Genomic DNA, 72,089 nt, shown 5'->3' with positions numbered 1-72,089 from the left:
GTAACCTTACAGCCTCCTTTTTGGAGTTAATCTGTCTCTGAGTTGGTCTTCCCCTTCTTCTGCCTACAGCTTCCCCTAGTATGATTGTCTTTTCCAGCGAGACTTATCTTCTCATGATGTGCCTGCAGTATGACAGCTTCATTTTGTCATTTTTCCTTCCAGAACAAGTTTTAGATTGATTTGATTTCAGACCCACTTGTTCCCCTTTGTGTTGGTCCAGGACATTTGCAAAGCTCTTCTCCAGAACCATGTTTCAAATGCATTAATTTTCTTCCTGTCAGCTTTTCTCACTGTCCAGCTTTCATACCCATGAACATCTGATATACCTAGAACTTTAGTTTTCTTGTATGTTTTGCCTGTACCTTGTGTCTTTCATTTTAATCATGTTGTATTTATTAAGACCAAAAAGCTTTGCCATAATATGACTGCTAAAAGCTTGACACTGTAAGAACAACTTTTGACTTAATGTGGGATTTCTGATCTGATCCAGAATCCATGTTGCAAGTCTTGCTTCTCAGATATGCCTTTGGAGGTTCACACTTAGATATGTACTCTTCCCTGTGCTGAAGGTTATTCTCTTTGTATTTTCTTAATCCCTTTTGTTGTAGTCTTATGTCCCTCTGGTGCATGTGATCCTCTACTTAATTGCTTCTGCATAGCCTGAGGTGCTTGATTCTGCCTAATCTTGGAAGTTAAGAAGGGTCAGACCTGGTTGAAATCTGGATGGGAGACTTGAGTCCTGCATTGAACAGGGGGTTGGACCTGATGGCATTCTAGACCTCTTCCAACTGTATGATTCTGTGATTCATCTGATCCTGCATCCCTTCTCCATATGGTATACGTAACTGATACATTATAAGAGCATCTTGTACAGGCTCCATCTTTTGTAGTTCCTTTGGGGATACCTACATGCTGCATGTATTTCCTGTATGTCTGAAACTATAAATGTTGTTTTGCTTGTATATCTCCAGCAGACTCCCAAAGGGTATTTTTTTCACTCTTCTTATATACATAGCCAGGCAGAGTTTAATGTCTCATTTATTTGTTTGCTACATTTATATCCCACTTTTCAGAGATATACCCTCTCCTGCAAGGTTGGAATTGCATGACACTTTTTGCTAAGCTAGAATTACAGCAGCTTTTCTCATATGTTCAATAGAGCTTTTAAAAAATTAAATATGTTTTGTTTTGATTTGGTTTACTAGATGTGTGTCAAGCTTTTGGACAGTAAAACATAGTTGTTGAAGGCCATATCTCATTGGGCAGATGGAAAAGTAATGAATGATATCCCATCACTCTAAGGTGAAGCATTGGAATGATATAAAGAATTATTTATATATGTAATTAAAACCCAAGGCACTACTTAGAGGTAGATGAATGTGGATATAATCATGACAAGATTTAAAGGGAAGCATGCCCAATTTTTGTATTGTTAGGATAATGATAAGCCCACTATAATTAATGCTGGCTAACTCAGATGTTGCTAAACTGTGTATCCTTATTTCACTGCTTGAGAAGTCCCAGAAATAAACCTGAGGAAAATAATGACTGACTTAGCACATATATGGATAGAGACATGGAGTAAAAAACATGTATTTCATACTTTCAATACATATCAATATATTTCACAAAATATAGATATCATTAGGATCTGAAGGCCAAAAGAGAAATGATGCAAGAGATCTTCTGGCATTCTCCACTCCTTTAAATTGGGTGTGTTGGGACTCCACTTATGATTGAAGTGGTGTCAGTTGAAGAGATGGTGTTTTGCTGTTCACATGTTGCCATTTTTCCAGTTTAAAAGCCACCACTCCCAGGCTGCTTAATTCCACTGACAAAGAAAGCAAGACATTACAGGTACTTTTTTTCCTCTAGCAAACTTAATAGAAGCTGGTGGCAGGGAGGAGATTTTTTGAAAAGAACACTAGCATGGGGAGAAGGTTAAATCTTCTTCAGTGGTAGTGCTTCTGCTTCTACAAAACGAGGTTCTTCTTGAATGAATCAACTGCAACTTGCTAGCAATTAGGGGAGGTAAATAAATGTAGCATCTCAACTGTTTTGTGCTAATTTTGGCTAATTGGAAGCAGCATACTAAAATGGAATTTCTGTGCCTACTGCTTTGAAAATAGTCTAATCTGTGTTGAAAATTTATTACAAGAAGTCAAGGAGAGTGTTGTTATTATTACATGCCATCAGATCATCTCTGATGTTTATGGCCCTATGAATAAATGCCTTCCAAAATGTCTTATCCTGCTTTGTTCTTTTAAATTAAAAGCTGTAGCTTCCTTTGTGGAATCAATCCATTACCTATTTAATTTTCCTCTTCTGCCTTTAACTTTTAGTGATGATATGTGCTAAGTACGACAAAGCATGAGTGCAAAACTTCAGTTTTGCCATTTCTTCCAGGGCAAGTTTTGGCCAAATTTGATCTAGGGTTGATCTTTCTGTCTTGCCAAGGTATCCACAAAACTCTCCTCCAGCACCATGTTTCAAATGCAATAGTTTCCTTCCTGTCAGCTACCTTTACTGTCCAGCTTTCACACCTGTATATACTCATCAGGAATACAGTAGTGTGGATGATCTTGGCTTTGGTCTTCAGTAAAATGTCCTTAAACCTGATGATCTTTTCTATTTCCGTCCTTGCTGCCTTTCCAAATCTCAGTCTTTTTCTAATTTCTCGGCTGTTTACGGCTTAGCTAAATTATGCCAAATCTTTCATAATTTAAGGTTTGGCAATCTTAAACACCCCTTCATGGATCACTGCCTTGCTGTGGCAAGGCTCCTGTAGCGCAGTGATGCTATGAGCTATGCCGTGCAGGGCCACCCAAGATGGACAGGTCATAGCAGAGGGCTCTGGCAAAACGTGATCTCCTGGAGAAGGACATGGCAAATCACTCCAGTACCCTTGCCATGAAAACCCCATGGACAGTGCCAAAAGGCAAAGAGATATGACTCCAGAAGATGAGCCCCTCAGGTCAGAAGGTGCCCAATGGGGAAGAGCAGAAGGCTAGTACTACGTAGTAGCACCAGAAAGGATGAAGCGACTGGGTCAAAGCCGAAAGGACACTCAGTTGTGGATGTATCTGGTAGTGAAAGGAGAGTCTGATGCTGTAAAGATCTATACTCCATCAGAACCTGGAATGTAAGATCTATAAATCAAGGCAGGCTGGATGTGGTCAAACAAGAGATGACAAGACTGAACATCGACATCTTAGGGATCAGTGAGCTAAAATGGACAGGAATGAGTGAATTTAATTCAGATGACCATCAGGTAAACTAATGCAGGCAAGAATCCCTCAGAAGAAATGGAGTAGCCTTCATAGTCAATAAAAGAGTAGGAAAAGCAGTACTGGGATACAACCTCTAAAATGACTGAATGATCTCAGTTCGAATCCAAGGCAAACCATTCAACATCACAATAGTCCAAGTCTATGCCCCAACCACTGGTGCTGAAGAGGCTGAAGTTGACTGGTTCTATGAAGGCCTACAACATCTTCTGGAAATAACACCAAAGAATGATGTCCTTATCATCATGGGGGATTGGAATGCTAAAGTAGGAAGCCAAAAGATAACCGGAATAACAGGCAAGTTTGACCATGGAGTGTAAAATGAAGCAGGGCACAGGCTGGCAGAATTTTTTCAAGAGAACACACTGGTCATAGCAAACACTCTTTTCCAACAACCCAAGAGATGACTCTACGCATGGACATCACCTGATGATCAACTCAAAAGATGGGGAAGCTCTATACAGTAGGTAAACGCAAGACCAGGAGCTGACTGTGGCTCAGCTCATGAGCTTCTTGTCACAAAAGTTAGGCTTAAATTGAAGAAAGTAGGGAAAAGCACTAGCCCACTCAGGTATGACCCAAATCATATTCCTGATGTATATACAGTAGAGGTGACAAATAGATTTAAGGAATTAGATCTGATAGACAGAATGCCTGAAGAACTATGGATGGAAGTTTGCAACATTATGGAAGAAGTAGTAATTCAAACCATCCCAAAGAAAAAGAAATGCAAGAAAGCAAAATGGCTGTCTGAAGAAGTTTTGCAAATAGCTGAGGAAAGAAGGGAAGTGAAAGGCAAGGAGAAAGGGAAAGATATACCCAGTTGAACACAGAATTCCAGAGAATGGCTAGAAGAGATAAGAATGCCTTCTTAAATGAACAGTGCAAAGAAATAGAAGAAAACAATAGAACAGGGCGGACCAGAGATCTCTTCAAGAAAATTGAAGATATGAAGGGAACGTTTCATGCAAAGATGGGCATGATAAAGGACCAAAATGGCAGGGACCTAACAGAGGCAGAAGAGATTAAGAAGAGATGGCAAGATTACACAGAACTATCCAAGAAAGATCTTAATGTCCCTGATAACCATGATGGGACTGGTTATCCCATCACAGGGATGGTCACTGACCTCGAGCCAGACATCCTGGAATGTAAAGTCAAATGGACCTTAGGAAGTCTGAGCCAACAACAAAGCTAGCGGAGGCGGCAGTATTCCAGCTGAGCTATTCAAAATCCTAAATGACGCTGCAGTTAAAGTGCTCTACTCAATATGCCAGCATATTTGGAAAACTCAACAGTTACTACAGGATTGGAAAAGGTTCGTTTACATTCCAGTTCCAAAGAAGGGCAATGCCAAAGAATGCTTGAACTACTGCACCATTGCAGTCATTTCACATGGTAGCAAAGTTATGCTCAAAATGCTACAAGCTAGGTTCCAGCAGCATGTGGACCAAGAACTACCAGAAGTACAGGCAGGGTTTTGAAGAGGGAGAGGAACTAGAGATCACATTGCCAACATATGCTGGAGCATGGGGAAAGCTAGGGAGTTCCTGAAAAACATCTACTTCTGCTTCATTGACTATGCTAAAGCCTTTGATTGTGTGGATCACAACAAATTGTGGCACGTTCTTAAAGAGATGGGAGTACCCGACCATCTCATTTGTCTCTTGAGAAATCTGTGTGCGGGTCAAGAAGCAACAGAGAGAACTGGACTTGGAACTACTGATTGGTTCAAAATTGGGAAAGGAGTGCGGCAAGGCTATATGAGGTGTGACACAAAAATAACCGGATTAGTAATTAAAGAATTTATTGATGAATTACAGCATTCTGAACATTGTCACTTTCTATATACTCCCCCTCCTGATCTATACACCGCTCAATACGTATTTCCCATTGATTGAAATAGTGCTGGAAGTCTTGTGTGAGGCTCTTCAACAGGCTTGCTGAGAAAATTGAGAAAGGCATTCAGCAAGGCTGTATACTGTCACCCTGCCTATTTAACTTATATGCAGAGCACATCATGTGAAAGGCGGGGCTAGATGAATCACAAGTTGGAATTAAGATTGCGGGGAGAAATAACAACCTCAGATATGCAGATAATACCAATCTAATGGCAGAAAGTGAAGAGGAACTAAAGAGCCTCTTGATGCAGGTGGAAGAGGAGAGCGCAAAAGAAAACTAAGATCATGGCCACCGGTCCTATCACTTTCTGGCAAATAGATGGGGAAGAAATGGAGGTAGTGACAGATTTTATTTTCCTGGGCTCCAAGATCACTGTAGACGGGGACTGCAGCCAAGAAATTAAAAGACGCTTGCTCCTGGGGAGGAAAGCTATGGCAAATCTAGATAGCATACTGAAAAGCAGAGACATCACCCTGCCAACAAACATGCGTTTAGTCAAGGCTTTGGTTTTCCCAGTTGCAATGCATGGCTGTGAAAGCTGGACCATAAGGAAGGCTAAACGCCAAAGAATTGAGGCCTTTGAATTGTGGTGCTGGTGAAGACTCCTGCGAGTCCCTTAGACTGCAATGTGATCAAACCAGTCAATCCTAGAGGAGATCAACCCTGACTGCTCTTTAGAAGGCCAGATACTGAAGATGAAACTCAAATACTTTGGCCACATAATGAGAAGGAAGGACTCCCTGGAGAAGAGCTTAATGCTGGGAACAATAGATGGCAAAAGAAGGGGACAGCAGGGAATGAGGTGGCTGGATGGAGTCACTGAAGCAGTCGGTGTGAGCTTAGGTGGACTCCGGGGATGGTGGAGGACAGGAAGTCCTGGAGGAATGTTGTCCATGGGGGTTGCGATGGGTTGGATTCAATTTCATGACTAGCAACTACAATTTCAGATGGAGAAATGATGCTGAATTAGCAGTGCATATTCATGCACAGAAAAAAAAGGCTTGATCCCCTCCAAAGTGACCAGCAGGCTTCAAATATTACCCAATTCTATAGATAATAAAGAGATAGTTCTGAAAGTTAGCTTTGGTTTTATTTGGATCTGTGGCATTTTATTATTCTTATGGTTTATTGTAAATTAGTAGAGCAACTTGAATATATTCAGAAAATGTACAAACAAAAAGAACAAACAACATAAAGTACTTTAAAGTGCTCAGAATGCTTCATATTCCTCATCTGTGCGGGAATTATAGTGAGCTAGTTTAAGCCACTGATTTGAAAGAATGTTCTAAACAGCTTTAAGAAATGTTTGCTTTGTGTTTCCAATGCAATACACATACATTCTCCCGCTCCCCTGCCAGTACTTGCAGTTACTTTATATTACTGTATTATTATCTTTGTTACAATGATATATTGTGTTTAAGATGTTTTAGTGAATATGGAAGTGTTTCTTAAGTGTTTTATATGAATAGAAAGGTAAAATATACGCACAGACTTAGACAAATATCTGACTTATGTGATGCAACTTACATACCAGTTCAACTTGAGGACATTCTCAGGAGCAGAACTTGTATGTAACCCGGGGACTTACCTGTACAGGGGAAAGGCCTCTTTTTGGCACACTGCTCTCCTCTTGGCACACTGTTCTTGCACATTTCCAGGGTGAATAACAGTGTCAGGTTGGGGGCCAATTATATCAAGAAAATCATTTTTCTAAATTGCATTTTTAATACATTTGAATAACATCACAGCTTTGTTTAACTAAATCATGGCTGAAGTAAAGGACTTCAATCACTGAGAGAAGTTCATCAGGGACTGTTTACAATTCTCCCCCCCTCCACCACCTATTGGTTATCTGGTAAGTCTGCATATAGGAATATTGTGCAAAAGCATATTAACAATATATGTTAACACTCTTTAATATCTAAAATATTTCTAGTACTTGATAAGACTTAAAAGATCTCCCTGTTGGTGGTAGTTGGAGCATTTGTAAAAGTCTTACTGTTACAGAATGAGGTGAAGAGGGAGACAGCTAAGGAGGGAGGGGCAGGAGGGGGAGAGAGGTTTGTTTGTGGATGTGTGTAAGAAAACAAGTGAATGGGTGGGTTCACCCATTATCCTAAACTCCTTTGGAGTTGTAGGCATGCACTGTTGCTAAAATTTCCAAGGAATTTCCCTATGCCAAGCAGATAATTGCACATAGAAACATAGAGTGTCGGAACGGGTCTCCTGGGCCATCTAGTCAGACCCCCAGCTCCAGCTGGCTCTGCTTGTGTAATACCCAACTTGTGGTTGCCCAATCTTTCCTTGAACACCTTCACTGATGCACCCCTCCCCCGCATTCTGTGGAAGCCCATTCCATATCCTAGGGGTCCTAACCATCAGGAACTGCTTCCTGACATACAACCTGAAACCTGGTTCTTAGAACTTTGTCCCATTGGACTATGTCCTTTCCTCCACTGCAAGGGAGAACAGGTCATGACCCTCAACCATGTGAGACCCCTTCACTTACCTGTATGTCGCTATAAAATGTCCTCATCTCCAGGCTGAAAAGACCCTGCTCCCTCAATCTCATATCTTATGACATCTCCCTCAATCTGACTGTCATCCTTGTGACCCTGCGCTGAACTGATTCTCACTTAGCTATGAGTCTCTTATAGTGTGGAGCCTAGGTGTGGGCACACCAGAGTTGCATAAAGCAGTACTAATACCTCTCCCATTCTGGAAGCCATGCTTCTGGCTATACATCCAAGGATGACATTTGCCTTCTTAACCACCGCATCACACTGCTACTGTTGACAAGTACCCTGAGATACCTTTCACAAGTGCTGCTCTCCAGCCACTTGTCCTCCATTCTTTACGTGTGACACCTATTCCTGTGTCCCAAGTGCAAAACCTTGTACTTATCTGCATTGAACTCCATCCTGTTGTCCCCTGCTCACTTCCACTGTCTGTACAGATGCTTTGGGATCTGGAGTACCTGCTCACCAGTTGTAGCCACTGCCTCCACTTTAGTATTATCTGTGAATTTGGTCAGCAGACAGGTTACTCCCTCTTTCAGGTCATTGATAAAGAAGTTGAACAGAATCTGTTTCAGAACTGGGACACTCCGTTTGTTACCAGATTCTGTCCTGATGATTCCCTGCTGCTAGTCACCCTGTGCTTGCAGTCCATCAACCATGCCCAGCCCCAAAACTCATCCATTTCTCAATCAGGATATCATGCTGCGCTTTGTCAAAGGTCCTGCTGAAATTCAGATAAACCACATCCACTGCATTCCCTCCATCTAGCCAGAATTCCACAAGGTTTGTCTGTCAGGACCTATTTTTGTGGAAGCCATGCTGTGTGGCTACCCGATCCCTTTCCCCATCTCACATTTTTATTTTGTTTATTGAAAGCTTTTATAGACTGTCCATCTACTGGTGTCTCAGGATGGTTTGCAACAAGCAACAAATAAAATGTCAAATACAGAGCTTTCCTTATTAATGAGCTTTTCCATTGACTTTCCCAGAATGGACATAAGGCCTGTAACTCCCCTTGTCTCCTCTGGTACCCTTTTTGAAGATTGGGACCACTGCCACTACCCTCCAATCCTCTGGTATTTCTCCTGATTTCTACAAGTCCTCAAGAACAAAGGCTAATGGATATGAGAGTACTCCTGCCAATTCCCAAAGCACCCTCAGGTGTAACCCGTCAGGATCAGGCACTTTTGTAATGTCCCGGGTAGGGTGTTTCCCCCACTCTTGGTCCCCCTAATCATATTCCAGGATATACTGTGGGAGCAGCAAGAGGAGTGGAGTGAGGATGGTAATTCCTGAAAAGTGACAAGTGGCACTTCTTGGCGTTCTTCAGAGGCTCCCTGTTTGTTCCTTCCCTTCTCTGGTGGAGGTACTATTTGGCTTTGTTGGACGAAGGGGCAGGCGAATGACCCGCTTCCTTCAAGGAACCTAAGGCAAGCTGAGTGGGTCCTCTTAAATTACTGGCACAGTAAAAGAGCTGCTACTGTGTTGGAGATGTAATTGACCCACTCTTTTAGCCAAGGAGTAAGGCATTGCAGACGGGACTGGAACTGAAGCCAGAAGGCATTTTTTCTTTTATCTACCACTTGCAACCCTCTTAGTTACTGTGCTGTTGCAGTGGAGGACTGATTCTGATCATTGCCTCCCCCCTGTGTGTTGTTGGTGCAATTGCATTGCTGGGAAGGAGAAAAGGTAGTGAAGGGAGGGGGACAAAATTGGGCCGGTGGGAGGGATCCACTTGACTTTGCTGCCTTCAGCATAAGTAAACCTGGCAGTTTCTTCCACCTGTCATGTTTCATTTCCTCAGGCCACAGATGGGTTGAGTGGGCAGCATGTAGCAGAGTGTTTCCCCCCTATGCTCCTGCGGATACCTGGCATCAGCAGGGGTGGCAGTAGAAGTCAGTGGCAACTGCTCGAAGTGCTGCAACTCTTTGTATGCTGCTCTTGCTGCGTGGCTGTTACAATTTTCTGGCTTGATTATGGCTTATTGTGTTACCATGCTCCAGTGATCTTGTATGTTTTGCAGCCCCAGTTGGTTTGTGGTGGCTCTGCACTTTTGGTTCAGGTCCTGCCTGCTTCATGTCTGAGGTCCTCAATAAATATTGGTCATTTATTTATTTAAAACATTTCTGTGCCATCCTTTGCATAGCCTCAGGACAGCTCACAACAAAATAAGTACCCATATAAAATACAATTAAACTTCAATAACAAACATTAAAACATTCAATCTAACCAATATATTCACATTTAAAAGAAGAAGAGGAAAAGAAAAAGAGAAAGATGTGACTGATTGAATTTCTTATTAAAATTATTAATTTAATTATTAAAATATTGTTCTAGTTAATGTGATTTTTTAGGGGAGAAGTTATACATCAGTTCATTTGTTATTACAATGTACATTTTCTGTGTGTGGCATTGGATCTTGATTTATGTTCAAAAATGGTATTTTAAAATTAATATTCAGAGCACCCCCTCAGCCTAATGATTTCAGGACACAGAAGAGTCCTAAGTGGGAGGAAGCATTTTATGAGAAGCACTGAACTAAACAGTTAGGGCTTTCAGGTGGAATCTCACACATACTTTCTTCAGGGTATCCCTAACTGAACACAATTAGATTTGTTTCCAAATAAAAATGCATACATTTGCATCAAAACCAACACTTGAAATTGTTCTTGTACACTGATTTTTATCTTTCAGCACAAGTGTGACATGCTCTCCATAGCTTAGTTTCATAGATACTGCCACATTTTGAACCAACTATAGATTACAAACAGTCTTTCAAGGCAGTCATGTATAAATTACATTACAATTGATACGCCTGGCAATTATCAAGTCATGTGTAATAATTTACCAAGCTGTTCTTCTCTAAAATAGGCTTGCTTTCTGGGACCAACTAGATGTGCTTGTGGCCTTGATGATATAGCTTGAAACCTTTCAGACACTCTGTAGATCTCAGTTTTATCTTCCTTTTCCAGAAAAGGCTGCTTGCCCTTGTCTTACTATGGTATGATATGATCTGGTCAAGTACTTGTTGAAATAAGCAAAACATAATTTTTTAGAGGGAGCAAATCCTGGGAAGGAAAACTTGCACAGTGGCGTTAGATTTCATACTTATTCAAAAATAGAGATGGGTGAATTAATCTATTTTTCATCTGTGTCATTTTCACATGTGTATCCCATAAGCCACTTCCATTCCATTTTTACATTAATTTTCAATCTGTAAATTAAATCAATATAAAAATTAGCTTTTAAATATTTTCTCTCAAACATTTTCAATGAATTTGCTACTCCTTTGACTTGACATCTGCATTGGGATATCTGAAAATTGTGAGGGCTTGTAGAAAGCTAAGTTCAAGGGCATACTTTAGTCAGAGAGATACAAATCAGGATTGTTTCCAGATGAGGCTTTGTTTGTGCCTTATGTGATTTATGGAGTTGTATTAGAAGACCAGATATAGGGACTTTCTACATATATCCCACTTGTGTTTTCTCCCAGCTTTTTCTGTCTTTTTTTTACTGTGGAAAATTCATTATGGAGAAGAAATATATAATCGCTACAAAATGTATCCTAAGAACCCTCCATCTGGAACTTCCCAGATCAGCTTGCATTGGAATGTGCAAAGAACAATTTCCTGAAGTATGTCTATTTTAGAACTGTTCTATCTTCCTTGCGCTTGCCTCCCTTGTCCTTCTGTGTTCTGTTGTGCTTACAGTCAAGTATATGTCCTAGCTTGACCTATATTGGATCATGGCAAGGAGTACTATATGCCACTAGTTGAAATGATTTGTGATTATTTTAATACCTGAGTGGTTTGTACCAGTGCTGGAATTATATACACTTTTAGTTAGTCATTTAGAAAAATCTCTGTTTTCATATGTCTATCACAGTCCTGCAGAATATATTACAACTTCCCACCTGTAAGCAGCAATAGAACTGCATAGGAAAGAGCAGTCAAAAAGCAAATCTTTCTTTCTGACGGATATGTACACTCTCTTATTTGATAGTGTTGATTATTGAGAGCAGATTTATATTGTTGTTTTTTCCTTTCTCTAGGGCCCCCTCCAACTCATCTTGTGAGTATGTGTTATGCTAACACTTCCTTTCTTCGCGTTGCTTAGTAGCCAACATTTCCTTCTGCATCAGGTAATCTTTACAGCCCTTCTAAGGTGTCTGTGATTCCTGAAAATGCTGCCTGAATCTAGAAGAGCTTCATTATAGGGTTTGGTACTTAGTACAGAAAAAAGTGTGTGTGTTGCCATTTTCTTAGGGTCTTTTCCTGCTACCCATGTAACTGCTTGGTGCACACTTTCATTTGGTTTTCCCTGACCTCATTTGGAATATTGCATTGCTTTGGATAGCAATCCCGTGCCTAATAAGAAACGAGGGATAGGGAGGGTGGGACAGAGCATGAGACTGAATGTGCATGTGAGAAGACTGAGAACGTGAGCGAATGCTGTTTTGATCCCCCTCTCCGCAATTGAATTGATTAAAAAAGAAAGAAAATAAATTAATGCACCGTCAAGACAGAGGTGGAGTTGTTTGGATTTGGGGAGGGGATGGATGGCAGACTGTCCAGACGTGATTCAGAGAGGTGAGTGGGGTCTCAAGACTGCACTCTCTTCTCATAAAATATTAATGGGAACAAGAAGGTGTTGTGAGAGGTTTCCTACCTGCTGCCAAGCAGCTGAAGGGGAAAGAGAGAAAGAGATTCATTCAAAGACTGCAGGGAGCTGCCGCCGCCACCGCCACAACAGAACCTCTTAAAGCCGTTCAGCTGAAACAAGCCAGCAGGTGCCTTATGCACATAAATCGGTCTAATTTTGGTTTGTTTTTCTTGTCCTCTTGTCAGCCTTCTTGCTCCTCACAGCCCTTGTTGTCTTGCCCTCCTTGCCCGTCCTGTGTTTTTATGTTCTGCTATAGTTATGTTGAGGCATCTGCACTGGTTTAGCCTACGTTGGAACATGAAAGAGGAAAATATGTGATAGTGCAGATTTGACTGGTATGAATGCAAATTTTGAAATGTGGCATCTTGGAAGAGTCCTGTTTATAGAAATGAGGGTGCAAGAACAAAAACAGCAGTAGTTACCTCTAAATTTTTCTGAAATACTGTCATGAGCACAGCATAGCACTGAGATTCTCAGGCAATCTTTCCTTTTTTTTCTTTTTCTTCTTTAGAAGCAAATTTTTATGCAGTCAATGTTGGATATTGTGTTTCAGACATGGGAAACCAACTAATGAGATTAATGAATGGGAGAAAAAATAGCTAGAGAAAATGTATTTGTTTGCAGATAAATTATGTGACAGGCTTGTAGTAAAGACTGTTCCTTTAGTATGGGAGGTTGCTTTAGGCAGAAAAGTAGCAGTTAACATTTCATTTTTAATATAGCATCTACAACAGAAGGTTGGAAAAGATGCCAGAGCAGTTGGCTAATTTGCTATATCAATGTGTTTGTCTAAAAACACTTTAAATGTGACACAGCCTTGTGTTTTCTTGCTGTTTGTGTTCAAATGTACTGAATTGAATTTGAACCTACATGCTCCTTAGGGTTCAAATGATTCTATGTAGACCCATTTATCTCACATTAATGCTTTTTCTGACATCCACTGTATGGTAGCAGAGAATCAGGGAGATGATGTGTGTGACTGACTGAGGATTCTGAGAGAAAGAACTGCATTACACTATGCAGAATTCCACTTTGGTGGATGTTACTGTATTTGGAGATGAAGGCTGGAGTGCAGATTATTGGAAGTGTTTTCTAAATTAATTGAAACCTAATTAATGCTAAAGATTAGTCACATTAGGAGATTGGCACTTCTTGTTAGAATTGAATTGGGGGATGGGCAGGCTTAAACATTGAATGTGTCAGAAATCAATTATTGTTATGTGTTTGTGGAGTACATAGGTCACTAGGATCAGATGCATTTGACTACACACTGTTCAATTCTTTATGTGCATTCTAATTTTATAAACCTTCTTTCCACTTTGAAACTTTGGCTATCTCCCGCTTAAGTGAACGCATCTTTGAAGACCAGATTCTTTCAATTTCTCATATAGAGGAATGCATTTGTGAAAATACCTCATTTACAGCAGGAACTGTGGAGTTCATGTTATCAGTACCAAAATTTTTTTCCCCTAGATGGGATTATTGTTCCTTTTAATTCTGTGGAAACTAGAAGTAAAAAGTCAGAAACACTCCAACAGTGCATTCTTAATGTTTAATTTCTATATGCTATGTGTTGTTGACAGGTTAAGAACATCAGAGATCATGGTTCTTTCTAAACCCTTTGCTTTCTCTTTCTCCAACTCTCTTAGCATTCCTGCCCAGCCCAGCAAGCATTGGTGGCAAATCCTGAATAATACAAATATACTGGCTCTAGCATGTGAAAGTGTGTGTTGAATTTTGCACACACATGTTCACACAGAGAAGGTCGGATTGTGCTAGTGCCATGTCGTCTTTTGGAAAGCTTACAGAGTACTTCAGCCTAAGGAAGTCAAGGAATGAATTCCGATCAGATCGTCGGAGTAACAGGAGGAGTGGCAGCTACTGCTGTAGTATCACTGAATGCAGGTAGTGGGAACAATTCTTCCTTTATGTATGTTAGCATGTGCATATGCCTGTTGATTGAAAGGGGGGATGTGTGTTTCTTTTCACTGTTTTCAATAAGGCTTTGTAAACAGTGGGATTGTGATACAGGAATTTTTGGTCTGTTTTACTGCATGGTACATCTAAGCAGTGAGTTCATCCTTATCTGAAAGGGGTTTCTTGTTAAACCTGGGTAGATGCTTCTCCTTTTTGGTTTATTTGATGTCTTCTTCTCATTTTGTAGAAAATATTAATACCTATTTTGCCATAGCATACTTTAACTTCAGTCAAATTTTGGAGATGGAGAGGAGCAAAGGAAGATCTATGTCAAGCTTGGCAGAGCCTGTATTACTGTAACTTTCTGTTCATCTCCATGCTTTGTGTGTAAAACTCAGTGATGTGTTCATGTCCTTTACTCCAAGTCTCTTTACTTTCAAGTTGAAGTCATTACAAGAAATTTTCTAGTCAAGTCTCAAGAGCCAACTTTAACAAACAAAAAAAGGAGAAGGAGGTGGAGGTGGGGAGTGTGTAAGAGATTGGAAAAGTTGTAACCCGCCCCCCCCCCCCAGTGTTTCCATCTACACTTTTCTCAGTGATGCATTGAAGCCATGATTTAGTTAAAGCTGTGATGTTATTCAAATGTATTAAAATGTAATTTAGAAAAATGATTTTCTTGACATGATTGGCCCCCAGCTTGGCACTGTTATTTTCCCTGGAAATGTGCAGGAACAGAGCAGAGGCAGCAGGCAGGAGAAGTGCTGCTGTGCTTCCTGCTGAGGAGAGCAGAGTGCGCCAAAAAGAGCTGAAGCCTTCCCCCTGTACAGGTAGTCCCTGAGGTATGGACAAGATCCATTCCCAAGTACGTCCTTAAGTTGAACTGGTATGTAAGTCACATCACATGAGTAAGCCAAACAATTGTCTCAGTAAATGTATATATTTTCCCTTTCCATTCATATAAAACACTTAAACACTTCCATATTCACTAAAACATCTTAAATACAATATATCATTGTAACAACAGCAGCAACAACAGCAACACATAATTTATCATGCAATAATACAATAATAATAACATAACTACAGGTACTGGTGAGAGAGAGAGAGAGAGTCTGCATGTATGTGTGTAAGTATACAGTATTGTAAAAACAAAATAAATACTTTTTAAAACAGTTTAGAACATTCTTTCAAATCAGTGCCTTATAGAGTTAAGCTAGCTCACTATCATTCTTGCATAGATTAAAACAAGATCATTAATCTTGTTATGATCAAACAATCATAACAATTATAAACAAGATCAAAATGAAGCATTTTGAGTGCTTTAAAGTACTTGTTCTTTTTGCTTGTTCATTTTCTGAATGTTTCTCTAGCACCCGGTCCAACTCCATCATCATTAGTTAATGTTAGGCTTAATGTTACCTCATGGATTAGGAAGTTATGAATAAAAACAGGATTTCAAACTTTTGAACCACAGAGGTGTTGGGAGAAGTCACCTGGGCACCTCTTTTGCCACCTCTTCTGCTTCATCCTGGAGGCATTACTTGGGTTCTGAAATGCACTTGCTCGAATATGCTTGCCATGCCTACCTCTAGGGAATGTCTATCTCTACAAAAAGCTGTGAATATCTCTAGGGAACACTATGTGCCCACTGATGACGCATCACCAAACACTTCACATAGTTCCCTAGAAGTATCCACAGCATTTTGTTGAGGAAATTTGTGTAGGGTTTATGGCAGTCCACCCATTCATAAACATGTAACCCATGGACTTGTAATCCCTTCCACCTGGCACTGCCCCTTATCCCTCCTTTCCACCACCTCCCTCATGCCAAAAAGTGACTCAGTCATAAAAACAATAGAAATCTTGAGTTGAATTGAGTCACTCACTTGTTGCTCCCACATCAAGTCTAAGTTGAATCACTGAAGAAGCTTGTGTCAGACTTGGGAATGAGTCGCTTAACTCGAGTCCCCAACACTGGTAAAACTAGTATCAAGCAAAATGTTAGACTCCATTTATATGATTTTAAGCAATGTTATTAGTTATAGTTAGCTAGTTATTCAAATCATAAGTAGTTTTAGCAGTGTATTTTAATATCTTTATCATTCATGGCCATGTACACTTTTTCACAAGGAGGATAGGGGTGAATGAAGTCATAATGAGGGTGTCTTGGAGTTCATCTTGGTTGTAAGGCCTGTAGTACAAGCTAAGAACGTAAGAACCATGTCAGATCAGACAAATGGCCCATTTGGTCCAGCATTCTGTTCATACAGTGGCAAAACAACTGCCCACAGGATCTTACAAGCAGAATATGAGTGCAACAGCACTCTTTGCCCCAGTTCCCCAGCTACTGGTATACATAGACACACTGCCTCTGATTTTTTCTGGAGGTAGTCTATAGCCTTCAGGTCAAGTAGCCATTGATAGCTGCCTTCTCCACAAATTTGTCCATTCGCCATTCATTCATTCATTCATTCATTCATTCATTCATTTATAGTGTTTATATCCTGCCTTTCACTATGTCTCAGGGTAGTAATACAATAAAGTAAAGTAAGGTACAGCATCAAGATACTACAACAAATAAAGCCTAATCTTAAAACAATATCAGCAGTTAAAATAACAGGAAAATAAAAAGGGTTTGACCTGGTATCAAAATGAAAAAACCTTCAGCGCCAGGCACACCTCTCTGGGGAGCATGTTCCATAGCTGGGGCGCCACTGCAAAGGAGGACCTTCAATGGGCAGCCACTCTTCTGATCTCCTTCAAAGAGGGCTCTCAAGGAAGGATGTCCGATCCAGATTGTAGGGGGCAGGTGGGTATGTGTGGAAGGAGGCGCTACTTCAAATATCCAGGTCCTAAGCAGTTTAGGACTTGGTAAGTCATTACCAGCACCTTATATTGGGCCTGAACTTCAATTGGAAGCCAATGCAGATGGTACAGGACCAGCCTTATGTGTGTGTATCTGGCAGTCCCTGTTAGCAACCTGGCTGTTCTATTCTGAACCAGTTGAAGTATCTGGACTGTCTTCAAGGCAGCCCCAGGTAGAGTGCATTACAGTAGTCCAATTGGGAGGTTACCAGAGCATGGGTCACCATTGCTAGGCTCTGCTCATCCAAGTAAAGATGTAGTTGATGGATCAGCCAAAGCTGAAGGAAAGTGCTCCTTGCTACAGTACTCACCTGGAGCTCCAGGGATAATTCTGGGTTGGGGAGCACTCCCAAACTACACATCCTGTCCATTAGGGGGAATGCAGTCTTATCCAGAACAGGACATAGATCACTTACCCAGAGAGTTGAACAACCTACCAACAGGACCTCTGTCTTATATGGATTAAGTCTCAATTTATTGGCCCTCATCTGGCTTATCACTTCAGCCAGACACTGGTTAAGGACAGCCACTGCCTCACCTGGATTAGATGTGAAAGAGATGTTGAGCTGGGTGTCATCAGCATTCTGAAGACTCCTCAGGCCAAACCCCCGGATGACTTCTCACAGCGGTTTCATGTAGATGTTAAACTGCATGGTGGATAAAATAGAGCCCTGTGGAACTCCATGGCATAGCTGCCATGGCACAGAGACATAATCCCTCAGCACCACCTTCTGGAATCAGCCTGCCAAGTAGGAGTGGAGCCACTGCAAAGTGGTGCCTCCAATCTCCAACTCAGCCAGCCTATCCAGAAGGATACCATGACCAATGGTATTGAAAGCCACTGAAAGGTCCAGGAGAACCTACCGGGACGCATCCCCTTTGTCCCTCTCCCTACACAGGTCAGCATACGGGGCAACCAAGGCAGTTTCAGTCCCATTTTCAGTCTAAATCCAGATTGAAATGGGTCTAGATGGTCAGTTTCCTCCAAGAGAGCTTGGAGTTGTCTGGCTGCAACCCACTTGAGCACCTTGTCCAAGAACAGGATGTTAGCCACCAGTTGGCAGCAATCTCTGTGTCCAAGTTTGCCCTCTTCAGGGTGGGTCTGATCACCACCTCCTTCAGGGATGCATTGACTACTTCTTGGACCCTGGTAGACATCCTGTTCTTGTCTCTGATGAACAGCCATGAAGGGCAAGGGTCTAGTGGAACAAGGTCGGACTAGTCCAAGCACCTTGTCCACATCCTCAGGCTACAATAATTGAAACCTATTCAACAAGGAAAGGGTGGACCAGACGACACTCTGGATGCCTCCCATTTCAGGACCATATTAACTGTGAAGTCCAACTTGTGGCAAATCTGAGCAATTTATTTTATTTTATTTAGGAAACTTCTATGCCACCCCATTTGCCAAAGCCTCGGGGCAGCTCACAACAATAAATAAATAATCATAATATAAAAACAATATAATTTGAGATGATCTGGCCAGAGATAAAAATAAATAATATTAACAATTAAAACGACATTTAAATAAAAAGTTCTTCTCCTGGTGCTGAAAAACAAATAACGACATTAGATAGAATGCATCTATGCATTCCATAGATTGGGTGCCACCTCAGAGAAAGCCCTCCTCCGAGTACTTACCCTCCTAATATCCTTTACGGAGGGTTCCCGGAGAAGGGCCTCTCCCACTGATCTCAAGGGGCGGGCGGGCATATATGGACGTAAGCGCTCCTTCAGGTAACCAGGACCCAAGCCGTTAAGGCAGATCAACCAGGGTGTTGACATGAGCACCAGTCTTATCAACTAGAGACTCCCACAGAGCTTGCAGGAATCCATTGTGATCTATAAGACTTCAAGGATGGACCAATTTAATCAGGTCTGCACCCTTATGGAGGGAGAAACTGGCCCCAAGTTTAAAGCCCAGGAGGAAAATATCTGACCATGACAAAGGGGTTAGTGTCATATCCCTCATTTCCAGATTACCATCTTCCTGTCCAGTTGAAAAGACCAGGTCCAGAGTGTGCCCTCTTTCATATGTTGGGCCAGTGACATTTTGAGACAGCCACATGGTTGTCATGTTGGCCATGAAGTCCTGAACTCATCTGGACAGAATAGACTCAGTATAGAAATTGAAGTCCCCCAGAACAAACGTCCCTGGAGGTCTCCAACAACCGGTCCAAGATGATCTCCGTCAACTCAGACAGGGAGTCTGCTGGGCAGAAGGGTGCACAGTACACCAGCAGAATTCCTAATCTGTCTCGCTCACCCAACACCAGGTGTAAATACTCAAGACCTATCCTCTAGTGGACAGGAAACCCCAAGAGGGAGATTGTATCTCTGTAAACTGGGGCCAAACTCCTTCCCCTTCCCTTTGGGTGAGGTTGGTGCTGAGCCAGATACACAGGTGGGCAGAGCTGGGTAAGCCCTACACCTCCTGCTTCACCCAACCAGGTTGGCCCCTCATCCAGGATTAAATCCTGGTTGACAGATGTTTTAGTTTAGACCAACCTGGCATTCAGTAACAGCCCCACCAAGCCAGAGGGCCAACTGATACCACTACCTGGTATTGTCTGGGTGGAGGAAAAGCCAAAAGAGGGGACAGATACTAACCATCTGCCCCCCCCCCACTTCTGCAATGACTTGTTAAACCCTCACCACTGTATCTTCCCCTGCCCATAAACACCCCCATGGGGGTACCCCTCTGCTCCTCAGGATCTCCCATAACACCTAAAATCTAATATAAATATATAACATATAAATACAAAAGATGCTGTACAAAACAAAATAAAATAGAGCCTTAAAACAGCAGCTCTCAGCCCAACTAACAACAGAGACCACCTAAAAACAGTGCATTTCTGTATTACCCATCCTCTCTGTTGCCGAGAGGCAGAATCTCTGGCCTATCCCGAACCTGACTGGCCCTGAATGGCCCCAAAGCTTTCTAAATTTGTGGCCATCACTACATATCATTGAAGTGAATTTCACAGTTAATGTGCTTTATGAAGAAGAACTTCTTTTTATCTGTCCAGAATCTTCCACCAACCAACTTCCTGGGGTTTTGGTATTATGGGAGAGGGGGAAAAAGTCACTCCGTATCCACCTTCTCCACACCATGCACAATTCTGTAGAACTCTCATCATGCCTCCCTTTACTTACTTTTTCTAAGCTAAACAAGCTCAGCTGTTGTGATCTATCTTTCTTAGGGAACTCTTGATTATTTTATTTGTCCTTTCAGTACTTTCTGATGCTACAGTATCCTGTTTTAGGTGCAATGGTTAGAATTGTACACATTATTCTAAGTGTAGCTGCACTGTGGATTTATATAAGTGCAGTATGATCTTCCCCTTCATGGATCATTGCCTTGCTGTGGCGAGGGGGCTTCTGTAGCGCAATGAAGCTATGAGCTATGCCGTGCAGGGCCACCCAAGACAGTCAGGTCATAGCAGAGAGCTCTGACAAAACGTGATCCACTGGAGAAGTAAATTGCAACTCACTCCAGTATCCTTGCCATGAAAACCCCATGGAGAGTATCAACAGGCAGAGAGATATGATGCCGGAAGATGAGCCCTTCAGGTCGGAAGGTGCCCAGTGTGCTACTGGAGAAGAGCAGAAGGCTAGTACTAGTAGTGCCAGAAAGAATGAAGCAACTGGGCCAAAGCCAAAAGGACACTAAGTTGTGGATGTATCTAGTGGTGAAAAGTAAGTCTGATGCTGTAAAGAACAATACAACATAGGAACCTGGAATGTAAGATCTATGAATCGAGGTAAGCTGGATGTGGTCAAACATGAGATGACAAGACTGAACATCGACATCTTGGGAATCAGCGAACTAAAATGGACAGGAATGAATGAATATATTTCAGATGACCATCAGGTATACTAATACAGGCAAGAATCCCTCAGAAGAAATGGAGTAGCCTTCATAGTCAATAAAAGAGTAGGAAAAGAGAATACGATGGTCATAGCAAACACTCTTCTCCAGCAACCCAAGAGACGACTCTACACATGGACATCACCAGACAGTCAGCACAGAAATCAGATTGATTATGTGCTCTGCAGCCAAAGTTGGAGAAGCTGTATACAGTCAGTAAAAACTAGACCAGGAGCTGACTGTGGCTCAGATCATGAGCTTCTGGTTGCAAAATTTAGGCTTAAATTGAAGAAAGTAGGGAAAAGCACTAGGCCACTCAGGTATGACCAAAATCATATTCCTGATGAATATACAGTAGAGGTGACAAATAGATTTAAGGAATTAGATCTGATAGTCAGAGTGCCTGAAGAACTATGGGCGGAGGTTCGCGACATTGTGCAAGAGGTAGCAACTAAAACCATCCCAAAGAAAAAGAAATGCAAGAGAGCAAAATGGCTGTCTGAGGAAACTTTACAAATAGCTGAGGAAAGAAGGGAAGCGAAAGGCAATGGAGAAAGAGAAAGATACACACAATTGAATGCAGAATTCCAGAGAATAGCTAGAAGAGATAAGATGTCTTCTTAAATGAACAGTGCAAAGAAATAGAAGAAAACAATCGAATAGGGTGGACCAGAGATCTCTTCAAGAAAATTGAAGATATGAAGGGAACGTTTCATGCAAAGATGGGCATGATAAAGGACCAAAATGGGAGGGACCTAACAGAGGCAGAAGAGATTAAGAAGAGGTAGCAAGATTATACAGAAGAACTATACAGGAAATATCTTAATGTCCCTGATAACCATGATGGGGTGGTCGCTGACCTCGAGCCAGACATCCTGGAATGTGAAGTGAAATGGGCCTTAGGAAGTCTGAGCAACAACAAAGCTAGTGGAGGCAGCAGTATTCCAGATGAGCTATTCAAAACCCTAAAAGACGCTGCAGTAAAAGTGCTCTACTCAATATGTCAGCAAATTTGGAAAACTCAGCAGTGGCCACAGGATTGGGAAAGGTCAGTTTACATTCCAATTCCAAAGAAGGACAATGCCAAAGAATGTTCGAACTGCTGCACCATTGCACTCATTAGAAATGGTAGCAAAGTTATGCTCAAAATGCTACAAGTTAGATTCCAGCAGTATTTATTTATTTATTTAGAATTTTTGTATGCTGTCCCATCGTTTATAGCCTCGGGATGGCTCACATAAAATAAATAAACATAATACATAGTAAAATAATACAATTAAAAACCCAGAATCACCCTGGCTGCAAAATTAAAACCTATAGATATTATTTAAAAGTTGTTAAAATATTGTTTAAATAAAAAGGTCTTGGCTTGGCGCCGAAAAACAAATAACCACGGTGGCAGGCAGATCTCTCTGGGGAGCACATTCCATAGATGGGGTGCCATTGCAGAGAAAGCCCTCCTTCGGGTACTTTGCTTCCTGATGTCTCTCCCGGAGGAGGGCCTCTGCTGCCAATCTCAAGGGGCGGGAGGGCAAATATGGAAGCAGGCATTCCTTTAGGTATCCAGGTCCCAAGCCGTTAAGGGCTTTATTGGTGATTACCAGTACCTTGAATTGAGCCCGGACTTCGATGGGAAGCCAGTGAAGCTGGTAGAGGACTGGGGTTATGTGAGAATAATGCCCAGTTCCTGTCAGCAACCTGGCTTCTCTGTTTTGCACCATTTGAAGCATCTGGACTGTCTTCAAGGGCAACCCCACGAAGAGCATGTTACAGAAATCCAACCAGGAAGTAACCAATGCGTGTGACACTGTTGCTAGGCAATCGTCCTCCAGTATGTGGACCAAGAACTGCCAGAAGTACAGGCAGGGTTTCGAAGAGGCAGAGGAACTAGAGATCAAATTGCCAGCATATGCTGGAGCATGGGGAAAGCTAGGGAGTTCCTGAAAAACATCTACTTCTGCTTCATTGACTATGCTAAAGCCTTTGATTGTGTGGATCACAACAAATTGTGGCAAGTTCTTAAAGAGATGAGAGTACCCGACCATCTCATTTGTCTCTTGAGAAATCTGTGTGCAGGTCAAGAAGCAACAGAGAGAACTGGACTTGGAACTACTGATTGGTTCAAAATTGGGAAAGGAGTGCGGCAAGGCTATATGAGGTGTGACACAAAAATAACCGGATTAGTAATTAAAATTTATTGATGAATTACAGCATTCTGAACATTGTCACTTTCTATATACTCCCCCTCCTGATCTCTATACCGCTCCGTACGTATTTCCCATTGATTGAAACAGTGCTGGAAGTCTTCTTGTGTGAGGCTCTTCAACGGGCTTGCTGTTTTTGTCATCACTTCATTCATTGTGAATTCTCTTCAGGTCACTTTTGATTTTTGGGAACAAGTAAAAATCACAGGGAGCTAAATTGGGTGAATAAGGAGAATGATTGAGGACAGGAATATTTTTTGTACTCAAAAACTGCTTTACAGGAAAAGCATTGTGTGCAAGAGTACGATGTTGATTCATTGTTCGATTTCCCCCCTCTCCCCAAATTATTGTGGCAACAAGTGTAGCAAGTGTAGTTCGAATACTGACCGGGCTCTTCATAGGATATACCTAGTCCATCAGTGGTTTGAGAGGGCATGTAGAAGTTGATACAGTTCTATGATGTACATCTAGCAGACCTCCAGATGATTTTCTGGAAAAGCCCTAAGCGCAATCCGGCTATTTCTGTGTCTCACCTCGTATATTGTCACCCTGCCTATTTAACTTATATGCAGAGCACATCATGCGAAAGGCAGGGCTAGATAAATCACAGATCGGAACTCAGGTTGCTGGGAGAAATATCAACAACCTCAGATATGCAGATGATACCTCTCTAATGGCAGAAAGTGACAAGGAACTAAAGAGCCTCTTGATGTGTGTGATAGAGGAGAGTGCAAAAGTTGGCTTGAAACTCAACATTAAGAAAACTAAGATAATGGCATCTGGTCCTATCACTTTCTGGCAAATAGATGGGAAGAAATGGAGGTAGTAACAGATTTTATTTGCCTGGACTGCAAGATCACCACAGACAGTGACTGCAGCCAAGAAATTAAAAGATGCTTGGTCCTTGGGAGAAAAGCTATGGCAAATCTAGACAGCATACTAAAAAGCAGAGACATCACCCTTCTGACAGAAGTGCGTATAGTCAAGGCTTTGGTTTTCCCAGTTGCAATGTATGGCTATGAAAGTTGGCCCATAAGGAAGGCTAAACGCCAAAGAATTGAGTCCTTTGAATTGTGGTGCTGGAGAAGACTCCTGTGAGTCCCTTAGACTGCAAGGCTATCAAACCGGTCAGTCCTAGAGGAGATCAACCCTGACTGCTCTTTAGAAGGCCAGATCCTGAAGATGGAACTCAAATACTTTGGCCACCTAATGAGAAGGAAGGACTCCCTGGAGAAGAACCTAATGCTGGGAACAATACATGGCAAAAGAAGGAGGGGATGGCAGAGGATGAGGTGGCTGGATGGAGTCACTGAAGCAGTCGGCGTGAGCTTAAGTGGACTCCAGGGGATGGTGGACGACAGAAGATCCTGGAGGAATGTTGTCCATGGGGTCGTGATGGGTCAGGCACAACTTCACGACATACATACATATGTACATAGTATGATCTTGGCAAATTTATTTTCAGTTCCTTTCTAAGGTGATATTCTTAGCCAATACTAAATACAGCCCATACTCTGCCACGGAGTGTCAGAACCACTGCCAAGAAACCAGCAATGAGAAAGTCTTATGTAGCCAAGTGGCAGGCTTTCACCACTTTGTGTGACGTGTGGCCCTTGACTCATGGGACATCCTGAATGAACACATCCTCTGATTCCTACACACTGTGTTTCAAAAAGGGGCTAAACCATTCTTTTTCTACTCAGAGAGTAGCAGCCAGGGTCACAATACCACCTCTCCAGCCTACAAGCTCTACAACTCTTAGCACACTCCACACAAGCAGTGGAATGTCCACAGCCCTCCTTGTGGGAGTACACTTGCAGAACCTTCATAGAGCAGCTACATGTTTCACACCCTGAACATACATCAAGCACTACAGCAGCCTTCCCAGCCTGGTGGCCTTCACAGGCATTTCGACCACAACTCCAAGAACTCCCATCCAGCAGGACTGGGAATACTGGGTGTTGTAGTACAAATGTGTCTGGAAGGCACAAGGTTGGGGAAGGCTGCGCTACAGGCCTCCTCTCCGCAGTCCTCCAGTGGCAACATCATCGCTCTGTCCTCTTCAGGGTAAGCTTGCTAGTCATTCATATGTGTGATGCACAGAGACCACAAAGAAGAAAGTCAGATTGTTTATCTAACTGCGGTTCTTTGAGTGGCCATCTGTGTATTCACAGACCTTGCCTAGTAACACCATTTGGTGTCAAGGCAAACAGAACAGGGGCACAGGAATTGGACTGGGGTGGTACAAAGCTACTTCCTCAGTCCTGGGACCTGTAGATGGACTCGGTGGAACTAAGGGAATGGGCAGGAGTGCCTCTCACTAATACAGAGAACAGGAAGAGGAGGGTTCCTTGCCAAACACTTATCTGTAGAATCATCCTGACAACAGGCTCCACACAGGTGTAATGCTCATTTGTGTGAATGTACAGATAACCAATTGAGGAATGACAGTTAAAGACTTCACTAAAATAGAAGTAATTGGTGTTCTTCCTTTGAAATCATAGAAATGTTGATTTGAATCTGTCCCTAACATTAGTTGGAACTCAAAGTTCCCTCATACGTGAGAAAAAATGTAAAGAGAAATATGGTAGCCCTCTGTACAGGCAGAAACTGATATTTAATTTTAGATGATAGACTAGCTACAGAATCAGTAAAAACTAAATTGGTCAGAGACCACATTTTTCTTACTTAGATAAAGCATTACTTGTTAGAAGATCATCTTCTAGCAACCGAAAAATTCTCCTTTTGGATGACTACAGTTGGTGTTCTACAAAGTAGAAGGAAATTTTAGTAATTGCTGGCTTTTGTGTTTCTAGAGAGAAAGAGGTCATTGATTCTTCCATTTCAGGATGGAAGATGTGATCTTTTGCACTAGGCACAATTCAACCTAATCTGTAAAGAGTTTACTGACGAATAAGTATCTTAACACAGTAATGTTGTACAGTATAGACATCAGTATTCCTGCTGCCAGTAATGGTTCAATCTCTATCCTTGCTTTTCCTTTCGTTTCATTTTGTTATGTTTAACATTTCCATTGATTAATTAGAGTGCTAAGATATTCAAAACATACCTCCATTGTTGTGATTTTTCACAGGTCTTAAACAACATATGACGTTACTGTTACTGCCTGGGTTTAGTTTTTTTTTCAGCCTCTCTTGTCCACTAAATAGTTTCTCTTTTTTATAAATTAATCTTGGCATGAAATACCACAGTTGATTTAAAAGTCAAAGTAGCACTTCTCAGCAAGACAAATTGGTCATAAGCACTTTCCTTTCTGCCTGACTGTATTTCACTTCTGAGGTCAATGAAATTCAGAGCTAAAAGTGGGAATTATCTGGGAAAATAGAAGGACAAGGATTATTGGACAGTTTGTACATTGTGTTGTACATGGTGTATTTTTTCTTCTCATGGACATATTCATGATAGTTGTGATTCTCGCTTTTTGTATGTGTAGGAATACTGAGAATCTGCAATAGACTATAGAGAGCATGGCAACTATTGTTGTAGCTTACATCAAAAAATTGAAATTAGAATGCTACTCTTACAATTACAAATCTGATTGTAGACATTTTATCACAATATTTAACTATACTGTTGATTTTTGGATTTAATTGATAACCCAAGAGAGAGAAATGGAAGCCATGTATCGCTTACAGAGGATATTGTAGTACTAGAACACAGCATAGTTTGCAAACTGCTAGATTATGTTAATTTATTTGGGTTTACAGTATAAGGAAAGAGTTGCAGTAGTAAGTTTCTTTAATTTTTTTTCTTCCCTTTTCATCTTCAGAGAAGCCTTTTAATATGTGTTGTTAATTGTAGCAGGAAGTGAAGCTTTTTCACACTAGAAGATGGCTGCAGAAAGATTGTTGCCTTTTAACACAGTGCTTTAAAAAAACCTCAATTTACTTATTATGGGATACTAATCAAAACAGTGTGGTGCAGCCAGTTTTAAATCCAGAAAGCAGGTTGCCTTCCATATGCTTTCATAGGAATATACAAAGATACTTTATACTGAGTCACACCATTGCTCTATTTAGCCCAGTGTTGATTCCATTATGAAACCACAGCCTTGAGTTTACAAGAGCTAAGCAGGGCTGTCAAGGACCCAGCATTTTGGAGGGCATTCATTTATAGGGTTATTGCAAGTCAGTTAAGACTCGGTGGCAAGCAAAACAACAAATTGTTGACACCAACTGGCAGTGGCTATCCAGGGTTCCAGGTAGGAACTTTTCTCACTCTAACTAGAGAGGGGTTGAACCTGAGACACTTGGCCTGCACAGGTGGTGTTCTACCACTGAGCTGTGGTTCTTTCGCTAAGGATGCTCAGGGAAATGAAAGGGCATTTGTCTTTAATGGCCTTTTACAAGTTTCTCCTATTTTTTCCTATTGTAAGAATTTATTCCCACAGAAACAGTCAGTGACATTCTTCTGTCCAGGCAGTTTCTCTCTGCATTCTGAAATACCGGAGTATTGTTTATTGGCATGCTTTATTGTTCATTGTTCCAGAGCACTTTCTCTTCTTCTTTTGGTCTGTCACTAGTGTTGTTGTTGTTACAATTCCAGGCACACAATTACCAAGAGATACGAAGCTTTGTACTACTTAACATACTTTCCCAACCAATTATATAGGGTGTTAAATTATTATACCTGTGCTTATGCATTATTTTTTTGGGATTATGTGGTTCAAATGAGAATCAATTCATATATTTCTCAGGCATTCATGCACTGAATATTCTTCGTGGAACCTATAAAATATATATTGCCCTTTGACAGGCCACCAAAATAACACATTCTATTTTAGCGATAGAGTGATGGTGTCAAGGGAGGAGATGACATTTTGCTTTGGTTACTTGATTGAGCAGCTTAGGCTTTGCATATTAAGCCGCAAGAAGATTTAACTCTGCTCTTTGAGGCATTTCTTCTTGTGTAGTGGTTTCTTGTTTTATTCAGCACTGCATTTCAATTTTGAAGGAAGAAAGTGTAATATGGGATGAAGATTATATAATTGGTATGCATCTGCTATTTCAATTATACCTAAGCTGATACCTCAGCTGATACCTCTAGATAATCACAAGTTTCTGGGGTGTAGAAAGCACAAATAGGGCAAATGGGGAGTGTCATTATCAAAGTGATTCTGGAAGCATTAAGACCCAAGTTTGTTCCTGTTATTGCTTTTGCCACACTGCTGTAAGTATATTCCCCATCCTGATATAAGGAAAGAAGGACTCCTTTGGAGCATGCGTTTCCAGCAGTAATTATATCCAGGGTTGTAGGGATTTTCTTTAAGGGAAAGAAGTGTAATGAAGGGAAGGGGGCAGAGTTCTTTTCTTTCCCAAAACACAAGCTAATCTACTCATGAAATTCCATGGTCCTTTCACTATTATCCTTCCATTAATAGAACGTATGTGTAGGGATTCCCTGAGAGTATGGGTGCAATTACAGTCCACATAATATGCCTGTGCATGGCATTTTGTGATGGCTTGTATAGAACTAAGGTTGAAACACACACTATTCTGCTAATATGTACACATCCTACAAAGTTGTTTAATTCAACATTGAGGGCCAAAATAAATGTAATGTTAAGCATATTACTGACTCTTGAGTGTTTGATTTGTGCTTACTAAATGACAGCCATGAAACTGGATCCTAGATTGGGTCCCCTGGGATAGATATCCATGAGGGGATTGGTAGCTGTCCTGCAGATATGGGATTGCATAATCTCTTTCCCCACCTCATATATGGCTCCAGTACAAATCTGTCCTTTTTTCTCTGTCTTCCTTCTCCTGCTGCTCTTTAGTAACCAAGCCCAAGCACGTGCTTATTCATGTCTAGTTTGACCTTAAGAAAGAATATATCAATTATCTATCTTTCTGACAACAAATGGCAACTTCTGTGCTATGTTAATTGCATACACGTACTAGAGAACAATGTTAAACTTTATCTGCTTATAAAATATTGCTCATGTAAACCCTCTGGGTGAGATAGTTAATCCAAGTAATTTTAAAAATATTGATTTTATATATCAAATATATATTTAGTTTCGAAGAAAGGCCAACATAGTCAGATCTTGGTTGACATAAGATTTAAATGAATGACATGTATTGTAACTGGGAGGCATGAATGGCATGTATTGTAACTGTATTGCAGGCTGGGAGAGAGTGCTGAGTGGCCAGGGGACTGGTGAAGGCAAGCTAGGAGCTGGGCAGAGGAGCCAGAGGGCCAGGAGCAGCAGAGAGGAAGGGAGGTGGGACCAGAGAGGCCAGAGGGGCCAGGAGGAAGCAGACAGGTGGGGCCACCAGCCTGAGGGACTGATAAGGCTGCGCTCAGCCGTTGGGGGTGTCAACGGATGCGGTGCCAACAGTGCTGTGTTAAGGGCAACGTGACAAGGGGGTCATCCCTTGTCTGCGTCCCTTAGCTGCGGCCCAGGCTGCCTTCCTGGGAGGCTGAGGGTTTTTTTTGTTTTTTTGTTTTGTTTTACTGTTTTTTAATTGCTTTGTTTTTCTTTGTTTTTTGTTTTGCTTTGTGCTGTACTGTGCTTTGCTTTCTTTTGTTTTTCCTCCAATTTAAATTTTATTTTATCTTTGCGTGTGTGTGTGGGCTTTTGTCTGGAAGAACTGGGTGAGTGAGGGGTATTGCAGGACAGACAAGGTGGGGGACCAAGGTAGGGTGTCGGAAGGGATCCCAATGGCAGACCAGGAGATGGCCTTGACAGGAGTCACGGGTGTTGCTGTCTGCTGCGACAACTGCAACATGTTTGCCCTTCACCCCCAGGAGAGTCAGGGTTACACTTGTCCTCAGTGTAAGCTGGTGGTCCTGCTAGAGGAGGAGTTGAGGTGCCTGAGGGCTCAGACAGCTCTCCAGGCCCCCCGGGAGCAGCCCCTCTCTGGACAGAGGGTTGAGGGAGAGGCCACGGGAGGAGCAGCTGTGGAGACATGGAGGTATGTCACCCACAGGAGGAGGAGGCCAACACAGCCTCCTCCTTCACCTGGCATTAATCTGGAGCTGGGAAACAGGTTCTCTCCGCTTGGGGAGGCTGGGGCTGATGAGGCCTCGGGGGACCAGCAGGACCCCCAACCTGGGATGACAAGCGGCAAGGGGGCTGCTGCAGGAGAGGTGAGGGCCAGGGCATGGCCGCCCACTTCCACCAGGAAGACACGGTGGTGGGTGATTGTTGTTGGGGACTCCCTGCTGAGGGGCACTGAGGCGGCGGTGTGCCATCCCAACCTGAAGACAAGGGAGGTTTGCTGCCTGCCGGGCGCATGCATCCGGCATGTGAAGGACAGAGTGGAGCGTCTTGTTCTCTCTGGGGGTCACCAGCTGCTCCTGTTGATCCATGTGGGCACAAACGATGTGGCCAGGCAGGGTGTGGTTGGGATCACCAGGGACTTCTGAGGCCTTGGGGAAGAAACTCAGAGAGCTAAAGGCCCAAGTAGCCTTCTCGTCAATCTTACCAGTCTGGGGATTTGGGCCAGGAAGGGACCGGAGGACGCGGCTTAGGGTGTGGTGCCAGAAGGAACGCTTGGGGTTCCTCGACCACGGCACTCGGTTTCTTGCCAATGGACATCTGGTCTATCCCACAAGACTTTCCCCAGTCAGTCCTTCAGTTGGCCAAAGTTGGCCCTCTTGAAGTCCCAGCTTCTAGTGCCCGACCTGCTGCACGTCCCCAGTCCCCTGATATCAAAGCAAAGGATGGAGTGATCACTCACATCTAGAGCTCCCCTAATCTGTACTTCATTTATCAGCTCCTCCCTATTGGTTAAGACCAAGTCAAGGATGTTTACCCCCTCGTCACGTCTTGGACCCTCTGTGTGAAAAACCCTCCCTCTATAGATTCTAGGAAGCGACATGACCTGGCTGTCACCGCCGAGTGAGTCTCCCAAGTAATATCCGGGAGATTGAAATCTCCCATAATTACTGTGTCTCTCCCCTGAGATATCCTTGGAATCTGGCCTGTCAGGACATCATCCAGGGTCTCAAGTTGACCTGGAGGGCGATAACATACCCCCACTGTCAGGTCTCTTTCCCTGTCAAAACCCCTAAGTTTCACCCAGACTGCCTCTACCGAATCCCTATCTGTGCTGCATTCTATCTCACTGCATCCTATCCCTTCCCTGATGTATAAAGCCACGCCCCCACCCCTCTTTCCCTTCCTGTCCTTTCTAAAAAGGTGATACCCCTCTATGTTCACATTCCAGACTTTCCTTTCATCCCACCAAGTTTCTGTGATTCCCACCAGGTCATACCCTCCTATTCCCAGGAGAGCTTCAAGCTCTTCCTGCTTACTACCTATGCTCCTAGCATCGGTGTATGTGCACCTCAACTCCTTCCCACCGCTTCCTTTCCTTGGAGTCCCCAGCCTCCTCCTTCCTCCCATCCTCCCTGATACCTGGCCCCTCTCTGTAGGAGTCCTGTCAGTCCCTGCAGTACCTCTAAAACCCTGCTCCCAGATCTCTGATCCTCTCCCCACACTTGTCCAGTGCAGACACGTTTCTGGGGGGCCTGAACCCACCCACCCCCAGCTCAGTTTAAAGTCTTCTGGACAAAGCTTGCTAGAGCATCTCCAAAGGACCTTTTCCCCATCCTCGTGAGGTGTAACCCGTCCGTTGAAGTCCATTGGCAAGAAACCGAGTGCTGCGGTCGAGGAACCCGAAGCGTTTCTTCTGGCACCACACCCTAAGCCAGTCGTTCACCTCGGAGGCCCTCCTGTCCCTTCCTGGCCCAAATCCCTGGACCGGTAAGATTGACGAGAAGGCTACTTGGGCCTTTAGCTCCCTGAGTTTCTTCCCCAAGGCCTCGGAAGTCCCTGGTGATCCCGACCACACCGTGCCTGGCCACGTCGTTTGCGCCTACATGGATCAACAGGAGCGACTGGTGACCCCCGGAGAGAACAAGACGCTCCACTCTGTCCTTCACATGCCGGATGCATGAGCCCAGCAGGCAGCAAACATCTCTTGTCTCCAGGTTGGGATGGCACACCGCCGCCTCAGTGCCCCTCAGCAGGGAGTCCCCAACAACCATCGCCCACCGCCGTGTCTTCCTGGTGGTGGTGGGCGGCCGTGCCCTGGCCCTCGCCTCTCCTGCAGCAGCCCCCTTGCCGCTTGTTGTCCCAGGTTGGGGGTCCTGCTGGTCCCCCGAGGCCTCATCAGCCCCAGCCTCCCCAAGCGGAGAGAACCTGTTTCTCAGCTCCAGATTGGTGCCAGGAGAAGGAGGAGGCTTTGCTGGCCTCCTCCTCCTCCTCTGGGTGACATACCTCCATGTCTCCTCCCGTGGCCTCTCCCTCAACCCTCTGTCCAGAGGGAGGCTGTTCCCGGAGCAAAGTAACAACTTGGAGTATAGTGGTGTGAGGCAAAGGCTCAGAGTTCTTTCTCCTACTTCAGTAGCTCCAATTGCTATTACTCTTCCCTAATGCTTCTTGTAAAAGAAGCTATTGGGAATTTCCAATCATGAAATCAGATGTTACGCACTGTTTGACCGTACTGTTTATATTGTGAGAATTTGTCTCTGGGTAACAGTCTGACTTGCTGCAATAATAATTTATATTTACTAACAATTGAAACAATTAAATATAAACCATGATTCTTGGAATTGCACCACTCATGGAAGAAATGACTACATAAGGATGGTACAATTTGAAGCTAGTCCAAGTAATTTGAGGATCATGTGTGGTAATACACAGAAGAGCTGTACTTCAGATCTTACTTATAAAAGTCAACAATTGTATTCATCAAAATAAAAGACATTTTAGCATAACTTACTCAAAATAAATCTTTAAGATTGGGTAGGTTCATTTAAGAGAGAGCTAACTTTTGGATATCATTTACTGGTAAAACTACCTTTTTTTCCTGCTGTGTTGGATATGTAGGTGCAACCTGGCCTTGTCAATCTATATGTTTATACTCATATGCATCAAGTCATTTTCCAAAAGTTTCAGAGATTCCAAACAAATGATCCAGTGCCACAACCTTGTATTTCAACACCCACCTGGTAGCCATAGGTGACAGGCAACTGCATACAGATATGAATTGAGTAGAGGAGGGATGAATCAATTGGTTTCTCCTCTTTGCCCAGCATAGAAACCATGGAGCTTTCCAGCCTTAGCAAGCTAGTACAACATTGGAGACTGGTAATTTTCTAGTTTTACTGAAAAGCTGAAGTACCAGAAATAAGACAAATAAATTGCAGTGCAGATCATATTTTTAAAACAATACTGTTTTATATTTTGTAGAGTTTTCCACTTCTAACTTCTAGTGAAGGTTATTTTTTAGAGGACAATAGTAGTGTGCTATATGTAGTTCTTCTACCGCATGACCTAGTGACACTGCCTGTAACCCTCTTACTTTGGAGGATTACAGGCATCCTGTACAGGGCAGAGGGAACATCAAGGTGAAGTTTGCTTCCATGCTTCTATCGTGCAAAAATGATTAGGTGGCCAATTTCAATTTTAGCCATCTTAGGTAATTTGTAGCATGTTTCAGCCTCGGAGCTGCATCCAGTGTGATTCATTCTCTGTTGTCTGTGAGGGTGGAAGGGAGGGTACTCTGAATTCAGAGCCCCACCTCTAATGTTCAAATTGTCTAGCTGCCATAGGATTAATGTGGTAAAATTAGTTCATTAACCATTTTTGTTCTGTCATTTTTTCCTTAAGTTTTTAAAACAAATTAAGAGAATGCTGAAGGCTTTAAAGTTGGTATGTTTTGGCACATATTCCAGTTAAAATAATTTCCCAGTAAAGTTTTCAGTATAACATTTAAAGTTCATTTAGAGCACTTTTATTGATTTCTTTTAATACAATATTAAAGGTCAATTAATTTTGACTACTGAAAGAACAAGATATTTATACCACATGTAAAGTTAGCTTGGTGTACTTTTAAAATTTTAAAACTTTAACCCTAAATCTAATATGTGAAATCAAATCCTAGTTTAATTTGAGCTTGATTCCAGGCTTAAGAAACCAATATTTCTAGTTTGTATTTTAGGAGAATATAATTCCAAATCCTATATAATTGTGCCAATTTGTAGGTGGGATTGCTTGACTCCAGCTTCTACTTGCTTTGTAAATTGGTAAGAGTTGCAGACACAACTTATATAAAAGCTGTCCACTGAATTGGCAATGAAGGATGTCTGATAATAAATTATGCATTAGCTTTCATTGACAGATTTTGTGTTTAAGCACCAGGAAATCCCTAAATATAATAGACAGACCTCTGATTGCTTTTATATGCAAATAACCTGTCATGGGTTTCTCCTCTTGTGATCCTCACAACAACCCTATGAGGTTATGTCGAGAGAGATTGAAACTTATGGTCACTGAGTTTCATGGCTAAGTGAATTTGGTAGCTGTTAAGGTGTGTCAAGACTGCTTGATATGGTTCACTGCAACAGCCTCAAGAGAGTTAATAGTAATGTAAGTTGTTTTTACTATGCTGCTAGGCTGTTGGAACAGGAAACTACATTAGTATTAAGGGAAATTGAATTCATAAAAGGGACTAGAGGAAAAAAGTCTTGCTACAGAGGAGAGAGAATGAACAAGTTTTGTCTTGTGAATCCTACTTGCTCAAAATACTGTTTGAAGCTCAACCCACCCAATGCTTCACTGCTGAGTCACTGCTGGGTGAGTGGGAAATTGCCATCACTCTGGTTTCATATGTAGGTAGATGGAAGGAAGTAATTTTAGAGCTGGAATGTAAATATTAGGAGCTGTATTAGAGCTAGTAGCTGGAAGAGATTTTTCTTATGTCATACCTTTATGAAGAAAGGGAAAAGAATTATGAATGAAGCAGATGGGTGGAGGTTTCTTTCCATTAGAGAAGTCTCATCCTCAGCCCTGTTAAGTTTTTATGAGTGAAGAACAGCAAGTCAGTGGTAGAGTACAAGCTTTATATTCTGAAGGTCCTAGGTTCGCTTGTGGCATCTCCAGGTAGGACTGAAAAATACTTTGTTCGGATATCTTGGAGAACTGCTGAGCTTCTTGGACCAATAAATTGATTCACCATGAAGTGGGTTCCTATATCCTTGGTACAGCTCACTTTTCAGTTGACAGCAGAGCAGCAAAACACATTGTCTTTGCTATCCCAAAGACTTAACTCCCCTCCCATTAACCTGCAAACTGTAACAGTTATGCTGCTGAAGTCTACAGTTTTATATGAGATGATGAGACATAGAAACAGAACGAGTCAGAAGGGGTCTCCTGGGCCATCTATTCTGACCCCCGGCTACAGCCGGCTCCGCTCACGACATGCCCACCATGTGCATGCCCAGCCTATCTTTGAACACCCTCACCGATGGGGCCTCAACGACCTCTTGTGGAAGCCCATTCCACACCCCCGGGGTCCTAACTGTCAGGAAGTGCTTCCTGGCATCTAAATAGAACCTGGGTTCCCTGAGCTTTGCTCCGTTGGAGCGCGTCCTGCCTTCCTCTGCAGGGGAGAACTTGTATGACAGAGACTTTGTATGATTGAGTGCACTTATCCAATCATGCAAATTTCCGCAGTTCCTGTTTCTGTAACAGTTTAAGAAGTATTTCATATCCATGTTTGGATTTTGAATGTGAAAATTCATTTATTTCTTAGCGAACATTTGGGCACTGATTTTGATCATTCAATTCAAGAATGACATCTCCAGTTACTTTTTGAACCTGATAAGCAGTCATTTTATACTAGTTCCTTATAAGACAGCTTTCAGACATTGAAAATAATAAAGACTATTCAATCACAATGTGAACAAAAATATGAAATTTAAAAGGGATGAATTAGTATAGTATTTACCAAGAAATTGTGTGCACTTGGTCCAGATGAGTGAAATCATAAATTGTAGCTATTCTTTAGTGGTCTTTGAGATGGGGGGCAGTATACAGTAAAAGAAATATGGCAGTAGATTCACAGTTGATCCATGGCCTCTGGGTAAGTGTTGCACATTTGAATTCTGGATGGTTTTGATCCATAGTGCCAGTGTACACCCACATTCACTGTGTGATGATCTCTGTGACTGTTGCACTCAGCTCATTATGTACTCTCCAGAGAGATGGACACACACTTACTTCACTGCAGTTTGCCCGTCGTCCAAAAATTTATTTTAACACCTACATCCAGGTTTTGTTTAAATTAACCCCTAACTAATAAGCAAAATATTTGCTATGCACATAGCAAATTATTGTGGGGGGGGTCTTACTGGGGGGCATGCTACTTATTTGGGGAGTGTTGGCTTGTGCTAGGCAGATTTACAGAAGTAGGTCATTTTAAAATTTAGAATTACTTTTGATGGAGCAGTGACTACTATGGATATCCTTATTCTAGATAAAATATTGTTTGTACTATATAGACTGTGATGTTGAAATAAACGTCTCAAAATCGTTTCCACAGTGCTTTAGCAGAGTGTTTTAAAAATACAAAGAAGGCATTAACCTTGTTGTATAATCTTGCCATGTGGTGGAAGAAGGTATTCTTGTGACACACCCTATCACTCTTTGCACTGCTAGCCTAAAGTAATGTGCATTGGCCCAATTCATGCAGTTCTTTTTTTAAAGTACTGGGTGGAGAAAGAGCATGAATTGGTTTCTTGTGAGCAGGAGCCTCTGCATGGGGGGTCTACATTATATTAGTTTTAAGTGCATCATGAAAGGAAGAAGCGTGAATCTACTCTGCTTCTGTATGGAAGGATCCTTGCTCTGTGTGAGCACATGTAGTGCTGGTGTGGTCCCTGAAAAGTCTGAAATAGCTAACTTGCTGAGAAGGTGGTAGCACAGAGTAGGATTTTGTTTGGGTATTTCTGTCCTTTTCGCTCACTCTTCATTAGGATTATAGTGTCACCAAAGAAGGGAGATGGGTCAGTAGTGTATTGGGCCTGAACTGAAAAAATCCAGGCCGGGTCTCTAGTCTGAAAGTATTAAGCCTTGCTTGGCATAAGTAGAAATGCTGCCCTAAAATTACCTTATGCTTAGCTCACTGTTTTTCAGAGGCCCTGGGAGAGATGGCCAAAGGACTAAACATGCAGCAGTGTTTGGCCTGGGGTCTCACCATATCGGACCAGTTAAGGAGCTTCTGCTTGGTGTTATGATTATCTTAACAAGCTCATGCCTTGTTCTGTGCATAGATAATTGGCCTATGCTATGGTATGTTATGAGAATCCCGGCTGATATGGATGGAAAATCTTAGGTGTTAAGACTTGTGGCTGGCTAATGAGGATGGGAACTTCATGTCCAATAGAATGCAGTGATGGGAAGCTGCATGTGGTGTACATTTGGGACATGATAAACAGGTAGTTTCATATGGTTTAGTCCCTGCCTCTGTGGAACAGCCAATCCCTTCCCCATGAGTAGACTGTAAAGGCCAGCCATTTCCCTCTGGGGGTGTTTTCTGGCTCCAAACATTCCTGAGGAGCTTCTCTGACTGTCCATTCCAGCTGATTGGAGCCTCCTAGCTGGCAGGTTCATACTGAACATTGTAAGTGCCTTGCTTCCTAAATCCTTTGAGATGCTAGCTTTTGGAGTAATTTGTGCGTCTTTTCAATAAATTCTTCTTTTATGTAAATCTTTACTGAGTTCTTGGGGTCACTCAAATCTGCAGCCCAAACTCAGGTCAGAAGTAGATGGACAAAGGGTGGTGGGCCAACCTTTTTGGATGTAACTTTAAAATGGGCAGTTATGGTTTTAGCAGATAAATAGCATGGAAACTAGGGTTTCAACTGAGGTGTGCGTCCATATTTGCCCTCCCGCCCCTTGAGATTGGCAGCAGAGGCTCTCCTCCGGGAGCCCTCCGGGAGAGATATCAGGAAGCAGAGTACCCGGAGGAGGGCTTTCTCTGTGGTGGCGCCCTATCTGTGGAATGCACTCCCCAGAGAGATCTGCCTGGTGCCGTTGTTATTTGTTTTTCGGCGCCAGGCCAAGACCTTTTTATTCAAACAATATTTTAACAATGTCTAATATTTATAGGTTTTAATTGTGCAGCCAGGGTGTTTCTGGGTTTTAATTGTATTATATTTATTTATTTCTGTGAGCCGTCCCAAGGCTATATAGCAAGGGAACGGCACTCAAAAACCCTAATCAATCAATCAATCAATCAATCAATCAATCAATGTGTCTGTGGGGGCGGGGGCAGGGAGAGAAGCACTCTTGAAGGTGGACTAGAGGAACCTGAGGAAATGATCAATAAACCCAGTGTTTTAAGTGGAAGTGAAGACTACACAATTCTGAGAATGGTAAATGATGACAAACAGAACAAGTTAAGATTAAGAAATAGTAAACTGTTCGTAGCTTTGGTTTGGGTTTTCATTGTCCTTAATAATTTAATATTATCCAACAACTTGGCCATTTCACTGACCCTCTTCCACTGGTTCCTGATCATATGGGAATAAATCTGATAGCAAAAGTTCCAAATCAGATCTTTCGTGAAACCTAACACTTTCTTCTACTCTGAAAACTGCATGAAAATATTTATGCCTACTTTCTGTTTCCTGTTTAATCAGTTGATCTTTTTCCATGACTGCTAAGTTTATGCAGGAGGCTTTTGGTATGGGGCTTCTGCAAAATATTTTCAGAAATTCAAGCATGTAATATAGTCTTCATCTTTTCTAATCATGAAGTTGGTGAGGTAAGATCTTTCTTTTCAGCAGGCATGTTTCCCCTTCCTCAGGAAGATTTGTTCTTTTCTATAATAAGTAAACTGCCCCATAATTTCCTAGGTTCCTTCTCCTGCCCCACTCTGTTTTTTAAAAAAATGTTGTTATGCCGGTATCCCATCAAAGACTAGTAACTTGTTGATTTTTATTTATCAGTTAGTTCCCAGAACTTTATCCCATATGATCTACATCTTCTGCAGTGAAAACAGACACAAGTAGTTATAAGTTTCTCTGCTTGTCACTGGACTTCCATTATCTTGGACTTGCTTGTACCTTTCATAATCTAATACACATTCTAGCTGAAGTTTAATTGTTATGATTTGAAATAACTTCCAAATATCCCCAGCTTGTCTACTGTTCTACCTTGAGCCCCATCAGATAGACCTTCATGCCTGAGGCTTGCTCCTTTACCAAGATGGAAAGATGGTGCCATTTAGTTCCAGCAGGGACAAAGGCACCCCAACCACGATCATCAGCTACGCTGGCTAGCTCCCTGGGCTGGCTCCTGTTGCCCTTTTGCTTTTGAGGACCATTTGTCTCTCTTCTTTTCTGCCTGGGAGGCAGTGACATTGGATGTCTAAGTTCTGTCTATTGTTGAAAGAGTTCACAGGATTGGGTTCTTTGCTCTCTCATTTCCCGATACTGTAAGAGGGATGGTTCTGTCACCAGTCTTCCTTTCTGTTATCAAAGAATGCCATAGCATGGGTTGACACCTCTCAAACTCATCTGGGATTTTTCTCCAGATACATAATGGTATTCAAACAAGATGGAGGGCTCCCAGTGATTTGGATCTGAGAGAGCCTAATTCTTTCAGTGTACCCAAAACTTCTGGATGGTTGCTTTCTGGGACATCTTGTAAGGAGCTCTCACCTGGAATATTGTGTCCAGTTCTGAGCACCAAGATTTAAGAAAGAGGCAGGTAAATTAGAAAGGGTCCAACGGAGGGTGACAAAAATGATCCAGGGTTTGGAAACACTGCCCTGTGAGGAGAGACTGAGGGAACTGGGCATGTTCAGCCTTGAGAAGAGAAGACTGGGTGGAGGGGCATGATATCACTCTGTAAGTACCTCAAAGGCTGTCACAGAAAGGAAGGTCAAGATCTCTTCTTGCTAATGCCAGAATGTAGGGCACGGAATAATCCAAGTTGTGGCAACCCAGATTCAGGTTGGACATCAGGAAAAGCTTGCTCGCAGTTGGAGCAATACAACAGTGGAAACAGCTGCCTAAAGAGGTGGTGGGCTCTCCCGCACTGGAGACATTCAAAAAGAACCTGGACAGCCATCTGAATGGGGTGGTGTAACGCGATCTCCTGCAACAGCAGGGGATTGGACTCGATGGCCTTCATGGCCCCTTCCAACTCTCCTGTTCTATGATTCTATGAGACTGGTTTGCATTGGTAGACTTGAAGAATTCGTGTTTTCACATAGCAGTAGCATATTCTCACAGGCATTTCCTCCACTTTCAGGTTGGAGGAAAGACCTACCAATTTTCTGTTTTGCTGTTTGGGCTATCTACCACTGCAAGAGTTTTTCCAAAAAAACATAGCTGTAGTGAGTACTCTTCTTTGCTTACAAGGAATCCAGACCTTCCCCTACCTGGACGACTGGCTTCTAGTGGTGCTTACTAAGACTGTCTTGCTTCATTCATTCTGAAACACATGCAAATAATTAAATAGAATGTGACTTCATTTGACAATCAAAAAATCTGTTCTCTCCTTCACAGTCTATAGTTTATACTGAGGCATACCTAGATTTCATCTCAGCAGCACTGTATCTTCCAGAGACAAGTGACCATGCTCATTGGGATGGCCACCAAGCTCTGTAAGCATCACATGGTCCAAGGTATCCTGATTCAACAGCCTCTTTGCCTTATGACAGTGACTGTTGTGGTCATACTACTAGTCAGACTATGGATGCGGCCACTGCAGCTCTGGTTCATTCATACCTACCATCCTATGAACAACTTCCAGTGGCTGTGCCTTCAGATGGTGAGACAGGTCCAATCCAGTCTGAGCTGGAGGACATGCCATTCAATTCTGTTAAGAGGAACACCATCACATTTGAACAAGTCTTTATAGTGACAACAGGTGCCTCCCTGTCCTGATGGGGAGCCCACCATGATTCATCATCATCATCATCATCATCATCATCATCATAATAATAATAATAATAAATAATCCATTATTTCCAAGAGATTGATATGCTTGCAGGCTTCAAATTAATTCCAGATCATTTGAATCTTTATTATTAATGATATTATTCATTGCATTATGTATTATATTCTTGTATTAAGGTTTGTTTTGATTTTGTATCTCCTACAGTTGAATATTGTATTGTTTGATTGTATTGCTCTAATGTATTATTGTATTTTTATGTATTATTTTTTTATTCTATTATAAGCCACCCATAGAGCCCTATGGGCTGTGGGGCAGTGTACAAATGTAATAAATGAAATGCTTGAGATGAAGCATCCTCATCTTGCAGTTGATCCTAACCAGTCACCATTTCCAGATCTCCATGGACAATGCCACAGTGATCTTCTACATAAACAGGTAGGCATGGTCTATCCCATTAGCACACCTAGCCATTCAGTTCTGGAATGGGTGTGTCCTATTCCATCCATGATGCTGGGACCAGCAACACCTTGGGCAGGACCAATCTCAGTATCTACAAGTAGCAGCTGGATTCACTCACACTATAGAACATCTTCCACAAATTAGAGGTTCCTTCTGTGGACTTGTTTGCCTCTTGGGACAATGCTGTGTGCGACAGCTTCTGCTCTTGGGCAGGAAAGGGCAGAGGCTCTCTGGGAAATGCCTTCTTTGTTGAGTTGGAGGACTTTATTTTACATTTTTTCCCCCTTCCCTCTGTTAATGAGAGTATTGGAGAAGGTTCAAAGATATGTGACTGACTGCTGAGATAGCCTTGGTTTGCTCATCTGCTGAGGATGTCAGCCTGAACCTACATCCTGCTCCCATTGAAACCAGATCTGATCTCTTGGGATTGGAGGTTAATTTTTTACGCAGACATCAACATGATCCTGTTGATCCCATAGAGGATCTGTCACTAGGGCATACAGGTCCTGACCTTCTCCGTGAACTAAAGGACATCATTGACATGCTTTTTAAAGCTGTCCACAGGAGGTTGTCTGCTATGAAATTGAAAGGATTCTCATCCTTTGCGGCAAATGAAGGTTTTGATCCATGTTGGTGCATGGTTGAACAAGTCATTCTCTGTCTTAACATCTTCTTCCATAGAGTCCTTAAAATGTCATCTATCCATGTCTATCTGGCAGCAATTTCTGCCTTCCATGACATGATCCAGGGTTCCTCAGTTTTTTCACAACATTTTGGGAGAGCAGCCCTTTCATTGATTCTTCAATGATGGCACCTTGCCACCAATCAAGAACAGGTAAGCTTGCTAGTCACCCATATATGTGGTGCACATGTAATCTATAAAAGAGGCAGCAGAAGACAACACAATAACTGTTAGTGTAAAATCAACTTGGCTGTTTTTTAAAAAAGAGGTGTTTTCATCCCCAGAAATATCATAAGGAAACTGTCCAAACCCTCTGGCAAGTTCAGCTTGATAAATGCAAACTTAGATACCTTTCTGGTTGTCACTAATAATGTCCCATTCTTCGTCATGGCCTCTGTGCATCACACATATGGGTACTGTGCCTGTGCAGTGCCTGTGGCCAGAAGATTTTATATTGTATTTTATATTGTTATGTTTGCATTTTAACTTAATGTTTGTATTTTTTAATTTAATGTTATAATTATTTTTTAACTTAAGGTTGTAAGCCGCCCCGAGGCTTCGGCGAATGGAGCGGCATAAAAATGTTTTTATAAATAACATAAATAAATAAAAAGATTGATAGCTAACGGTTTTTGGCGGGAAGCTCAGCTCCCCCTCCCCCCTGTGGCCTATAAAGAGTGGAGCATCCACCATTTTGTTCAGTCTTTGCGACCTCTGTTTGCTGTGCCTCGTGCCGCTTTCGACTTTCGCTTCAACTATTACCTCGTTCTCGAATTGTCCTCTTATCCTAGTTTTTTCCTCTCCTTGCTCCCAGCTTATTATTCTGTGTAGCTTTTCTCTCGTTATTTCTTCTTTTGATCTATCAAAAAAAAAACTTATCCTCTTCACTATCTCTCTTTCTCTTCCTCTTCTTCTGCGATGGCGCAGTGAGTGGCTTTCCGCAAATGCGTGGATTGTGGGTCAAAAATGGCACCAACTGACCCACATGACCTATGCCTCCTCTGCCTGGGAGAGGGGCATAAGACGGATAAATGCGTGCATTGCCTGGCCTTCTCCAAGCAGGCCAGGAAGAACCACGAAAACTGGCTTCGGAGGCTCCTTTGGGATTGGGCTCTGATGCAGTCAGACCCACTCGTCGCTGTCCCAAAACCTGGCTCCGCTTCTGTGGCCCCACCCTCACGGCCTTCGGACGAAGGTGCGTCTGCTTTGGTGGCCCCCTCTGCTTCACCTAAAAAGAAGCATGGAAAGTGGAAGCACTCTGAAGAGAAGTCGGCAGGCCATAAGAAGGCCAGAAATGAGAAGGTCTCCAAGCCTCCAAAAAAGTCCAAGACCTTGGACCGTCCGGACTGTCCCCAACATCGGAATTCAGAACCGATGGGACCCTCGGCACCAGTGACGGTTACGTTACCGACCCCGCCCGAACCGGTCCTCCAGGAGGCTATGCGGGTTACCCCTCAAGGGTCTCCCCGCCATTCGGTTGACCTCCCACCTGCACCCCTTCCAACTCCACGGGGTTCAATTTCCGATGGGGAAATCCAGGACTCTCCTCCTAGGGGGAGGTCACCGACACCCATGCCCGCGGTGATGATGGAAACGGATGTTGGCCTGTCTCCACCAGGGAGCCGGAGGAGCTGCTCGGTAGAGCCACACCCGGAGAGTTGGCGTCGCCCTTATTACCATACTTGGGGCGATTCGCTCTCTGTAGAGTACTACCCTGCTCCCAGGGCACGATCATCTCCACCCCGCGATCAGTGGATTCGAGGCGGGTGCCACCTTGATCCCCACAAAGTGGAAGCAGCCGCTCCTTCTCGCCAGCACAGTCGTCATCTTCGGCCCCACCCTACTACGGTGCCAATTCGGCTGACTCAGAGGTCGACTCAACCTCCCTGGACGTCGCTGTGACATCCCAGGGTCCTGCATCACCCAATGAGTCCCACATCTCCTTCGCGGAGCTGATGTCGAGACTTGTCCAGTCCCTGGACATTGACGCTGCCCAGCACCTGGGACCGTCGACGAACAAGTTTTACGACATCGTCCGCAGGGAGCAATCGACATCTATCGTTCTGCCACTCATAACCACCTTGCGACAGGCGATGACGCAGCCCTGGGACCTGCCATCACATCCTCAGCCGACGTCCAGGAACTGTGAGTCGATGTACAGGGTTCGGGAAGAGGATATTCCCTTCCTCCTCAAACACCCGAAACTGAACTCTGCGGTCGTTGAATCCTCGCAGGGCAGAGGTGAGAGGACACACAGCACCGAGAGATAAAGAGGGCCGAAAAATAGACTCCCTGGCCAGGCGGGTCTATGCTGCTTTGGGCTTGGGGCTTCGCATATCAAATTATGAGGCGATGTTGGCGAGATATCAATATTTTATTATGCAGCACTTCCACAATGTCGCCTCCACCCTCCCAGACCACCAGGGTGATCTCGCGAAGGTCCTGATCAAGGAAGCCATGCAGGTCGCGGTGCAGCAGTTATCCATGGCAAGGCACCACGTAGATACTGACTCCCGGGCCTTGGTCGGTGCCGTTTCTCTTCGGAGGCATGCATGGCTCCGGAATTGTAATTTCCCGGAAGAAACCAAGTGGCGGATAGAGGAAATGCCTTTTGATGGATCCGGGCTTTTCCATTCTCGAACCGACCATAAGCTCAAGAAGCTCCATGAATCGAGGATGACGGCATGCAGGATGGAGATCCAGTCTCACGCCAGACGTAAGTGGTCCTGGAATCATCCATCCTACAGGCAATCCTATCAACCGAGGCAGCAGCCTCAACACCACCAGCAACAACAACAGCAGCGCCGCCGTCCTCAGCCCCAACAGCGTTTTCAGCAGGGCCGCCGTCGTTTGGATGATCGGAGGCAACGCTGACGGGACTGGCGAACCATTCCTCACACTCCTTCAATACCCACCCCCCTCTCATTTGGGAATCGGCTTCGAAGCATAGACAACATGCACGCAGACCTTCTCAGCAGGCACATGTTCACCTCTCACGAGTGGAAACTGGACCCTCGTACGCGCAACCACCTTTTCAGGCACTGGGAGTTCCCCGATGTGGACTTATTTGCTACCCAACAGAACAGGGTGTGCGAGGCTTACTGTGCGAGAGCGGGAATCGGACACGCATCCCTAGGGGACGCATTTATGATCCCTTGGAACAACGTGCATTTCTATGCCTTCCCTCCGATCCCTCTTCTGATGAAGGTCATAGCAAAGATCGTGCACGACTGGGCATCGGGGATACTAGTTGCCCCTTGGTGGCAACCCACGTCAAGCATGGTTTGCGAAACTACTCGACATCTCTCGCGGGGAATTTCTTCATCTTCCATCGCTCCCATATCTTATAACACAGGTGGACGGCACACTTGATGACGTCTGCCGATCCGCTACTTGGGCGAACCCTTGCACCTTCGCCAGGCACTACCGTCTCGATGTTCGAGCTCAACGGGACTGCCCCTTCGGTAGAGCTGTACTCTCCTCTGTTCTTCACTGAGGACACCTTCCCTCCTCCTTGATGGTAAGCTTGTTAATCTACTCATATGTGTGATGCACAGAGCCCACGACGAAGAAAAGCAGGTTGCTTACCTGTAACTGATGTTCTTCGAGTGGCCATCTGTGCAATCACACAACCCACCCGCCGGCCCCACTCGGTGTTGGTGAGTGGACGCATCGACAGCTCGGTGTCGATGAGAAAGGCATCTTCGGTACCGACCATCCCCCTTTTTTATGGTACCGACACACACACACAAAAAAAGATTTAAAATTATTAAGATACCGTACGTTCAGTCGCAAAGACTGAACAAAATGGCGGACGCTCCGCTCTTTATAGGCCACAGGGGGGAGGGGGAGCGGAGCTTCCCGCCAAAAACCGTTAGCTATCAATCTTCCGGCCACAGGCACTGCGCAGGCGCAGTACCCATATGTGTGACTGCACAGATGGCCACTCGAAGAACATCAGTTACAGGTAAGCAACCTGCTTTTTCCCAATGTGAAGATTTAGGTGTCTTATATATCTGTTCTGTTACATTTGTGACCTGGAAAATCAGGTGCCTATGTTTGGGAAGATTCTTCTAGCTAAACCTAGAATTTTTGGTGGGAGCCCCTCCCTCTCCTCCTGGAATAAAAAGGTGGAGCTCCATTTTCTCCAGTTTGCTTTTGACCACCATTTTGAGTGCCTTGGGTCTTTCCTAACTTTGCTATTTCTACTCAGCTCAGATGTGTTCTTAACTTTACCTACTCTTTTATCTCATATTTCCTTGTTTATGTACTTCTACTACTGTTCCTTTCTTGAAAAAAAAAAACCCAAATTCCAAAACAAAATTTTAAAACCCCTCTGTCATCATCCTTAGCTCAGGAATTCTTTCTTCTTATTTCTCTTTCACCCTCAGTGGCCTTCAAAGTGGCTTTTAGAAAGTGCATCAGGTTCAGTGTAAAAATGTCATCCATGGATGGACACTTGTATCTGTTTTGTCTCAGTGAGGAGCACTGATTTGATTTGTGCCCTCATTGCCAAGTTTTGTGAAACAAGTCAGAAAAAATAGGGCAGACTGCCTGAAATCATAAATGTGGATGAGGACTATTGTGACTATGTGGGCCAAAGATCATCTGTTCACCTCTCAGGAAAACTCAGAACTTTGTGCCCTATCTGAATCTGTAGGTGCTCTGACAAGTGCTCCTTCAGCAATGAAAAACTGACAAGCATGGAGAAGCTTAAATGTAAGGACAAAAAGAGGCCTCATAAAATGGCAGAAGATCCCAGAGCGGGTAAGAAAACATGCAAGGAAAAGCCCACGAAAAAAGCAAGGCACTGCTGTCCAACCACTACAGAGTGTGTCTGTTTGCCTTTCCTGCCAGTGGCCCCAGCTACAACTTCTGTGCTGACCCTGTAGCCAATATGTGCCTCTCCAGGCATTTTGGCCATTCTGACGCCGGCCTAACTAGAGCCTGTAGAAATGTGGTCTGATCTGATTGCACCTATCTCCTTCTCTGAAGGGGAGATATGGGACCCTCCACCCTGATCTCCAGCCACTCGGATCCCTTCTCCTGTCCATTCAGGAAACACACCACATTGAGACCGCAGATGGTGCCTTCAATACCTCATCCATGCTACTGTTCCATCGCACCAGCACCAGCTTCAGTCTCTAGACTGGTTGAACATGTTGACCCATCTGCACCCACCTATGACTGGGATGCATATTGGGATCCTGTACTGTTGTTCGCGGAATACTATTATGCGGGCTATCTGTGGGAGCATGTTCTACGACAGCATCATTACCTGCAGCCACTGACCAATGCCAGACCACATGAACAATGGCCACTAGCATAGTCGAGCCACCCACCAGTTTCTCTGGAATCAACACCAACCAGACACCGACAATACTGTGCGTTTGCCGCAGCACCAATGCCGTTGCAAAGATCTTCCTCACCATCTGCCAGCTTGATGTCATGTGACCCAGCCTCTGATATGGACACACATCAGGCTTCCAAACAACAAGTCTCCACTTACCTGGAGAGCAACCTATCCTCCCAGGGCTGGGATCTCCTTCCCAGTGTTGATTGTTGGAGCAGGTCCTTTGCATGGCAACATCACTCAGCCTCAAGTCCTAATTCTGGATCCCATGTACAACTTTGTCCAAATGGAGGACTCCGTCCCAGTAGCTATACCATTCTTGCCAGCACTGCCTCACACCATAAGGGATCCTTGGTAGCTACCCACCTAACTATACCCAACCTCATGAAGGGTCAAGAGCATGCACAGAGTGCAGGAATCAGACATACTGTTTCTTCTCCACTTCAACTGATCATGAGGACCACCAGCTGGACATGATGGTGAGATGAACTTACTCTTCCATGGGCCTGGTCTTCCACATCTCAAAATATGAAGCCATGAAGGGGAGGTACCAGGTTTTTATTTGGTAGTAAATGGAAGTTCTGGCTGACTTTCTTCCCAAACAACAAAGGGAACTCACCAGAGCATTCATAACTGAGTCCATGCAGCTATTGAAAAAGCAAATAAACACAGTGTGCTACCACATCAACTGTGACACTAGGCCCATGTTGGTGGGGTGGTGATATGAAGGCGTGCCCAACTGTGAGCAGCTATTCTACCCCAGGAGACATGCTGTCATATTCAGAATATGCCATTCAGTGGAGAAGAGCTCTTCCATTTGAGAAGAGACGAGAGGTTGGACTCTGTCCAGAAAGCCATGGCAATGTCTGGGTGGACCTTACCAACCACTGAGCTCATGTAAGTGGCCCTGGGGCTGCTCCACTCAATACCAGCTGTATTACATCAGGACACTATTCAATTTTCTGGTGCACCAGGAGCAACAACTTCCATTGACCTGAGAACACCATGTTGAGAGGAAGCAGTGCTGATGAGTAACATAAACCAGTCTTTCATTCCTTTCTCCAGCTCTGTTTGGTGACTTCCTTAAAGATTATCTTCCCAACTGGGAAACTGTCACATTGGATTGGTGGGTACAGCATGGATACCAGAGTGAGTTTGAGACTTTGACATCACTCAGCCTCAAGTCCTGATTCTGGATCCCATGTACAACATTGCTCACCTTAGTGGGGTTGGCAGTGAGGCAACGGAGCCACACAGCAGGCATGGCAGCAAACACAGCGGTGGCAAGGCAGGGCACGTGCTGGGCACGAGGACAGGGATTGCAAAGGCACTTGCCTGCTGGTAGCTCAGCAGGTGGTAGAAGAAATAGGGCTGTGGAAAATGGCAGCTGGAGCAGCTACTCTTGCCACTGAATTTGCTGCTGGAAATGGAGAAACTCTGCAAAACATTCACATGTAATTACAAGGAATGCTTAAATGTGGAAACCTTAGAACAGACTGTTGCTTCTCCTTGGGGTTCATAATAACCAAATGTGCCATGCTTCATCATGCCTGCTGAATTCATACACAGCAACAAACAATCTCTAGCATGTGTGATTTCTGCACTAATAGCTTATCATACATACCAAAGCTACAAAGTATATACTAGACTTGACAATGATTTTGGTATGTCTCAGTAAAGTTGTTCTGCTCGAGTTAGAATTACCAACTTAAATCTGGCATTTTTCAGATAGTTCAACTCACGCAGGGAATTTTAAGTGAGATTTGACTGGTACCACAGCTTAAAAATAAAGAATCTGTCCAAGCAGAAAATGACTTGCTAAAGTCAAGCAAGATTAGATGTGGCTAAGTACAGACGAATGTGAGGTAAAACTGTGCACTCTGATGCATTGTTGCTTAATCCTAGCATCAGTGCCATCAGAGAATAGTGCTGGGTTATCTCTTAAAGACAGGCAGCTGAAATGAGAAAAAGGGAAAATGTGATGGTGCTGGAGGATATGGATTCTGGCAGGCTGTTATCATGGCTGTTAATTTCTTCAGCTATGATGTGCTTTCTGTTTGTGTCTTTTTATTGTTTTGCACTTGGGAAATTCTAAAGAAGCTAAGGTTCTTTTTGGCTGGTCAAAGGGATCCTGAGTAGGAATCACCCTGTCTGTCTGTCTGTCTGTCTGTCTGTCTGTCTGTCTGTCTTTGTATGCTGCCAAACTATTCCAACAGGAATCTCTTAAGTGGTTTACAATAGGTAATCAAAATTACAAACATTAAATAATAAAAGAATAAAATCAATGATATATAAAACAACAATTTAATGATTGTTAAAACTGTAGCAAGCGAGGGGACAACCATGTATTGCATGACTGATTAGGCACTTCACTGGTAAAGGCATGCCTTTGCTGTCACTTTTGCTATGTGCAGGAAGAGATGGAAAATATAAAACAACTTTTGCATCCATTTGAAGACACAGGCATCCCCCATGGACTAATCGTCTATCCCTGCTCAGTTTCAGATCAGGTAAATTGTTTTATCACTCGGGTGATCAAGTCTGCCTCAAAAGTACTCCAAAGGAAAAATAGCCCTGCAAGGACAACCCTGTTCAGTTCTCCCTTGTGGGAAATAGAGTTGGTCTGACTTAGCCAGCTGTGAATTCAGAACACCTTATATTGAAATCTTTGTTTTTCTACTTTGGATAGAGGCCAATTGGATGTGTCATGGAGGCTGTGGCTAGCACTCTTTCTCCCAGCAAGGGTTTTCTACATGTAAGTTTGTGATTTTTAGTCACTGCAGGCTTTCTGTGTAAGTGGGGCTCAGCTGATTATTTTGTGTCAGGGTCCAGGGTGTGAGTGACAGGAATCAAGGTAGGTAGATGCACTAGGATCCAGGCAACAGGACTGGAGGCAGGGCAAGGTTTAAATACTGCCCAAAGTCCAGCAATGGAGTATCCTGGCATCTTGTTGAAGATAGGAGCTTTGCTGTTGGTGGAATTCATTCCTTTCCTTTTATGTTGTTTGGAACTAAGAGGCAAAGAAACTTCAAAAGCATGAAAGTGGGATAGACTCTGACATACTATCTAATAAGTTGGACTGTTATCAGTTAAGGATATGGGCCTGCTTTACAGTCTTAAGATATTTCTGGATAAATTTTTGCACCAGTATTTTTTTTCGGGGCTCACCATTATGCCAGGAGGAAGTTTCATTCTCTTCCCTTCCTAGTTATTAAATTTTCCCCTAGGGAGTAGAAACCTCAGTTCTCTTCCCTACTGCCCCTTGTTGAACTAGTGATGCCACTAAAAATGGAAGCTGTATGTTTTGCCTCTTTGCCCTCTATCCATGGCATCCTGTCTACTTCAAGTTACTCATATTCTGACGGTGTTTTAGGTTTGTCTAAACCTAAAACAGGCAATTGGAACTTTCTCTGACAAGAGCAAAGAAAGGGAAACAAAGATCATTGTGGTGCCAGGAGTAATTTGGACTACAGATTAAATGTTGGAAAGGGCAACTAAGCACATGAGTACTGTTTCTGGAGTCGGTTGTATGTGTATCTTAATGTCTGATTTGGACCTGCATGTTTTGATTTAATTTTACTGGTTAGAAGCTCTTTTTAAATACTTTTATCTGAAGCTGTGTAATAAAATGTGCAAACATTTGAATGCAAGCAGCATTTCTCTTATTTGTTATGCCACCTGCCTCAAATGATGTCACAATTAAAAATATATAATGACTTTGAATTTCACATTCCCTAGTTTTTCATATGATTATTCTGTATGTATTTGTCTAAGGCATATGAAACACAAAAATGATAAATGGAAGTGGATTGGTTAGCACATGTGGTCTGTGTATGCTGATCTTTATGTTTTCTCTTGCTTGACATACTTAGTATTTTTGTTTCTTAAATGATATGTTCACTTGAATCTAGAAACTAAAAGTGACTTCACAGAATCCTCTTCTTTTCAGTGAACTAGCCTTACCATCTGCATGTGTGTGGCTGTTTGGGCAAACAAAATGTGTGAATTGCATGATCTTATGTATAGGAAATGATCACCATGTTTGGGGGATAATTGAAAGGGTTTTATCCATGGGTCTGGCTCTGTCATTACAGTTGTCCATAATGGGACATACTTTTGTGGTATTCTGTGTACTGCTTTGAGAGTCCAGCAGTGTCCAGACTTTTTTATGGGAGTGAGACGCTTAGTGAAAGTCCAAGTGGTTTTTTAAACAAGGTCACATATGATCAGTTAAAGCGGTGTCTTAGACTCCCAACAGCTAATCTATCATGAACTAAAATATGGTATATATTTCACTTAACATCCCAGAAAGGGTTCACATGTAAGAACTACCTGTTCTCACCACTTGTTCTTCCATGCGAGTCACTGTTCTAGATGTTCCTTTCCTAAAGGGGCCATGTCTCTGCAATTGGAATGACTGAATGATCCAATCAAACTCTTATTGGATTGTCCACCCTGTCCTTTAGGAAGCCAATGATATATAGAAATGTAATAGGTAGCACTGGGGGTAGGCGAGTCCCTTGGACTGCACTAGAAATGTTACATTTTTAAAAAATGATTTGTTTTCTTGCAAAATGTTTGTGCCCCAATACACAGTTTAGGAATTAGTGACTTAAATAAATGAATACTGCATCCAAACTGGAAGGATAACATGGGAAATGTATCCCTTTGTTTAAAGAAAGTATATGATCTATTCTGCAGTCAACAGTAGAAATGTATGGATCAAATGTTTCCAGGCTGGTAATTCTCCATTCAGCTGGTGTGTGCAAGATACATTGATCTCCAGTGTGTCCTTTTCTTTAAGCTCTTGCAGCATTTACAGTGTAGGGTAGCTACCGTTGACTTCCAGAAAAACGGTACAGTTCATTCTGCTCCTGGTACTGATGAATAAGTAAGTTATGCACATTGATACAACTGTGTCTTGTATCAATCAAGTCAGAGAGACTGTGATTGATTCACATGTGTTGAATCAGCCTCTAGCAGCCACTCCTTGAATTGTCAGTTGAAGCTGGGAACAATAGATGCACAAGACATTCTTACTTATTTATTTAAAAGAATTATATAGCACTCTCTAGTCTGATAAAAAATATCACAAAATAGCATTAAACTTCAGTGAATGCACATAAAGTAATAAAACAACAAACAAGGCAATGATTGATCGTAACATTGAACATTAAAAATCCCAGCAAAGATAAAATAACATCTTCACATTCTCAGTTTTGTTCCTTCTTTGTGGGAGACCAGTGTTAACTGACTGACTGTCTGGTGCCCCGCCCATCAGTCTGCTACATTTTCAGATAACAATATATTTTTAGATTTTTATATGGGGGGCCAAATCACATAGTCCCTGTGAAAGTCCAAGTTTAGGTCACCAGGCAGTTTGAGCAGAGGTAAAGAAACAACTTGCCTACAGACTTCACGGCTGAAGCATAAAAATTAATGTTGTGGATCTGTTTTCTGAGGAATTGGACATATTTTGGCATTATTATTATTATTGTTGTCATGCCCCACCATCCTTCCCCTTGTAAAGAACTCAAGGTAGCTTACAAGGATCTCCTCCATTTTATCTTCACAATAATCCTGAGAGGTATGTCAACCTGAGAGACCATGACAAGCCCAAAATTACCTGTGAGTTCCATGGTTTAAGTGGGTACTAGAATCCAGTTTTCCAAAATCTCAGTCCAACTCTGTCAGCACTACAACACACTGGGTCTCCAGGATATGCTGTAGTACTGAGTGTGTGATTTGAATAATGTCAATTCTTTGTTGGAATCTTAGCAAGTCTTGTTACTGCCCTTTTTTCCTGATGCAAATTCTGCCTTTTGTTTTTTTGTTTTAATGTAGAACAGATTGGGGACTAGCTTGACCCATATTTGAGAAGAGTGTGTAAAATCTGTCATCTCTGAACGATTTCCTTAAACTGGAATGCAGAGCATACTTAACAGTATAAATGTACCCCCCTGCCCTCCCCAAAATTTTGAAAAGAACAGTCCCATTTGGAAGTGTTGGGTTTCTTCCAGTCTTGTCATGGAAAACTGGAGTGCCTGCTTTTAAAGAGAAGCTGGGTATAGTAGTCATTGCAGAAACCTGGTGGAATAGAGAGAAACAATGAGATACAGTTATCTCTGGGTACAAACTGTATAGGAAGGAGGGAACAGCATATTGGAGGAGTTGTTTCTCTGCATGTCATTGAGATCCTACAGTCCAGCTCGCTTGAAAATCTAAAATCTGCAGAATTCTCAACAGGAGCATTGTGCATGACAATATCTGGCTCCAGAACTAATTTAGTCATAGAAATATGCTATCATCTTTCAGATCAGACTGCTCAAGCTAATCAGGAGATAGAGAATGAAATCAGGAAGGTCTCAGACAAAAGCAGTGCTGTGATAATGTATGACTTTGACTACTCACACATTCACTGGATTAATGTATGGTTTCGTTCTAACAGAAAGGTTAAATTTTTTGATAATCCTAAACGAATGTGCTGTAGAAGAGTTGGTCATCAACCAGAGGGAAGACAATCCGGAATTTAACCTTAGATGGGGTTGCCCAAGACATGCTAAAGGATGTAAATGCTGTTGAACCAACTGGAAACAGTAAGAGTTTTAGTATGCAATTAGGTGCAAGATTTCTAAAGAGGTCCAACACTGCCATGTTTGACTTTGAAAAAGGAAAATATCTTAAAATGAGGAAACCATTAAAAAGAAGTTGAAGAGGAGAGTAAAGAGGGTTAAATCTCTTCAAAATGCATGGGGATTGCTCAAAACAACAATAATAGTGGTACAGAATCGTATGCACAAGTTAGGAAAGATTACATGAAGTCCAAGAAGGGGTCCCCACTATGGTTAACAAGTAGACTCAAGGAAACTATTAGGCTCAAAAAGTCCTTCTTCGAGAAATGGAAATCTTGCCCAAATCAGGCAAACAAAAAGTGGCTTAAACTTGTGAAAGGGGGATGCAAGTATACAATATAAGAATATATATCAAAAGAAGGAAATCACCCAGAGAAGCAGTTGGACCACTGGATGATACTGGAATCAAAGGAGCACTAAAGAGGCCTAAGGAGATTTCATCTGTTTTCACAGAAGGATACAGAACAGATACCTGTTCCTGAATTGATATTTTCAGGAAGGGTCTGAGGAATTAAGGCAGATAATAATGACAAGAAATTACATTCTCAGGTTTACTGACAGAACTTGAAAGTTAATAAATCACCGAGCCCAGATGAGACTGGATGGAGCGTTGCTCTGAGCCAGCATGGCCTTTTCTCTGTAGGAAATGGGCACTGGGGCAAGTAGGCAAAAGGCTATATGGGGGGAGGAGGCCTGCTGCCGAAGGATTCTTCGCACGGCTAAGGCTGATTATGAACTGAGACTTGCAAAAAATATCAGGAGTAACAAAAGGGGCTTCTATCAACATGTAAATAGCAAGAGGAAGGGGAGACAGGTGGTGGGACCACTTAATAAGGAGGAAGGGGATCCAGTGACTGATGTGAGGGAACAGGCACAGATGCTAATTGCCTATGTTGCCTCTGTGTTCTCTGCAAAGCAGGATGGGGGAGATCTGCATGGGGGGGGCAAGTGAGACTGGGGATTTAGGGGCACAGATAAGAGTCAGGGCACTGGACATTACAAAGTCACTGTGCCCTGACAGGTTGCACCCAAGGGTACTTTGAGAGTTGGCCTCCATTTCTGAGGCCTCGTGGAGAACGGGTGAGGTTCCAGAGGACTGGAGGGTGGTGTCAGTGGTCTCAATTTTCAAAAAGGGTAGTAGAAGGGACATGGGGAATTACCAATTGGTTAGCCTTATGTCCATTCTAGGAAAGAACAGAAAGGTTCCTAATAGCAAGAGATCTAGTAACCCTTGATAGGGAAGGGAGGTTGGCGGCCATGCAACACGGCTTCCACAAAAACAGGTCCGGCCAGATGAACCTTGTGGAATTCTATGCGAAGGTTTCAAGGTGGGTAGACAAGAGCGGGGTTCTGGGCTCCACATTACAGGAAGGATGTAGCCAGGTTAGAATCGGTGCAGCGTAGGGCCACAAGGATGGTGGCCAGATTGCAGGGAAAGCCCTAAGAAGCAGGAATGAGGGAACTGGAGAAGAGGAGACTCTGAGGGGATCTGTTTGAGAAATACAGGTATGTGAGGGGGTGTCACACGGAGGTGGGTCAAGACCTGTTTTTCCTTGTGGAGGAGGGCAGGATGCATTCCAATGGAGCAAACCTCAGGGAACTAAGTTAGGTCATTTTGGATGCCAGGAAGTACTTCCTGACAGTTAGGACCCCGAGGGTATGGAATGAGCTTCCACAAAAGGTGTTTTAAGCCCCATTGGTGAAGGCGTTCAAGCATAGGCCGGACATGCACATGGTGGGCATGTCGTGAGCAGAGCCGGCTGGAGCCAGGGGTCAGACTAGATGGCCTGGTAAGCCCCTTCTGACTCGCTCTGTTTCTGTGTTTCTGTGTCTTGTGTTTATATGTTATTTCATTGCCTGGTCGATATATTCAGGTTTTAGAATAATTCAGCTTGGTACTTTATTGCACCTTCTAGCCATTCCTTTAACTTCAGCATGCTCTTCATGTCGTAACTTTGACTTCAAGCAGTAAAGGCTCTGAGTGCAGTTTAGAATCAATAGACTATATCATACTCTCATTTGATAGCTCAGCAGGTAGTGTTGATAAGGACTGGTTAATTGCTTCAGGTGGAAGGGTTTTTATTCCTTGATTCAAGAACTTGATTATGAGCTCTTTCACTACCAAAAAGCAAATCAGCAGTTATTTATAGGCCCTAGTGCAGTTGATTATTGATGACCTTTGTGTAGTCTGTATGTTTTCTCTTCGAGAGTTTTTGCTAGTGGGATGTGGACAAATGCATGAGGGGCTATGTGCTGTGTTTTATGGAAATTGTGTGATTCTCTTTGCTTTTAAAGAATAAGATGTGGGGTGAAAATAGCATCACAGAGGACTGAACTAGATAATTTGTAGATTTATGGGAAGATAATTGGCTTTGCTTTTCAATGGAAAGCCGCAGCAAGAGCCTGCCAGCTTTAGTAAAGCAGTTGGAGTGCGCTATTTTCCTATCCATAGCAGAAAAGATATGGGAACCTTGATCCTTTCCTGCTGTGGATGGGAAAGTAGCAGGGGTAGATGTTTAGGTGGAAGGGTTAAAGAGCCATAGGAAGATTAGGAACATAGGAAGCGACCATTATGCTATTTCACACTATTTGTCCTTATAGCCTGATTTGTGTCTTTGCTGTGTTTGCCATTATTACTCTATTGATGTTACTTTTTAGCGCCCCCCCCCATACTCACTTGATGTCAAGTTTGACCAGATTGAGGGAGTGAGAGAGCATAACATTCACAGATCTGTATTTTCCCTTAAGAATATATTCCATTGTCAGAAACTGGAAAACAAAACAGACCAAAACCTTTGTGAAGTAACAAAAAAGGCTAGATTCTGTGCTTGTACAATGCCTTTGTTCTGCATTTCAGTTTTAATAAATCATTGTCTGTAATTGAGCCGATCAAAATGTCACTTTTGCCGAAGTGTGAGTACTTCCCTCTAACCCCAGTGGTATTTATCTCTTTGTGTCATCCCAAGTGCAGCATAGCGGTTGGCAAAGCAAGCATGCCTGTCAATAAAAGAAGCAGTATACCCTTTTTTCTCCTCTTGCAGTGGGATCTTTAGTCCAGTAAGGAGCCACTCACTTCCTGTGACCCAACAGAAATTTGTACCCACTGGTGCATGGAGACTTTACAGGCCTTTTCCCAACCCCCTCTTGAAGTCTCTCGCCCTCACACAGACATCTGTGGGTTTGGTCTCTGGATATTTACATCTGTTGCTGGCGCACTTATCACACTTTCCTTGTTAAAAGCATAGTAAGCAATGTTTAGGTATATGCATATGTGCTTTCTCCAGTAGCTTCTACAATTCTCCTGCATTCACAATGCATACGTTGTTGTAAGAAGGTATATTTTTAAGATTATGCTTATAAAGAGAGGGCTTCTAGATTCTTGATGTTACTTATCAGAAAGCAGTGTGCAGCCATTCCATCTTTTTTCCTTACCAGATTTTCTTTGGTAAGAAAATACTCAGGAAAATTGGTGGGAAAACCTGGGAGGGTTATGACTGGAAGGCAGTGCTCTCTAGACAACCCATAAAATTCCACAGATAAGGCATGGTGGTAGTGCTATAAAAGTCTCTTCTGAAAACGTCCTGCATATTAGAACTGTTTTGTGTCTTACCTGCTTTTCTCACCAGTTGGACAGGCGATAGACATTTTGTCTTACTGCTCTTGAAAGCACAGATGTTAGTGATCATAGCAGTTCAGCTGGGTTGGTCAGCAGACTCTTTTTTCCTTCCAGGTTATACTTCATAGTGGCAGATCCAGAAGGAAATGCTTATCTTCGTAGGGTTCATTGGAGGTATACAAATGAAACAGAGGAAATTGTGATTCCCTTTTTATATTTATGTGTGGCTGAAGCATGCTAGCAGACTAGAACAGTAGCATATTATCTCCCTGGTTACTCTCACTGCTGGGTGTCTTTGTCCTGCTTTGGAGTAAGTCACCCCATAGTTGGTACCTGGTGACAGGAGGAGGTTGCATCTCTTATTTCTTGAGTGCTCAACAGCAGCATACATTTTTCCTAGCACCACCAAAAGTTGACAGATGTGGTGGTATTGAGGAGCAGGTGAGTGAGCTATAAAAGAAAATGCTCTCAGTCAAGGGCCGGAGATGGAATTGACAGTCTTCTGGTGTCCCACAGGAGGTGGTAGCAAGGCCCAGTTCAACCATCTAGAGAGGAAGAGCCATCTGATACATCAATGCTTTGCCAACATAAGTGTAGCCTACCAGCTAATCTATGAACAGTGGCTCAAAATCCTGTGAATATGTGTTTGGAGCTCTCATTTTGCATTTGATGTGCTTGCCCGTTTTCTCCAGTCCTGTTTCTGGTATTAAAGGCACCCTATGTGTCAGGTTGGATCTGCTGTCTGCTCTAATAGCCATTGATTGATCTTATCAGGACCCTGTCATAATTGCCATTAACATGCTAATTAAAGTATGTCTATTCACCTTCTAGAAGAAGCTTAGAAATCAACACACTGCATCCTTAATGCAGGAATGTTAAGCTCTCTTGGCTCTGGTGTTAGTCTTTCTTTTAAATCACATCAATATAAGGACATTTGCAAAGAGGAAGTAGGATTATGATAGAGTTGGATTAGTTTGGATATTTGTTTTTGAATGAGAGTTTAAAAACAAGGCTACTAAACAGAAGATAAAAGCTTTGATAGCAATGTAGGGTTTTAAAAGTAATAGTATTTGAAGCAGAAGTTTTCAGATTTTATTACTGTGAGCTTCATTTATGTCAAAAAAGCAATTAAAGCATTTTAAATATATACAGGGAAAAAATGTCAGAAGCTGCTTTATATCGAGTCAGGTTATTGTTCCATCCAGCTCAGTTTTTTCAACTCTGACTGGCTGTGGACTCTCCAGGATTTTAGACAAAGGTCTTTCCCAGCCCTACCTGAAGATGCTGGGGATTGGACCAGAGACATACTCCAGCTCAAATAACAGAAAAGATGAGGGCAGCAGAGATCTTTATGCGCAAGGGAAAGCATAGTTTTGCAAAAAACAGTGTTTCCCCCTCTGTCTTCCTTAGAGATGCCATAGAAAAAGATTGAATATAGCTTTTTGTATTGTATTTAATGTGAGAAAGTGGTACTAGGTTGTCATTGATTTAGTTTGCACAACACAACAACACAGTAACAGCACAACCGCACAATCCATAGTAGGTTTGTTTATTTATTTATTGCATTTATATGCCACCCCATAGCCCGAGGGCGGATCACAAGAAGCAGCATTTGCTGCCATGTCATCCAAACCTGATGTGGTTTCTCACATCCCTCTATCTCTCCAGAAGGATGAAAGGTGCCCCCTCCCCTGAGTTTTGGCTCATTTTTGGAGCAGATACTGCAGGAATTACTGTGGTTGCCTGACAGTTTTAATCAAAGCACAAAAATGGATGCAAATTTAATGGGTGAGAAGTGAAAGGAATTTGCACAACTTAATTAATGCTGTTACTGCAGGTGTGCATATTTCTCCTCCCTTTACTTTTTAGCCCTTAAACGGGTGCAAATTTCCCATCCATTTAATTCTCAACCATTAAATTTGCATGTACTTATGTAGCAGAAAAGGTTTTTGAAAAAGAGCTATGAAAGGGCTGTAGTGGGAGCCATTATCTCCCCTTTCTGGAGTAGCTGGAGACTCTGGAAAGTGTTCAAAAGATGCAGGGCACTGAGAAGTGTCAATTCAATTTCCAGGCACTTGCGTGGCAGGAGCTGCTTGTCAGTAATGCTTTGAGCTGTTATGAAAGGCTGGGAAAAAGCCCAAACTTTAAGGGAAAGGTTTGGAGGGAATGGGCTGAGTATATTTTCAAGCCTAACTCAATTCACAGGGGTTTCATAATATAAAAAGCTTATTATTTCCAAGTTTTCTCTCTCTATGTGTTATTTTACAAAAATTTTTAAGCTGTGTGTTCTTTTTAAACTAACAGGAGTACAAGACTGAGATCAAAAGTATTTATGCTTCAAATTATTTTCTTTCTCCTTCCTTCCTTCCTTCCTTCCTTCCTTCCTTCCTTCCTTCCTTCCTTCCTCTCTCCCTCTTATTATTTTAAAGGTCACTAGACAGAAAGCCGCAGAGACCTGTATTAGGAAAGTCACGGACTCTTCCAAGCATTCCTCAGTCCCCTGTCATAAGCCGGATTCCTCTTTTGGATTCAAAATTGTACAGGAAAGATATGCCAAAACAAAAACCGTACAGGAATCACTCTGCCCCTGATTGTCAGAAAGGATGCACAGTGCCCTCTACTGGTAAGTGTCAGTAAATGTGAGTAGTTCTGTATTTCCTTTTTTGTTTGTTCTTTCCATTAATAGTCTACCAAAGGCTTCATGAAAACTTTTGTGGAACCCTTTTTAGGGGAGTTCTTAAACAATAAAAAATACAGACAGTCCCTGGGTTATGAATGAGTTCCATCCATTCCTGAGAAAATGGAAATTCGTCTTTGAGTTGAATTTATATGTAAGTTTGGATCACATATAGTTGGCCCTTCACATTTGTGCGGATTAAGGGAGCAGGACCTCTGTAAAAATGGAAAAACAGCAACTATCTCTAGCCCCCCCCCCCCCACCACCAAGAAGGTGGTGCCTTCTTCTAGGAGCCTCCTATTTGCACCAGGGAGATGTCTTGAGAGATTTCCCTCTCTGGATGATCAGAGTAGGAAGACATGTTCTGGAGGCCTCCCTCTCTTCGCTATGGGTTCCTCTCTCTGTGCTGATGATGATTTCCTGCAGTATTTTTTTTAACTTAATAGGATTTATGGCAGTTCGTAAGAACGGGTTGTTTGTAAGTTGGATGTTCATTATTTGGGGATTGCTTGTTTGAGTCTAAACATTTCCCACTGAGAACTCACTTCACTTCAGGAACTCACCTCTTATTTTAATGTCTATGGGGGGAGGGGTTGCCTTTCATTAATTTTTTTCCTCAATATGTCAAGTTAAACATAAACTTACCCTATATTATATTGGGAATCTATGAAACCGTGTTTCATTGTGTGTGGCCATAATTTCATTGGCCAGTGCCTGAATAAAGAGGTTAATTCAGGGTGGCACAGTGAAACGGGAAATTTTGGAACTAGGAGTTGGCAACGCTGGGGCGTTGGCAATTGTTTGGAACTAGTGCGACCTTGTTTAGAACCCCTTGCCATTAGTTATAATGGAGCAGTGGTGCACAATGAGTGTTTGCTGTAAAAGCCTTTTATGAGAATGGTGATAGTGTGACTGCTGCACAAAGGGAATTTTGGCACCATTACCAGTTAGGACATCGTTATCGTGTCCCGTCTGCTCATGCGATTACAACATGGGTACGTAATTTTGAAGAAATGGGTTTGGCCTTAAAAAAGAAGTCCCCAGGTTGTGTTCAACGGTGACATTCCATGGCTCCGAGATCCCTAGATCTCACTGTCTGTGATTTTTTTCTGTGGGGACATCTTAAAAGCCAAGTGCACACATCCTGCAACCGTTGCTGAACTAAAAAAGAGGATTGAAGAGGAAATCGCTGGCATTCCTTTTGATAAGTTGTGATGATCAATACAGAATTTCCACAACAGGCTGTCAGGATGTGTATGGAGAAATAGACAGCACCTTCATGCTGTTATCTTCAAGACATAAAATTCCTCTCTTGGTCCTGGCCATCTGAACTCTGCCACTGCTGCGTTCTGAAGCAGAAGTCTGGAAGACTGATGCAAGCTTATGACTCTGTAGTAGCCACAAGAAACTCTCGCACATGGTTATTATTCTGAATTGTTATCTTCAAAGCAATTCACTGGGATTCCAGAAATGTTATTATGCATACTCTATTTTCACAAGAATCTCTTCCTGTAATTTTTAGCCTTCACCTGTTACCTGTTTTACTACTGTACAGTTGTACATAAAGAGACTTCCTTGGGCTCATAAAGGTCTTCCTTCCCCACTCTCCCATTTTAGAATCCTCGAGATCAGATTTGATTTGCTGCAATTTCAACAGCATTCCAGGAGTCATAATGTGAGCCATCCAGATTAGAGCCATCCAGATTAGAGCACTCCTTGACCCAGAGCTGTCCCTGGAGGCTCAGTTGTGGTGGTGGTGAGAAGCGCTTTCCTCCAGCTTTGGCTGATCCATCAGCTGCGTCTGTACCTGGACGAGAACTGATTGGCAATGATGGCACATGCTCTGCTAACTTCCCAGTTGGATTATTGTAATGTGCTTTACTGGGGCTGTCCTCGAAAATGGTCCAGATACTCCAGTTGGTCCAAAACAGAGCTGCCAGACTGCTGACAGGGTCCAGTCATTATTCCCACATAATGCTGGTCCTCTATCAGCTGCATTGGCTCCCGATTGAAGTTCGGGCCCAATTCAAGGTGCTGGTATTGACCTATAAAGCCCTAAATGGCTTGGGACCAGGATACCTGAAGGAATGTTGTCTTCTCTATATGCCACCCCCCACCTCTTAAGATCAGAGGCAGAGGCTCTCCTCTAGGAACCCCCCTTGACGAAGGTTAGGAGAATGAATACCTGGAGGATGGCCTTCTTCGTGGTGGTGTCCCGACTGTGTAATGTGCTCCCCTTTTGGCACCAGGTAAAAACCTTTTTATTCACCTGGCATTTTAATATTTAGATATTTTAACCAGTTTTTAGTGGTCATGCTTTGTCACATTTCATTTCATTTCATTTATTTATTTGATTTTATTATGTTTGTTGTATTGGTTGTGTTTGTTGTTATGTTAAACTATGCTGTAAGCCATCCTGAGACATCGTTAAGGACAGGGTAAAAATACTGTAAACAAACAAATAAATAAATAAAGGAATGAATAGGCATGAGGTGAACATCTTGGGAAGGGTGTTCCACAATGGCACTTGTCTAGCAGTACCAGTTGCTACCTGCTAAATGCAGAAGGCCAGGGCACTACACGAAAGGGACTTTAAAGAAGACTAATAAAGAACGGGCTCCCACACATTGCTCGTCTTACTGATTAAAGCATGTTGGTGCACATCCTTCTTATACACTGTTCCCAAGTCAGAATGAGTTGTGAAGGTCAATATGAGGACTTCGAATTGTACCTAAAATGCACAGGGAGCCAGTGGCAATGTTTCTTATTCTTACTGATTTTATTTCTACACCACTCAAAAGCTGAAGTTCTTTGGACACTGTGCAATAATTGAGAAAACCCTAACATTTCACTAGAGCTTTTAAAACTGTTTTTAACAAATTGCTAATACAGGTGTTAAATTGTCCCTTTCAAGTGAATTGTCAAGACTTAGATCTATAAGCATGCTCTGTAAAACCAAGCCATTTTGGCATTTTAATGTGAGCTTCCATTTTTTAATTTAATCCATGTTATCTGTTGTATTATTTATTGTTGTAATTTTATTGGGTATTTATTTTACTTCAGTTGTAATCTGCTGTGAGAACAGCTTTTATACATCAAGATATAAATATGCCAAAGAAATAAAAATATTATTTGCTCCCTTCCCTCTCTGTAATAGCTGATTCATGATTTTTCATTTAATAAGATTTCTTGTAGAGATAGTATGTTTTGAAGCTTGTGAAAGAGACCAACCTCCTGAAGCGTAAACTATTTTGTGTCTTTCTGTCTCTGATTTGAACTGGGTCTTCTGATCCTGGCTAGCTCAAATAGAAGAATTTGGATATGATTATTAGAAATTGGTTGGAAAGAAAAAACTGATCAGTTGTTAGAACTAAAGGACAATGTAACTCCTGTTTAGTTATCATCATTTTTATGCTGTGTACACATTCTGGTTCATAGTGAGATTTCATGCTAGAACATACTGATTGTGGAAGAGATTGTGTTTTCTTTAGGTATACTGTAACCTGAAAGCATAATTTTAAGGAAAACATGGAATGATGGTCTTCTGCTATGGTGTAGAAAACTGGAGTTCCTAGACTTGGGTCTCATGTCACAGGTGATTCCTGGGTTGTTTGACTCAGGAAAGCTGTGCTGTCAATATTTCTGCTTTTAACTAAGGACCAAGGAATGATCTATCCCTGGAATGTTTTGTGACAAGCAAGCCTGAAACTCTGAACTTGTATGTGTTAAATAACTAGAACTAACCCAACAACATAGCATGGGCACTTGGGCCATAAACAATCCAGAGTCCACATTTGCACAGCACAAAACAGTGCAGCAATGGGGTATTCCCAGGTTCTTAATTGAAAGTCAATCAATCAGGCTATTAATATAGTCAATGCGCTGCACAATCAAAAGAACAATAGCAAAATCTCAGTTGCTATACATTACTAAAAGTTAGAATTAAGATCTAAATCCAAAATCTGAATAGTAGAGGATACATGTCAAACTAAACCAGAACATAGACAAGTGTTAAAAGTTATATTCGTTGCAAACAATACTCTGTCGAATTTTACAAACAGCTGCCAAAAACCTCACGCTCCAGGCTGAGATCTGTGGGTTAGTTCCCATGAGAAGAATCTTGGCCACCTCTGAGTCCAGGTGGCCGGTAAATTCTCTGATCAGAAAAAGGATAAACTTTCCATGTGCTTCCTGGTAAAGCAAGCAGTAGAACAAAACATGCTCTCTTGTTTCCACTTTCTCCTGAACCACAGGGGCAAACCTTTTCTGACATGGGTATCCTTCTATAGCAGCCTTCCACAACAGCTGAGGGAAGTGCTCTCCATCTGGCTAGGAAAAAAGCCCTCCTATGCCTTGGGAGCTCGAGTAACAAGACATAGGCAGCTGGTGCTACAACATATCCAACATTCTCTGCAGCTAGGAAGTTTGGAGTTCTGCTAATGTCTTCTTGTTAGCAGAACTGAATGTCTCAATGTCTAACAGCCTCTCACAACCTCACAACCATTTTCACCTGGTCCAAACCCATTGCCAGCACAACTTCCAGGGAGAAATCCCCATTTCTCAGCTTCAGAAGAACTGTCTTAAGCCAGGAAGATTAGAAATTATCTTGGAGGATTAAAGATGTTAAAACTGTGTGGGTTGTAATTTAGCTGGAGTCAAAAATTGATTTAGGCAAGGCAAATCCTGGTCTTGAATCCAAATGCAACTCGCGTTGGAGATACAGCTGGGCACTTGAAATATGGATCTTAAGAACCTCGATTGACCACATTCTAGAGGGCCAAAGCTATATGGAGGTGCGGGAGGGCAGAATAATCTCATCTAGAAGATGGGACAAGGTTTTAACTTGATATAATTTAAGTGCCGCTGGTATGTATAGGCCACCATCAGTACCTGAGGACTATTGCTTAGGCAGATTTCTGGCCAACTTCAGCCAGAAGTTGTGATGGGCAGATCTCGCTGCATTTGATTGCAACATAGCCCCCAGGTATTTATAAGTAAATACCTGTTTATCTTGTTGTCATTGATACTCCATTCCCTGATCTTAGGTCTCTTACCAAAAAGGACAGAACGTTGGTTTTATGGTAATTGAGCACAAGCTGGTTTTCCTCACAAAAATAACTAAATTTCTTTAAGGGCCTTCTAAGTCTTGAAGGATGAGCATATCGTCAGCAAACAAAAGCAGAGGTATCTTAATGATTGGCTAATGTTGGAGGGTGGAAATCAGGAATGTTCAAATAGTCTACCAAATTGTTTATGCAAATAATGAACAGGGAAGGTGCTAAAACACATCCCTGCTTCACTTCTTTGGATGCTGATATTGAAAAGTGCCCTTTCTTATTGCATCTCACCTTGAGGGACATACTGGAGTGCAGGGCATGTATGAAAAACAGTAGCCTGTGATCAATAGTGGCCTCTGGTTTCTACCACAATCTTGTCCTGGAGATCAAATCAAAGACATATTTTAAATCAATAAGAGCTGCATACAGAGACCCTGGACAGTTGATTGCATATTTTTCAATCAAATGTTGTCTGATCTTCCTTCCCTGAATTCAGCTTGCTCCTGTGTGATGAGGTTTTCTTCTTCAATCCAGCATTTGAGTTTATCTAGGAGATGACCAGCATATAGTTTGCTGATAATTCTAAGCAGAGGAACTGGTTTATAGCTGGCAGGGTCATTTGTCCTGCCATTTTTTTAAAAAAAGTAACTTTGACCACCTGAGCCCAGTCCTCCGGTATACAGTCAGCCTACATTCTATGGCTACAGAGCTAGCTTTGTCCTCACTGGGTGGTTTTGAGTTTTTATTTACAGTGCTTATAAATCACTAATAAAGTTCCCTGAATTGTGACTAATGAGGAGAAAAAGTCAACACTGAAAACAATAAAAATATTTTAAATCAGAGTTTTCCTTTGGCAGGTCTCCCCCCGCCCCCCACTCCATTTCTTAATACTTTTGTCAACCTTGGGGCTTACCTAGGCCTGCTGATAACCTATTTCTGATGTATGGATGAGGCTGTTTTCGCTACATGAAGAACCACATTTAGAAAATTGAAGTCATTTTTAGTATCTATTTAATATATTAAGTCCCAGTTCAGCATCAACTATTGAACGATTTCTTATGTTATAGTCTCAGTTTTAACTGTTGTGTACAAGGCAAATGTAATAGGAAGCAACTGTAGGAAGCTTTTCTAACTGAACCCCTAGAGAGCTACTGGTAGGGAACTTTAGCAGACTAGAACACTTGTATGATTTTGCCAAATGAACCTACCTGGTACCTGAGATCTGCTTCTGAGGCCTTCTGAAGGAGCCCTGTCCTCAGGAAATAAGGAGGGTGGCAACACACAGAAGGGCTTTTTTTGCAGTGGCACCCTAGCTCTAGAATGAGCTCCCCAGAGTGGTTTGCCTGGTAACTTCCCCACATTCTTTTGGGCACCAGGTGAAGACCTTTTTATTCCAACAGTGTTTTAATTGTTAATTTCTTTTAAGTATTATTTTAACTGTCGGGTATACCTTTTAAGGAAGGTATCAGTTCTGCACATGTTCTGTTGGTTTTAATGTTTTATTATTATTTGTAATCTCTGTTTATATACTGAATTTTATATTGTAGTTGTAGTTGTTGTACTTGCCCGGGGAGCTGTATGGCTAATGGGGAGGGATAGAAATCTAACAAACAAACAAATTTTTGTATAACCCTGTCCCAGCATGTACTGTGTGGAGTAGTTTGAATTTTTATGGTCAATTTTTCATCCTTTCCTTATTAAAAGTATATATTGATTTTTGTTTGCATATTCTTTTCATTGTCCAGGAGTTTTCCTGCTCAAATTTTTGCTCATCCAAGGAACTTTCTCTTAATCTTTCTTCCTCATCCTGACTGTGCTAGTGATTAGGTTGCATCTTCTGGCGTCTTGGTGTAGCTGTGGCGCGAATGTTCCTAGCTCATTTTGTTTCTTTATAAAATGCTTTTCAGGATAAATTATAGTCCCACAGAGTATATAATAAGCAATATACATTTAACAAATAATGATGAGAATGCCATTGCCCCAGAGGGTAACAACCTTCAGTCATAATGAGTGTGGCTGAAAGTAATTTGAACTTCTCTGAAACTTTGTTGGTAAGAATTGTGAGTTACTTAATTGGCAAGGGGGGACCATTAATTTTGACACCTTATGGTTCTGGGTCTTCTATTTTTCTCTCACTCATAGGAGAGGCATGGCAGCTGGAAGATGACTGTGCCAAATCTTTGAGGGATTGTGCCCTTCAGCCAAGGCTATGCACTGCAGTGGATGAGGCACCTTTCAGGGCCTTGAGAACTCGGTCCTTCTACATGAGGAAAAGTCTTTCAGTGGACAATCATCTAAGCTCCCTCAGCTATTCTATCAATCCCACAGAAACAAAGACAGAAAGAGTCAAAACTAAACTTCGGAGACAGTTTGTGAGTACCAAATGAGAGTTAGTCATACCAGTCACCTTTCTTTTGTAGTGCAAAGGCTTCAAGCCCATGTGTGATTTCCAGTGTTGTATCATTATATGCTTTTAACAAAATACTTTTACAATTAATCTGCTGAAACTGATGATGCCATCTTCTAGTTGTGGCGAAATAGCACATGAAGAATACTGAATTCTAGTTACCTGTGTGCATAGTTAAAGCCAAGGTTTATAGCTTTAACATTCTAAATATGTCTGTCTTGGTTAAGATAAGGATGTGTGCTTGCCCCCATCTACCTCACCTTTTGTTTTAGAATGTGCAGTTGAAATCCTGCATTTGTCAGCAGTAAAAAAAGAATGTTCTATTTGTCACCATAGATTTTTGTCCCTCTAAAGTTTGCAGTTATTGCGAACTCTAGATTCAGAAAAAAAGGGTGCTATGATAACCGTTGGCATTTCAGATCACTACACAAAAGTCTAAAAAAAATCCAGAAGAAAAGCATGCATGTCAATAACCTGGATGATCTGAGTACAGCCATTTATAGTGCTATATGTATGTACGTGTGTGTGTGTGCGTGTAGAAGATAAATAGATGCTGTAAAGCACTGCTAAAGAAAAGTCTTGTTATTTGAGAGGGAAAGGGAATCCCTTGAATGTGTAAGAGCTGAATAAAACAGTTTAGTCATGGATTTTAGGGAGGGGTAATTTTGATGTCGGCTTGCAGTCCTAAAGCCTGATGCTGAGGGCAATGAACGAAAGTTGGATGGAGGAGGCACCACTTCACTTTGAAAGGCAGACAGAAGGGGTTCAACTTTTTACCAGTGTTTTCATTTTATAAAACCTACATTTAGACTGTGATGAGGATAAATGAGGGCTAATGTGTCTTCTTAAAAATCTAATTTGGTGAAGCAGATTTCATTCCTTAAGTCTAAGAATGTAAACTGCATTTGTCCTGAATGCAGGGAACATGAAAGCCAGATCAGACTTTCCTGAAGCAGCGGAGTTCTTGATTGAAGCTGAGTGTGAGGTAGTTTACACCTAGAGTTACTGTTGAAGATTCTAAAAATCCTTGTTAGATTTCGCTCTTACAATATTATTGAGGAAATTGTCAGAAGAGAACAAATGACAGATGGGATGCACTGTATTCAGTGAACTCTGTTTAACATTTAATGGGCTCTCATCTGAGAGACACCTGATCTAGAGAATGATATGCTTAGTTTCTTACCTCATTACCAACCACAGGATTGTAATGAAGGTATCAGGTGTTCCTGTGCTAAAAGGCAATGCTGTCATAGAAAGGGATATCATTTTGTATATAAGTGCACAGGAAATAATAGAAATGAATGTGAGAAACAAGGAGAGGTTGTTGCAAACCTGTCCAACTAGAAGGTAGGGAGAAAAATAACTGTGATAAAAGAAATCCCAACTGTTCATCCAGTGTTTTGCAGGTATCTTTTTTCATTCTTCTACTTGCTGTTAGATGGAGCTGTGCTGCTAATAATCTTACTATGGTTTAAATTCCAATATCATTGGGTTTGTCTGCTACTTTTGGGTACTTTGTTTAAGTTCTTAGCAATCTTGGTTCCATTTGGTGAGATAGTGGTAGAGTATACCAAGATAAAACACAGAAACTTTATGTGACATTTTTGGTGTTTCCAGATGAATGTCTCTAAGAGCTGTCATCGAAAAGAGTGTGTAGCTATCACATCCTTTCACCCTTAATAGATTTTTTGTGGACATAGAAAGGGTGGAAGAAGTGTTGTTAAAGTATTGTAAGGCAGGGCAATTTCATGATAAAAACCTCATCTGCAAGCACTTTTCCCTAAAAGCTGATTTAGAGATCATGATTCTGCAAATTTCAAGCAAATGAGTGGAATGTAGAGACAAGAAGTGAATGAAACAGCCATATTTGGTGCCATCTTTTGTACTGAGAAGCAGACAATATCAAAAGGATTTTGAATGTTTAGAGCCTCTCAGTTACTCTTCAGAGTAAGAAGCAACCTTTCTTCTGCCAATTCTTTTGTTATTTTATCCTATACTGGAAGTTACTGACCTTTTCCAATCCTGTGGCCACTGTTGAGTTTTCCAAGTTTGCTGGCATATTGAGTGTAGCACTTTTACTGCACTGTCTTTTAGGATTTTGAATAGCTCAGGTGGAATACTGTTGCCTCCACTACCGTTGTTGTTGCTCAGACTCCCTATAAGACCCATTTGTCTTCACATTCCAGGATGTCTGGCTCAAGGACAGTGACCACCATAGGAATATTATCAGGGACGTTAAGATCTTTCTTGTATAGTTCTTCTGTGTAATCTTGCCACCTCTTCTTAATTTCTTCTGCCTCTGTTAGGTCCCTGCCATTTTGGTCCTTTATCATGCCCATCTTTGCATAAAATATTCCCTTCATATCTTCAGTTTTCTTGAAGAGATCTCTGGTCCGCCCTATTGGATTGTTTTCTTCTATTTCTTTGCACTGTTCATTTAAGAAAGCATTCTTATCTCTTCTAGCTATTCTCTGGAATTCTGCATTCAATTGTGTGTATCTTTCTCTTTCTCCCTTGCCTTTTGCTTCCCTTCTTTCCTCAGCTATTTGTAAAGCTATTTTGCTTTCTTGCATTTCTTTTTTCTTTGGGATGGTTTTAGTTGCTACCTCTTTTACAATGTTGCGAACCACCATCCTTAGTTCTTCAGATACTCTATCAGTTCTAATAACTTAAATCTATTTGTCACCTCTTCTGTATATTCATCAGGAATATGATTTTGGTCATACCTGAGTGGCCTAGTGCTTTTCCCTACTTTCTTCAATTTAAGCCTAAATTTTGCAACCAGAAGCTCATGATCTGAGCCACAGTCAGCTCCTGGTCTAGTTTTTACTGACTGTATACAGCTTCTCCAACTTTGGCTGCAGAGCACATAATCAATCTGATTTCTGTGCTGTCCGTCTGGTGATGTCCATGTGTAGAGTCGTCTCTTGGGTTGTTGGAAAAGAGTGTTTGCTATGACCATCGTATTCTCTTGACAAAATTCTGCCAGCCTGTGCCCTGCTTCATTTTACACTCCAAGGCCAAACTTGCCTGTTATTCCAGTTATCTTTTGGCTTCCTGCTTTAGCATTCCAATCCCCCATGATGATAAGGACATCATTTTTTGGTATTATTTCCAGAAGATGTTGTAGGCCTTCATAGAACCAGTCAACTTCAGCCTCTTCAGCATCAGTGCTTGGGGCATAGACTTGGACTAATGTGATGTTGAATGGTTCGCCTTGGATTCGAACTGAGATCATTCTGTCATTTTGGAGGTTGTATCCCAGTACTGCTTTTCCTACTCTTTTATTGACTATGAAGGCTACTCCATTTCTTCTGAGGGATTCTTGCCCGCAGTAGTATACCTGATGGTCATCTGAATTAAATTCACCCATTCCTGTCCATTTTAGTTCACTGATTCCTAAGATGTCGATGTTCAGTCTTGTCATCTCTTGTTTGACCACATCCAGCTTGCCTTGATTCATAGATCTTACATTCCAGGTTCTGATGGAGTATAGATCTTTACAGCATCAGACTCTCCTTTCACCACCAGATACATCTGCAACTGAGTGTCCTTTCGGATTTGACTCAGTTGCTTCATTCTTTCTAGCCCTCTGCTCTTCCCCAGTAGCATATTGGACACCTTCCGACCTGAGTGGCTCATCTTCTGGCCATATCTGGTCATATCTTTTTGTCTTTTGGTACTGTCCATGGGGTTTTCATGGCAAGGTACTCGACTGGGTTGCTATTTCCTTCTCCAGGGGATCACATTTTGTCAGAGCCCTCTGCTATGACCTGTCCATCTTGGGTGGCCCTGCACGGCATAGCTCATAGCTTCATTGAGCTACACAAGCCCCTTCACCATGACAAGGAAGTGGGGTTGTGCAAGGTTCCTTAAACAAATGGGGCAGTATCCACTGATAGGGATGAAAGGATGATTTGAAACAAGGAAACAGGAAGAGTGAAAAATGTAGCAAGAATATTCCTTAGCCAAAGGAGGAGGGGGTTGTCACGTAGACAAGATTGTAGGACACTTGCTCAAGGAATGACCTCATGACTATTAACAGGCACACCCTGCATAGGAAATAAGCTCATTATACCTGGGAGGGACCAAGTGGGAGGGAAGAACTGGTATCAGTGGTACAGGATAGGCGAATGGAAAAGAGTTTGTTACCTCCCAGTACCCTGTCTGGGAGGGAAAGTGAAGAAGCAGACGGGGGCAGGGCATAAAAACGGAATGTGAACATGAGTTAAGTTAGAAAAGGGGAAG

The 72,089-nt window shown here is 42.4% G+C and overlaps 1 long non-coding RNA gene across 1 annotated transcript; it reads right to left on the bottom strand.

Annotated features, from left to right (window-relative positions):
- Nucleotides 1–52,522: 52,522 nt before the first annotated feature.
- On the bottom strand, nt 52,523–57,849 carry LOC123025225. Its single transcript, XR_006415076.1, has 3 exons — nt 57,695–57,849; nt 56,762–56,853; nt 52,523–53,539 (listed from the first exon to the last, which is right to left on the bottom strand). It is a non-coding gene; the product is annotated as an uncharacterized LOC123025225 (long non-coding RNA).
- Nucleotides 57,850–72,089: the final 14,240 nt, after the last annotated feature.

This window comes from Varanus komodoensis, unplaced genomic scaffold (genome assembly GCF_004798865.1).
Source record: "Varanus komodoensis strain SLA01 unplaced genomic scaffold, ASM479886v1 scaffold26, whole genome shotgun sequence".
Taxonomy (NCBI): domain Eukaryota; kingdom Metazoa; phylum Chordata; class Lepidosauria; order Squamata; family Varanidae; genus Varanus; species Varanus komodoensis.
This window is presented reverse-complemented; position numbering and strand designations above follow the sequence as displayed.